Raw genomic sequence first — 72,089 nt, 5'->3', positions numbered from 1 at the left:
CCACCGCATCACCGCCGCGCCTCCGCCGCCGCGGGTGATTTTCCGGTAAACCACCACCGTTGCTGGCCGCCGCCGGCGACCGGTCTCCGGCGACACACCTCCGGCGACTCACCGGTCGACTCGCCGGTAACTCGGTGACTCGGCCGAGTCGACTCAGCGAGTCAAGCCGTTGACCAGTTAAGCCGGTTTGGTTTGGTTTGTTCAATTGATTTTCGGTTTGATTGGTTATTTGAAATTGATTTCCGGTTTGTATTAAACCGATTTGAAATCGATTTGAATCTGGTCCAATTGAAATTGAACTCGGTTAAGGAAAACCGGGTGGTTCAATTCGATTTCAATTTGGTTAAGGGTTGACCGGCTTGGGTCAGAGTTGACAGGGTTGACCTTTGACCAGCGGGATGACTTTTTGACCAGATCGCCGATTATTCGTTTTTTACCAGTGTAGAATTCTCTCTATCGTAGTTTAGATTTCGAATCATGATCCATCTATTTAAATTGAGTCTGTTTGAGTCTTGATTGTTAGTTAGTTCATTCATTGTAAACTGGAACTAGGGGTCTAGAGGATTCAACCGTTGATTTGATTGTGTGATGTTAAGATATGCGATATATATATGTATGTGTACATAGTTATGAGTAGGGACTATGTGAGTGGGTGGGGGTCCAGAGATGTCTGGACTAGCGACGCAGCGTATGTATATATATATCCGTATGAGGAGATGCGGGGTGTATGGACTAGCTATATGCTATCATCGCATTGTTTGTGTTGTGTGATGCTTTAGGTATCTTGTTTATTCATGTTAGAGCTAAACTTCCATAGTGGGAGTTCTATTTACTCAAGTCAGTGGTTTGCGTGTTTAGCATCTCATACCTCACGGAGTAACTCCCCTATTACTCACCCCTCCTATTCCTTCCCCTTTCAGGTGAGACTGACGAGCAGGAGTGATTGCTATCGAACTGGTGCTTTGGGAGTTTTATTTCTTTCTTTTTCAGACTTGCGGATTTTATCTTTTTATCGATATTTTCGGGATTTATTATGTTATTTGGATTTATGGCTATTTATTGGATTTACGACTTTGGAGTTGACTTTTGAGAAGTAATAAATGGAGATTTCAGACTTTTTATTTATTTAAGTTATTTTGGAAAATACGGGTGTTACAATTTGGTATCAGATCGGGGTTCCGTCCCGACCCAGACCCGGGATGGCAATTTGTGGGACTCGGTTTTATCTGATTTTAGACAATTTTTTAAAAATGTTTATGGGAATATTGGGATTTAAAAAAAAAAGTAAATAGCACCTTTCTGTTTGGCATTATGTCTTGAATTGTTGGTGTTCGGTTTCGGCAGAAGTTAATTGAGTTGCTATTTCTTTCAGATGCCACCGCGTAAGAGAGTTGTTCGCACTCAGGCCGCTAGTGCTTCTCGAGAGGGTGGAGATGAGCATGTGCCGCCACCAGTTCCACCGATTGATCAGGATGCCCTTAGGCAGATGGTGCAGGATGCTGCCAGACAGGCCGCACAGGAGGGAGTTCAGCAAGCCGTCCAGGAGGCTGCTAGAGTAGCTGCACAGGAAGTGGTTAGGCAGATGGCTGCAGCTCAGCAGGGTCAGCAGGTTCCTCCAGTTCAGGTTTAGGGGCATCAGCAGCCCCCTATCCAGCATGTTCCAGGGGTTTTCCAGGTTCCACCACCAGCACCACCCGTTCTTCCAGGGCAAGTTCCTGAGGTTGTGCCACCCGTTCTTCCAGGGCAGGTTCCTGAAGTTGATGAGACGCTTATGCGGATGATGAGACAGATGAAAACTGTGGATTTGGAGGCTTTTAGGGGAACAGTAGACCTTGGAGCGGCCTATAATTGGAAGCATAGGCTGGCTTCGTGTCTGCAGACTATCAATTGTCCGTTGCGCCTTTGCCTTAACATCGCAGAGTTGTATCTGCGTGGAGATGCATTAGTATGGTGGGATGGAGTGCGCTCGATGCGTGATGGTGACATGACTTATGAGGAATTCCTCATTTCGTTCGACAAGAAGTACTTTCCCAGAGAAGCATTGCACCAGAAGAGGAATGCTTTTGAGAACCTGAGGCAAGGTACTAGGAGTGTCAGGGAGTACGAGCGAGAGTTTTGCCAACTCCGATTGTTTGCTGGTAATAATTTTGATCAATAAGACTTGATCAGGAGGTTCTTAGATGGTATGCGAGTCGATCTGCGCGGCAGGTGCAGTATGGTTACTTATACCAGTTAAGAGGATCTGTTAGAGAAGGCTGCTGTGCAGGAGGCATGTATTGCAGAGGAGCAGAAGTACTCTAAGGCTCCACCTAGGACGGGAAGAACTACAGAGCCACAGAAGAGGACTTGGGACCAGTCGAACATCCAGTGCTTCTATTGTGGAAAGATGGGGCATTTGAGTAGGAATTGTCGGAGTAATCCAATGGGTGCACGGGCAGGACCAGTAGGACCAGCAGCACAGACAACACCATCAGCAGAGACAGCACCAGTAGCACGGGGAGCACATGCAGCACCAGCTACAGCATACGCACCAGGAGCTTGCTTCACTTGGGGCCAGTTTGGCCATATCTCTAGGTTTTGCCCGACTAAAGGGCCCGGGGCCAAGCGTCAAGCCATCACTCCGCGTGTTTATGCTCTAGGAGAGGCCAATGGAGCTGAGCCGATAGCCGGTATGTATATTTATTATGCTCTTATGTTTTTTTTAGTATTTGTGTTTTGGTGGTTATCATGTGTAGTTAGAAAATAAAATTGTGTGTAGGATCGGTTTCTGTTGGAGGTGAGGTAGCTCACACTCTATTCGACACGGGAGCTTCTCACAGCTTCGTGAGTTCGCGTTTGGCTAAGTCTTGGCCTTTTCGAGGTGTCTTCGAGCCGAAGGTTAAGCAGATTCTGACAGCCGGTACTGAGAGATTGGGAACCACTGGCATTCACCGAGATGTACCAGTCCTACTAGGAGGAGCCAATTTCATAGGAGTCCTAGCAGAGATGGAGATGGATTACTATGATGTCATACTTGGGATGGATTGGCTGTCACGGCATCGAGTGGTGCTAGATTGCATGCGGGCGAAAGTTAGTATTCCTAAAGGAGATGGGAAAATCACATTCCAGTGCCTCTAGGCTTACCGGGGAATTTCTGTTATTTCCATGTTGCATGCTGAGGACTTATTGGAGAGAGGAGCAGAAGGATTTCTGGCGACTATTTCGATGGTTAAGGATGATGGACATCCTGAGTTCCAGGATATTCCAGTGGCTGCAGAATTTCAGGATGTATTTGAAGCCTTAAAGGGGCCACCACCAGCCAGAGGAGATGTTCTCAATATTGAGTTGGAACCAGGGACGTCACCGGTTTTGCGGGCTCCATACCGTTTAGCAGCAGCAGAGATGGCTGAACTGAAGATGCAGTTGGAGGAGTTATTGAGTAAGGGTTTCATCAGACCTAGTACTTCACCATGGGGAGCGCCAGTATTGTTTGTGAAGAAGAAAGATGGGAGTTTCACACGTTGTATCGACTACAGAGGTTTGAATAAGGTGACCATCAAGAATAAGTATCCGCTTCCCCGTATCGTGAGTTATTGGACCAGTTGCAGGGAGCTTCATGGTTTTCAAAAACTGACTTGGCATCGGGTTACCATCAGATTGCGATAGCTGATGAGGATGTGCGGAAGACAGCTTTCCGTACACGTTATGGACACTATAAGTTTGTGGTGATGCCATTTGGGTTGACGAATGCACCTGCAGCATTCATGAAGCTTATGCACGATGCGTTTCGCGAGCACTTGGATAAGTGTGTGATTGTTTTCATTGATGATATCTTGATCTATTCTCGGAGCAGAGAGGAGCATGCAGAGCATCTGCGGATTGTGTTGGATAAGCTCAGGGAGCATCAGCTGTTTGCTAAGCTGAGTAAGTGTAGCTTCTGCCAGAGGAAGATTAGATTTTTGGGTCACGTGATTTCAGAGGCAGGAGTTGCAGTAGATCCGGAGAAGATTACTGCAATATCAGAGTGGCCTACACCTAAGAGTGCCACTGAGATTCGTAGCTTTCTGGGTTTAGCTGGATACTACAGAAAGTTTTTGAAGGATTTTGCCAGTATCGCGAAACCGATGACACGATTAACAGGCAAAGACACCAAGTTTGATTGGACAGATGCTTGTATGGAGAGTTTTACCGAGCTGAAACGAAAGTTGACAGATACGCCAGTGTTGGCACTACCGAGACCGGGGGTTCCTTATAAGGTTTATACAGATGCGTCAGGTACTGGTTTGGGTTGTGTATTGATGCAGGATGGTCATGTTATTGCTTATGCATCACATCAGTTGAGGCCTCACGAGGTCAACTACCCTACTCATGATTTGGAGTTAGCAGCAGTTGTTTTTGCGCTAAAGATTTGGAGGTCCTATTTGTATGGAGAGAAAGTTCAGATCCTCACGGACCACCTGAGTCTGAAGTACATATTTACTCAGGCGGACCTAAATCTGAGACAGCACAGATGGATGGAGTTGTTAGCAGACTACAACCTGGATATCACGTATCATCCAGGTAAGGCCAATCAGGTGGCAGATGCCTTGAGTAGACGCAGGAACGATGTTTCAGGAACCAAGGAGGTTCAGGAGCTGACTGGGACACTTGCTAGTCTCAGACTGTGTGCAGTTACCGCAGAGGGAGAGACTGCCGGTCTTGAAGCATTGGAGCAGGCAGATTTATTATGGAGGATACGCAGAGCTCAGGATAGTGATGATGCTTGGGTTAAACAGATTGAGATCGAGAGTATTGGATATCATACAGCTTTGAGCGGGATGTACATGTATCGGAACCGAGTCTGTGTGCTAGATGATAAGCTGTTAAGGAAGGAGATTTTACAGCAAGCACATAATTCACGTTTTTCGATCCTCCCAGGAAATACCAAGATGTACAGAGATTTGAAGCGCTACTACCACTGGCTTGATATGAAGAAAGATGTGGCTACATTTGTATCGCAGTGTCAGACATGTCAGATGGTTAAGGCTGAGCATCAGGTGCCTAGCGGGTTATTGCAGAACCTGCCGCTGCCAGAGTGGAAATGAGATATGGTGACTATGGATTTTGTGTCTGGGCTTCCGGTAACCTTTGGTGGGAGGAATGCTATTTGCGTGATCGTGGATAGACTTACCAAATCTGCTCATTTCATAGCGATCAAGAAAACATACGAAGCTGATTAGTTGGCGCAGATTTACCTTACAGATATTGTGAGGTTGCATGGAGTTCCTGTCAGTATTGTATCGGATAGGGATACCAAGTTCACATCTACATTTTGGAGAGCATTTCAGAAGGCGCTTGGGACAAAAGTTCATATGAGTACAACCTATCATCCGCAGACAGATGGACAGTCAGAGAGGACTATTCAGACATTAGAGGATATGCTTAGGGCTTGCGTCCTGGATTGGGAAGGAAGTTGGGGAAACTATTTACCTCTAGCAGAGTTTGCCTACAAAAACGTTATCATTCGAGTATTGGGATGGCACCGTATGAGTCGCTTTATGGTAGGCCTTGTCGTACACCACTTTGTTGGACAGAAGTGGGAGAGCGGCGAGATTTAGAACCAGCAATGGTTCAGGAGACAGTAGAGCACATAGAGATGCTTAAGACTCGGCTTAAGGAAGCCCATGACCGCCAGAAGAGCTATGCAGATAAGCGCCGTAAGGATTTGGAGTTTCGGGTAGGAGACTTAGTGTACTTGAAAATGAGGACATTCCAAGGAGGATCTAAGACTCAGAAGCTAAAAAAGCTTAAACCGAGATATATGGGACCATACCTTATTGTAGAGCGGATTGGAGCAGTAGCTTATAGATTGCGGTTATCAGCAGAGTTGTCAGATTTCCACGATGTGTTCCATGTGTCAGTTTTGAGGAAAGTTATGAGAGAACCAGAGCTCATTTTGCAGCAGCCACCCAGTGATCTTGAGAAAAATTTGTATACACCTTGTCAGCCAGTTGAGATTTTAGATCGGCAAGTGAAAGCTGTTCAGGGGATGATGACCAGTTTAGTTAAAGTTCTTTGGGAGAGAGACGAAATCCAGGAGGAAACCTGGGAGGCCGAGACTCAGATGAGGATTGATTATCCAGAGCTTTTTCAGGACAGTATTGGACAGTCGGTCCAGGAGCCGAATTCGGGGATGAATTCTCTATTGGTGGGGGAGAATTGTAACGACCCAATTCCGCAGGCCCAGCAAAGCCCAATCAATTTACAGGAAACCCTGGGTGAGTTCCTATTTAAACAGAGCTAGCCTATTAGTTTATTCAGAAAAAAGTCTAAGGCGTCGAACCTCTGCAGATTTTCAGCCATCAGAGAGAGATATTGGTGAACTGTCTCAACCACCGTCGACTGAGATCAGATACATCACGCCGCCGCCGTCTCACGCCCTAGGTAATCCGCGAACCGCCTTTTCCGATTGGTTAAGTGTTGTCCGTTTAGTAAATCGTTGATATCTCTCTAATCATTGGGTTTCTCGCGATTTCAAAGCCACCAGTGTGTTCGTGACGTCGAGACGAGTCCGGGGCAGGAGTTTCATCCGGAGAGCCGCCGCGACGCGCCCACACGCGCAGGAGGAAGATTCGCGCATGAATCTCACGCGCCACCGTCTCCGCCGGACGTTTGCCGGAGCCATCGCAGCCGGCCATCGTCTGTTCGCCGCCGGGAAGCCGCCGCCGCATCATCGCCGCGCCTCCGCCGCCGCCGGTGATTTTCCAGTAAGTTACCACCGTTGCTGGCCGCCGCCGGCGACCGGTCTCCGGCGACTCCCCGGTCGACTCACCGGTAACTTGGTGACTCGGCCGAGTCGACTCAGCGAGTCAAGCCGTTGACCAGTCAAACCGGTTTGGTTTGGTTTGTTCAATTGATTTTCGGTTTGATTGGTTATTGGAAATTGATTTCCGGTTTGTATTAAACCGATTTGAAATCGATTTGAATCTGGTCCAATTGAAATCGAACTCGGTTAAGGAAAACCGGGTGGTTCAATTCGATTTCAATTTGGTCAAGGGTTGACCGGCTTGGGTCAGAGTTGATCGGGTTGACTTTTGACCAGCGGGTTGACTTTTTGACCAGATCGCCGGTTATTCGTTTTGAACCGTTCGAAGGGCGTTCTGACTCGATTTTTTGCCCTGATTTCAGATTTGGAGTTTGTTTGAGCAGATGGAGTTCATAGCTATCACTTTTCCACATTGCTAAGGTGAGGGTCTATTCCGTAAATCCCGTACCAGTGTAAAATTCTCTCTATCGTAGTTTAGATTTTGAATCATGATCCGTCTGTTTGAATTGAGTATGTTTGAGTCTTGATTGATTGTTAGTTCATTCATTGTAAACTGGAACTAGGGGTCTAGAGGATTCAACCGTTGATTTGATTGTGTGATGTTAAGATATGCGATATATATATATATATATATATGTATGTATACATAGTTATGAGTAGGGACTATGTGAGTGGGCGGGGGTCCAGAGATGTCTGGACTAGCGACGCAGCTTTGGTGGGCGGGGGCTAAGAGTCGTCTGGGCTAGCGACGCAGATTGTGTGGGGCGTGGGTGCAGAGACGTTTGCATTCGACGCAGCTTTGGAGGGCGGGAGTACAGAGACAGACTGTACTATCGACGCAGCGTATGTATATATATATCCGTATGAGGAGATGTGGGGTGTATGGACTAGCTATATGCTATCATTGCATTGTTTGTGTTGTGTGATGCTTTAGGTATCTTGTTTGTTCATGTTAGAGCTAAACTTCCATAGTGAGAGTTCTATTTACTCAAGTCAGTGGTTTGCGTGTTTAGCATCCCATACCTCACGGAGTAACTCCCCTGTTACTCACCCCTCCTATTCCTTCCCCTTTCAGGTGAGACTGACGAGCAGGAGTGATTACTATCGAACTGGTTCTTTGGGAGTTTTATTTCTTTCTTTTTCAGACTTGCGGATTTTATGCTTTTATCGATATTTTCGGGATTTATTATGTTATTTGGATTTATGGCTATTTATTGGATTTACGACTTTGGAGTTGACTTTTGAGAAGTAATAAATGGAGATTTCGGACTTTTTATTTATTGAAGTTATTTTGGAAAATACGGGTGTTAAACAAACTTTCTGATTCTCCGGCTTCTCAAGCACAACAGGCAATCATAGTCAATAAGAGCAGCACATCTCCTGTTTGTGGTCCTTGCCAAATGGGAAAGAGTTTTCAACTTCCGTTTTTTATTCCAGAGTCTAGTGTCAAGGAACCCATAAATCAAATACACTGTGATCTATGGGGTCCTTCTCCAGTTGTATCAGTCCAAGGTGTCAAGTATTATGCAGTCTTTGTAGACAATTTCAGTCACTACTCTTGGATAATCCCACTTAAAGCAAAGCCTGATTTTTATGATGTGTTTTTTTGTCTTCCAGAAACAAGTTGAGAACAAATTTAACAAGAAACTGAAAGTGTTTCAGAGTGATAGAGGTGGTGAATTTATGAGTGCTCGGTTCAGAAATCATCTCAGAGATCAGGGGATCATTCATCTTATATTTTGTCCTTCAACCCCACAACAAAATGGTATCGCTGAGAGAAAACATAGACATCTCACTGAGCTTGGTCTCTCTATGTTGTTCCAAAATCATACACCTCTCAAGTATTGGGTTGAAGCCCTTTACTCTCCTAACTTCATAAGCAACATGATCCCTTCTTCAGTTTTGAGTAACAAAAGTCCTTCAGAGGTTCTTTTTAACAAGACACTAGACTACTCCTTCCTCAGAATATTTGGCTATGCCTGCTATCCGTGTCTGCGCCCTTACTTTCAGCACAAATTTGATCCTCGGTGGCCAAAATGTGTCTCTCTTAGCTATCACTCTCAGTATAAAGGCTATCGGTGTTTACATCCACCAACAGGAAGAGTCTATATCTCCCGTCATGTGATCTTTGACAAGCAGATTTTTCCATTTACTGGACAATACAAGCATTTTCTTGTCCAACACAATATTGGTCTTCTCAAAGCTTGGCAAGATGGTACTTTACTGCTCCTCTGGTATATTTTCCTATTTTCCCACTTCAAGTTACAGAGTACCCTCAGACTGAAAGAAATGTTACAACTGGTCATAATACTACTGAACAGTCTCCACCTATCTACAATGTGCAAGAAGCAGCAGATTTTGGTTTTACTGATCCAGAAGAGGTGCAACATATGGATGATACTCAAACTGTTGCTCCTATGACTCTAGAGGAAGCTTGACCAAGTCATCCTATGACCACAAGATCATTTGCTGGTATTAAAAAAACCGAATCCACGTTATGCTTTAGTTGCAAGTAAAATTATTCATGCATTACGAAAAACCATTGCTGAAGCACTAACACACATGGGGTGGAGACAGGCGATGTTAGAAACCTTGACTCTATCTATCAAAATAATACTTGGGTCTTGAAAGAAGCTACAGAGACGATGAATGTACTTGGTTGCAGATGGGTCTTCACAGTGAAGCTGAATGCAGATGGCTTGGTCAATAAGCTTAAAGCAAGACTTGTTGCCAAAGGATTTAATCAAGAGGAAGGTGTAAACTTCATGGAAACATACAATGCAGTTGTAAGAATTTCTACCATTCGGATTTTTTTTTTATGTAAGAACCTCAAAGAATTGGAGCATCACTCAACTTGATGTCAAAAACGCTTTTCTCCATGGCGAGTTGCAAGAAGAAGTGTACATGATTCAAACCAGGCTTTGAAGACTACTCCAAACCGAATCATGTTTGTTCTCTAAAGAAAGCTCTTTATGGTCTAAAACAAGCTTCAAGAGCTTGGTTTGACAAGTTTAGTCACTTTCTTCTTGAGTATGGATTTGTCTACAGCAAAAGCTGATCCATCTCTATTTGTCTTATCATCATCATGGTGATACATTGGTACTGCTATTGTATGTTGATGATATTCTTCTCACAGGCTCAAACTCATCGCTATTCAAGTCTCTCATTGATGAGCTTAACAGTCGCTTCTCAATGAAAGACTTAGGGAACCTTCATTACTTCTTGGGTGTTCAAGCTCAGACTACACAAGCTGGACTCTTCTTGTGTCATAAAAAGTACACTGAAGAGATTCTTCATCATGCCAACATGTCGGAGTGCAATCATGTACACACTCCACTTCCTTTGAGACTCGATCAAGTATATGAAGACACTCGTCCTTTCTCTGAACCAAGCTACTTCTGGAGCCTTTCAGGGAAATGACAATATTTAACTATCACGAGACCAGACATATAGTTTGCGGTTAACTTCATATGTCAAAGAATGCACTCTCCTACTGAAGCTGATTTTCATTTATTGAAGAGAGTTCTCAAATATCTTCGTGGTACATCATCAATGGGAATTCATCTACAAAAGAACTCCAATATCGACGTGGTTGCATATATCGACAGTGATTGGGCAGGATGTAAAGAGACAAGATGATCTACTGGCGGTTTTGTGTCATGATTGGATCAAACATTGTCTCTTGGTTGGCAAAACTTCAACCAACGGTCTCTCGGTCTTAAACAGAGGCTGAGTACAGAACTCTTGCGAGCACAACCTCTGAACTAACGTGGTTATCTAGGCTGAGTACAGAAATCTTGCGAGCACAGCCTCTGAACTAATGTGGTTATCTTTCATTCTTAGTGATACGAGGATCACTCAGCCAAAGCCTGTGATTCTACTCTGTGACAACCTCTCCGCAGTTCATCTCACAGCCAATCCAGCCTTACATAACCGCTCAAAACATTTTGAGACTGAATATCACTATGTTCGGGAGCGTGTGGCTGTTGGTGTCTTGGATGTTCAACACATTCCCTATGACTACAGCTTTCTGATATTTTCACAAAATCTCTACCTAGACAGTCTTTTCAAAGTCTTCGCGCCAAACTAAATGTTGACCAACCACCCACCATCAGTTTGAGGGGGAATGAAAGTATACAACACATGATGGGCCTCGATCAATCATCTCCTGGCCCAATGAATGAAGAAAGAAGAATGGTGACCCATCGACAAACTCTGAGACAGAGTAATGGCAAGACCGCACTACATAAGGAACCGAGCAAGAAGACAAACACACCAGCTGGAGAGAGCTGTGGCATAACTATATCTAGCCGTTATGATGTCCTGCGAGCTGTAGAGTGTGTGTAGCTATGTGACACGTGTTAAGTTGTCCAACATTGAGGAAACTAGGTTGAATCTTAGAATTTGTATATATAGATGAAAGTGTGTAACCAAGCCAGTTAAATAAGAAAGAAGTTTCAGTCAAAGTTCTCTGTTTCTCTTTAACTCACAATTATGAGGTAATTAAAACATTAAAATAACACTTTATTCAAACTATATAAAAACTATCAATGTTTATGAGTTTCTTGTCTTAATAGAGCATGGTGATTACAATAGTGTAGAGTTTGAAAATTTTAGAATTGATAGATTTTTAAAGTTTTAAAATTGATAGATTTTAAAAGTTTTCAAACTGATACAATTTTAAATTTTTAAAATTGATAAATTTCAAAAGTTACATGGATTTTTTTTTCTTTTTGTCATCAACTTATACAGACTCTGTAAACCAAACCGGGAGATGTTGATCCATGTAAACGACGAAAGATGGCTGCTTCCTGACACTACGTGCTAGGCTATCCGCCTTTGTATTTTGCGTTCTTGGTACCTGGACGATCTCTGATCGGAGAAAACTTTCTTTCAGGGCTTTAATATATTCCAAATAACTTACAAAAGTTGGTCATTCTTCCTGTTCCGAAACCATCTTCACCAATTGAGAACAATCCGTTGCAAACGTAACCTGAAATTGACGTAAATTCCTCATACATTCCATTGCCCAGAGTAGTGCTTCCATCTCCGCATGGAGAGGAGAGAGACTAGCCCGAACATTCCTCGCCCCCATCAGCCCATCAAAACTTTCTAAAGTACTGAACCAACCTTGTCCGGAGAAAACATCATTCTCTTTCCAGGAACCATCTGTGAAACACCATCTACCTGGAATTAACGGTAATGACGTAACCTCTACTTGTGATACTGTCCTCTGTTCATTTGCTATTTGCGCTTCAGTCCAAAGTGTTGATTATGTTTCTGCCAATTTTAGCGTATCTTTAGGATCAATATCCAGATTGCTAAAAACTTTATTATTCTTTCCTTTCCAGATGTACCATAGTACCCATGCAAACTGATGATCATCTAATTGCGGAAAGACTCTCCAGAAAAGATGATCCATGTTTGTAAAAAGAGACCTTGTTGGGAAGATAGCTGGATTTGATGGTATCTTTGAGAGAACCAAAACTGGAGAAAATTCAAAAAACACATGGTTAGATTCCTCGTCACCCCCGTATCTTGCACAAACTATATCACCAGTTATCCCTCGCGCTTGCAAATTCTTCTTGACTGCTAAAAATTACATGGATTATGCAAATATATGTACTCTTGATTTGTAAAACTTTATCTTACTTTTTTATAGATTTTACATTTTTTTTATTACTTTCTTTCTATCATTCTTTTTGCAAAATAAATATATGATTATTCTAAAGATTTTCCAAATATTTTTCTTTAAATATAGTATTTCCATTTGTCCTTTTGCAAAAATATTTATTTGTTAAAAAATAATAATATATAATAATGCTAATATAATACGATGAATACTATATATTACTATGTGTGGCCTGATGAAGCTTCAAGATAGTAGCATGTGGACGGAAGCGTGGAAATCAACCGCTTCTCTTCATGGGCTTATTTCGTTTTTTTTTTGGTCTTTATAACCGATATCAGTTGTAATTGTTCATTGGATTTCTATTATTTGACAAAAAAACAATTTTACCTATATTAAAGATGAAAAATCTACTCTCATAGACACTTTATGAGTTTCCAATTACCCAACTAAACACTTCATGATTGACACAAACTTTATGAGTGTTGAACGGCCAATATAATCGCAACCATATCTCTTTCTCATTACTTTCAAAACCAAGTTTTTTCCTTATTTTTTTTCTTTTATTTCAAATTTCGAAAACTTTATCTCATCAGTTTACCTTTCTCTATTTTTAATTCCTAACCTTAATTCTCATTTTTTCCTATCGACAAGGTGACGAGGCTCAGTCCATCGAAAAACTGGTGGGGGTGGAGGACGTGGTCGTGGATACCGCAGTGGAGGCGGTTGTGGATATGGGAGAGGTTGTGCTGGAAGACGTGAGGATAGATACAGTGGAGGTCCGCAGTGGCAGTCGTATGGAGTCTTCGTCGTCGCTTCCGTTGCAGAGAGAAAGCTCTAGAAGCAACAATGGTCAAATTATTCTATTTTACACATATTGTCCTTCCGTTTTTTGGATTTTTGCAATTTAACCCCAACATTTTTTAATTTGCTTATAAATCCTCAAGATTTTGTCTCAAACTTTTAATTATTTACTTTAATCCGTAACAATAATTTTCTTATCAACTCATATCTACATTTTTATGTCCATTAGAAATTATTTAATAAAATATCAAAATATATATATGGATACAAATATATTTTGTCCACAGAAACTTGTCCACAAAAAGATTTATAACATTTTCGTATCCACATAAATTGTGTCCACAGAAGCTGCGTCCACTGAATCGTGTCCACAAAAAAAGCTTAATCCCTTTCTCTCTTTCAAAACGTCATAATACAGTCTCTACATGGATTATCTTCAAACAAACAACACAAACCCTAGATAAATTAACTTCAAACAAGAGCTTCGTCTACAATAACATGTTTACAAACAGTCATAGTTACACAACTATAATTGTAAGAGCTTGTCCATAAGAACACGTCCACCACAAACTTGTTTATAAAAACACATTTACGTGACTCTTGTCCACAACATAGATATCCACCAGAAAACTGTCCACAATGTTAATATATGTACCAAACTAAACAAAATTGAAATATTATAATATATATACATATGGATGTCAAAATAAAAAAAAAATATTTTATTTTAATGTCTATATTTTTTATATATTTACATATTGAAAGTATTAAATAATGATGAATAAAAGGTGATGGGGGAACTTTAGTCATTAAAAAATCACTATCAAACTAATCTTAAACCGTTGGATCTTCTTCTACGAAAACCGATCTAATAGCCAAAAGAAATTCACTACACCCCATAAAACTAACTAGTCTCGTAATAAATATTCAATTTATTTTAAACATCCATAAACCAATTTCCTTCTAGTTAGTTACCTCAAACCAAACGCTTTCTCTTTAGTCAAAAGCAAAGCCATTTTGGTCTGAAAATAGCACACCGTACAAGAGAAAGTGTGTCAAATAATATTGTGTCTTCAGACGTAAAGGAAAAACATAATGTGTCTTTTAAGGTAAGCTTCTCATTAAAGATAATAAAAATATAAACCATGATGAATTAATTTTCGTTAACAATGGTTTTTTTTTTCTTGAACTTTTTTGATTATATATTTTCTTAAAATCTTATATACATGATATTTTGAAAATTGTCTCTCACTGATAAAAATATTTAGAATTCATCTCCAATAAAAACACTAGAATTAGTTAGATTTAGAAAATCAAACATACAACTTTTTGAATAATAAGATATTCGAATAGATTTTAAAAATTATCAAACCAATGGATTTTATAAAATTAATTCATATACAATAGCAATTGAATATTTCAAAATTTTCAAACTCTATAAAAATTCTTGTATCAGTAATCTCGCAAGCGTTTTTGCGCAAATTATTATGATCCACACAAAATATATTTTTTTTAAAACAAAAATAAAAATATAATACAAGAAAATAGATGAATTTAAGAAAATCACAAAATAAGCCAATTCAGGAAAGCTTGCCTTTGAGTTTTCAATGAGTCGGTTGTTTCCATTTCCAAGTTTCGATCGTTCGATCTTCAAGTTCCAGCATCTGGGTCTTGTAAATTTGTAGGTTTTAGGGGTATCTTACTTGTGAAGTTTCTCTCTTTCCATTGGATTCTCTAGGTAAGTGATTGATTAGGTTTGGATTGTATTTGGGTTTGCTTATTGTATAGATCGGTAGAGATTTGGAATTGGTTTAGAATCACGTGTCAGAAAATTCTGTGGAAGGTAGGCTAGTTAAGTAAGCAAGAAACTAGTAAAGGGTCAAAACTATATAAGGAACCAAGTAAGCAAATACATACTCAAAGAAGAAGAAATAGCAGAACATAAGTAAGCAAGTGAAAACACACACAAGGAAGGCAGAAAGCAAGCACAGAAGGAACGTAATAAACAACAAATCACTAAAGCGAGTAAAGAAATGAAGCAAGGAATCAGGGAAGTCAATAAGAAGCAGGACATCAAGAAAGCAAGCAAGCTAGTATGGAAAAATTAATGAAGGGGTAAATAAGGAAGCAAGTAAGTTAGCAAAAGAATCAAACAAAAAAAAGAAAGAAAGCAAGTAATCAATAAGTATGGAAGCAAATATGAATGTATACTGACCGGGAACTCGTGGTCAAGTGGTAAGGGGAAGGGCTTGGGATGTCACCACATTTCAAGTTCGATCCACCTACCATGCGAAACTAAGTCACATTTTCCTGGTCACCTACACGGATATGGGCTATTGCATTTCGGTCCATTTGAATACCCGGAAGAGGGTCTATCTGTGGGCTGCATCTCCCACCCGGAGGTTAGGTCTCTATCTTTAATAGACCCGGGTTTAACCTTTTTTGTTTACAAAAAAAAAAATATGAATGTATACAGTATGAAAGTGCGTATTTATGCATATACGAATGCATGTATGCTTTTCCATTCTTTAAGTGATTGCACAGAAGCGATGCTTATTCAAAGCACGTGTCTTGTGGAAATGAAATTAATCTAGATTTCGCATGTGTTTCTCCTACTTACGAATTTCAGAAACAAATTTCATGCAAGTCTGAAAACCAGATACCTGTCACAGAAGTCTTCTAGACTTGAAATCTTCTCAAAATCTATAATTATTTTGATGTTTTGAACACCTTCTGAAGCTGTGAAGCATATACCTGAAAAAATCAGAATTAATTAGTTTTTATTTCAGACATTGGTCATTTTTTCCTGCCACCAAAATATCAACCCAGTCATACTTTTTGTCTTGAGATTTCAACCTTTGGCGATTTCCTTTTTTTTTCTATCCAAAACATATTATTCGGCCATTAGTCGTTTTTCCATCTAATGACATTTTTCTAAGCTGCTGGTCCATCCAACATGTCTAAAACACAGACACATTTTGATTTTGCATACTTATATTTTATGTTGTTTGCATTTTTTTTCTTCCATAAAGGACTTAAGCCGTGGGTAGACAAGTTAGGAATCTAATTATCAATTCATAGTCTTTGCGTTAAGACTTTCTTAACCATAGTTATTTGATTAGTCTTTCTACACTTTTAAACCTAGTGGTTATAGCAAATACATAGTTCTCAGTTCAGAGTATGACATCTTTAAGCCACTGCTCATTTTAAGAAAAAAAATCATTCAACGTCTACTTTAAGCCATTAGGCGTTTTTTCATCTAAGGACTTTTCAGAGTCTTTGTCTTAAGACATGTTTAAGCCATTGGTTCTTTATTTTCCCATCCTACAATTATTATTTAAGATGTTAAGTAAGACTCTCTTTTAGATTCATAATTCTTGATAATAATCTATGTGCAATGCTTCTTTCTCAATATTGGCATTCTCTGTTTTAAGACTGATTTCAGACTATGAATTAGTCATTCTTTCATTGTCTTTGTCTTAAGAGTTAATGGTTCTCTTTGTATACTTTTAACATGTGGTTATCGATCAGAAACAGTTCTTTAAACATTGTGGTTCATAGTCTTTGCCTTGAGACCTCCATTTTTGGTAGCTGGTTATTTTACCAAAACCGACCTGTTATTTTACCAAAACCGACCCATAGTCTTTTTCAAAAGACTTGACATGTGGCTACATAAGACTCTGTTATCAATGCAGACTGTCTAGAATCTTTTGCCTTGTGACTTTTTAAAGCCGTTGTTGGTCTTTCATCAATACAACAAATCCTTAGTTTCTTTACTAGCATCCAACAAGTCTATATTATAGACTTTCTCAACATACTTCTAAGCCATGTGGAAATAAGAATCTTTGTCAAGAATCTTTAAGCAGTTGATTTCTCTAGGCAGTTGGTCTTTTTTCTAGACAGCAAATCGGTTAGTTGTTTTTACCATCCAACCAGTAAAAATTGATCCATAGTCTTTCTTGAAAGACTTTTCTAAAAACACTTGGATGAGATCAGGAAGAAATATGATATGCAAAGTTGGAGTAAAGCAGTATGGTTCAAGCATGCTACACCTAAATACTCTTTTCACATATGGACAGCAATGAGAGACAGACTATCAACATGCGACAGAATGCTTAGGTGGAACGCAAGCATAAACTCTACGTGTGTTCTATGTCAGCAAGAAGTGGAAACAAGAAATCATCTGTTCTTCTCTTGCTCATACTCGACTCGAATTTGGCAGAAAATGATGAGAGGCTTGCTCCAATCTAGATACACAGAAGATTGGGAGGCCATTATTGCTATTTTGCTTGATGGCAGGCAGGATAATGTGAGGCTGTTCTTGTTGAGATATGCTTTCCAAGCTGCTGCGCATACAATTTGGTGGGAAAGAAACCATCGAAGACATGGGGAAAAACACCTCCCATATGCTCTGTTGATAAAGACAGTTGATAAGAATATATATCAGAAACAGACTCTCAACTATAAGGCGACAAGGAGATTACAAAATGGAGGAAGATCTTAGAGTTTGGTTTGGAACAAGATAATCGGATAGTAGAAGAAGATTAATTTGTTTGTTCTCATATTCTATCTCAAAGTTACATTAGAATGTAAAACAGTTTTTTTTTGGATGAATAAAATTTAAAATTTATACAAAAAAAAAAAAAAAAAAAAAAAGAAAGACTTTTCTAAGCTGTGGGACATTTCTAAGACATAGATTGTCTTTGTCTATATTTAACATTGACGTCTCGCGTACCAGCGGCGTTTCAGGGACGGGGACGGCGCGGGGACGGTGTGGGAACGTTTCCGAAACGTTTCAGAGAGGCTGGGGACGGCAAAGGTTTCTGGGGACGGCATGGTTAGGTTTTGGAAACGTTTCCGAAACGTTTAGGATGTATAGTCGGCATAATTTTGTAAAATTTTGATTATTTACTTTTTTATACTCTTTTTATTTGGATAACAATTGAAAAAAAGGGAAACACGTCTTGTATAAAACGATTAGGGTTATAAACTTTTAATCCATCGTCTCTTAATCTTAATCAAGCTCTTATTCTTCATCTTTCTCACATCTAAGAAAAACACAGTAAGCATATCACAAACTCTGGTTTTGGTTTTTCAATGCTCACGTAAAAGAAAGTATTAGATAATATTAATATTACATAGTATTTGGTTTGTTTCATGTACGTAATGTACGTATGTGTTTTTTGGTTTGTACTTAAAAGAAGAGTATTAGACTTCTTTATGTTTATGTTTTTCTTACGTGTGTGTTGTTTATATAATACAAGCTTCTCACAATTTTTTTTTCCAGGTTATGACTTCTTAAGGAACAAGTGATAATGTTGACAATGCTTCTGAAGAAGCTCCATTATGGAACTACGTGACTAAATTAGAGAAATCAGGAGCAAAAGGAGGTACTTGGAAATTTAAGTGCAATATGAGATTTATGCTTTGGTTTTAATATTTATATATACACATATATATATAAATAGACGTACCCATGCCGTACCCGTATCTATAAATTTTAGATTTAGCCGTTTCCCGTCCCCGCCCCCGTCCCCGTATCTGTCCCCGTATCCGTCCCGGTGCAACATAGGTTAAGACATCTCTTAAGCCGTTTGTCGTTTTTTTACCATTCTACAAGTCTAATATAAGCCATTAGTAATTTTTATGGACTTTATTCTATATTGCTCTGCTACCTCCCTTGTTTATTCTATATTGTCCCACTAATAACGAACATTAATTTTTTATTATATTTAAATCGAAAACATTGAAAAAGACATAATACACTTTAATGAATCTAAAAAATTACAAACTCAACGAATAAAAGTGAAGCACCAAGAAAGAGAGAGAGAGAGAAAATCAGATCGGGTTGAGGGTTCCGACGTCCGGCCGGCGCGTGAGCGCGCGTGCCGTCGCCGGAGCCCCTCGATCTTCCACCGAGTGATTTTCTACGGCTTCTCTTACTCGTCCTCTTTCTATCGCTTTGTCGGAGCTCTGATCCGGGCCTTATCCGCTGTCGTCTTCTCCGGGGTGATCAATCACCAGTGGAGGCGCTGTGTTTGGAGTAACGATGCGAGTGGGTGGAGGATGGGGGTGGTGAAGCCGGCAGTTTCGAGTAGTCTTAGTTTTCCGGGAGATGGAGGCTTCTAGAGCTCCATCGATGCCGTCCTTGTTACCGGGAGGCGGCGGCTTCCTCTGCTCCGCTTTCGCCGGCTCTTGCCTCTGGGATGTGAAGGTGGTTCTGTGCCTTGTGCCGCCAGGTAGTGGTCTTCTACTTCCGTTTTTAGGTTTCTATCTTAGTTTTCTAGCGATGTCGGGTTGGTTTGGCCGGAGGAGCTCTCGTCGGAGGATGATTGACGCTCACCGGTGGTAACTGGGTGATGGTTTGCGTTAAGCCTCTCGTCGGTGGTGGTGTTTAATAGTGACGGATTAGCTCTCCTTCTGCGATTGATGCATTCCGATATTAGAAACTCCGTCTTGAGGGCGTTAGCGGTGATGATGTTGTGGAGCTTTTGAGCTTGGGTTGTACCGGTGGATCGATCGTTGGAGATGGCACCGGGGTTCGATTGTTGCGGGGTTCCGTCGTGGATCGAAGCGGTGGAGCGCGTGAGCGGCGCTTTCGTTTGGGTAGCTAGGGTTTCCGGTTTTTTGGGCTTATGGGCCTATGTTTGTGTGGAGTAGGATTGCCCTTGTTGGTTGGGTTTTGTAATATTTGGGCTTGCCCCACCTTTAAATGGAATATATAATATCTCAATTTGGAAAAAAAAATAAAATTACAAACTCAACTCTGATCATGCACCCAAACCCATACCCAATACGGATCCCATCAATTTAATAATCCCCTATATATTATTTGTGAAACATTACAACTTCTTTTTGTAGACACGTGTCATCACTAGGATGATTCTTAGAATTATTAGAGAAATATGTTGGTCCATCTAATTATATAATAAGCTTTTTATTAAACTAGCCTTAAATTTATTATTAATGTCATTTATTATTTTCTTAAATAAAGATTACAGAATTACCTAATGTGGCTAAAGTATATATGACAATTAATTATTTTGAATAATAAAGATCTGATAAAAAAATGTATCTTCTATCAAATTTGTTTAATTTTAAACTATTAAAATAATTTTAAAAAATCACAATAACCATATTATAAAAATATATATTTTTCTATATATGTTATATTTTGAATTTTAAAAAACGACTATAAATTACTAAAACTGTTAAAAGTATCACATTCAAATTTTGCGATCCATGGTTTAAATTTTTTTGTTATAACAAAATAAAAATGATTACAAAATCATATAAATAAAAGTATAATTTAATTAATCATTAAGATTTAAACTATATATGTATATATATCATTCTAAATTAAACTATAAACCATATTGAATAAATAAATATTTTAATTTCAAAATTTACTTTGAATAATTTTTTTGATAAAAATTTTGAACTAATATTGATAAATTTTTTTAAATTATAAATTACTAAAATTATTAATCCTACAATGAAAATTTTATTATCAGTAATTTAAAGTTTTTGCTATTAAAGATACACATGATCAAAAAAACATATGAGTAGAAAGAATCATTTAATAGATATTTATATTAAAAATATACTATGTATGTTAATATCATTTAAATTTAATTACATATCCTATCAAATTTAAAAAAAAAAATTGTTTGAATTAATAAAATTGATTTATACGTTCACACCAATTTAATTATATATATAATAGTTACTGATTTTTAATTATTAAATATATATTTATTATTTCATAATATTAATATGTAAGAACATATCATACATAAAATAATTTATATATATATTAATCTAGTAATAAGTAAATAAGAAAAATAAATCAAAATCCCTAACTTTCCATCTTCTTCTTCACGAGTCTCCTTCTTCATTCTTTTTCTCCGTCTTTTTCAATTTCTCACACAACACATTCTCTATCTATGAACCCTCATTCTAAAACAGGGACAAAGATTTTAAATCAGAATGACGCATGTACGTTGCTGAGTCTAGTACTCGTGGAAAATTAAAGCTCAATCGGAGTCTGCGGCTCGATTCTGCCGCTTACAAACGCTTAATAAAAATAAGAAGAGAGAGGTCACCACCGAAGCAGTGAAGCCATTGGTGGATCTCGCAGCGGAGAAGGCGGTGGTGGTTATGAGCAGTCATGCAACAATCGAGGAGAACAAAAGCTCATACGGAAGCTATGACGCGATTCCGTCGCTTACGACGCTCTAGAAGCTGTGCACGCTTCAGCAAAACAAGGAGAGTTGATTCACCACCACAAGAGGGGTGAATTGTTGTAAAACTGGACAGCTGTCGCAGCTAATAATTTGAGAAATAGTGTAATAAATGGAACACTGGATTTAACGTCGAAAACCCCAAAAGGTAAAAACCACGGACAAGGTAGAAGAATTTATTACGAGAAAAATAATAGGAGTTACAACCTCTCAATTATAACGGAGAAATCGATTAATAATTTTCTCGTTATAATAGGAGAAAATACCCAAACTCTCTAAATAATTTTCTCTCAACCCGATCCCAAATACCCGTAAGAAAAAGAAATTTTTTTTTTTTTTCTCTCTCACGTTCTTCTTCTTCTTCACTTCTCTCTGTGATTTTGATTTTGGGATTAATGAAATGGTTCACCATATCTCTCCTTTTATAAGCATGAAGAAAGTGTTTGGTGAGCTCACAATCTTTGACAAAACCAACGTCAATAATTTCAGCCACCTAACATCACCGTCCATGCCATCACCGTCCACTCCTCCGACCATCATATTAAAAACGTGTTTTAACAATCTCCCACTTGAAGATTTGATTGAGGATTAATCGGATCTTCACACCATTCTTTCTACCTTGTCATTCCATGTTGCTTACGTCTCCTTCAGGCCACAAGAGGATCGACACCAAATAAACTTGTCAGTAGTGACTGCTTTCGTCATAAAATCTGCTACATTTTCTTTTGTATGAATCTTCTGCATATCCACCGTGCCTTCTTCCACTTTCTCACGAACGAAGTGATACTGGACTCGTATGTGCTTGGTTTTTGAATGAAAGGCTGGATTCCTTGCAAGATGCACGGCACTCTGGCTGTCACAAAAAAAGAGAAATTTTCTCTTGTTTGTGCCCGAGTTCCTCCATTACCATCTTCAACCACATCGCCTCTTTACTAGCATGTGTAGCTGATACATACTCTGCTTCGGTTGTTGATGTAGCCACAATTGACTGTAGTTTTGAAACCCAACTTACAGCTCCACTAGCGAGTGCAAACACATAACCGGTTGTGGATTTGCTTTTATCTAGATCGCCTACATAATCTGAATCAACATAGCCTCTGACAACAAAGTCTGATCCTCCATAACATAATGCAACATCCGAGGTTCCTTTAATGTACCGTAAAATCCTCTTTACGGCATTCCAATGCTCTTTGCCAGGATTCGCCATGTACCGACTTACTACTCCCACTGCTTGTGCAATGTCTGGTCGTGTACAAATCATTGCGAACATTAAGCTCCCCACTGCTGATGCATACGGTACTCGAGACATTTCCATCCTTCCTTCTTCACTGCTAGGACTCATACCGGAGGATAACTTGAAATTAATAGGAAGTGGGGTAGAGATTGGCTTACAATCTTGCATGTTGAACCTCCGCAAGATTTTCTTCAAATAATTCTTCTGTGACAGCCAAATCTTCCTATTATTTCTGTCTCGGTGAATTTGCATCCCTAGAATCTTGTTTGCTGGTCCCAAGTCCTTCATCTCGAACTCCCTAGCCAACTGTGCCTTCAATTCATTGATACGATCATTGTTGGGGCCTGCTATCAACATGTCGTCTACATATAACAGCAGAGTAATGAACTCTGTTTCACTAAACCTCTTGAAATATGCACAAGGGTCTGCATGAAGTCTGCTATATCCAAGGCTCATGATGAAGGAATCAAATCTCTTGTACCAACATCTTGGCGCCTGCTTTAGACCGTACAGAGATTTGTTTAACCTGCAAACCAAGTTCTCTTTTTCTTTTTCTTCAAAACCTTCTGGTTGGAGCATATAAATTTCTTCCTCGAGATCTCCATGAAGAAACGTTGTTTTCACATCTAGTTGCTCTAGATGTAAGTCAAATGTAGCACACATTGCCAACAGTATCCGAACTGTTGTAAGTCGAACCACAGGTGAAAAAATTTCATTGAAGTCAATGCCTTCTTTCTGAGCATATCCTTTCACCACCAATCTAGCACGATACCGCTCCACTTGGTCATCACCATTTCGCTTGATCTTATAGACCCATTTGTTTCCAATGGCTTTTCTTCCTTGCGGTAATGATACGAGCTCCCAAGTTTTATTTTTATGTAGAGCTTCAATTTCTTCTTGCATTGCTTCCATCCACTGAGAAACATCTGGACTGCTCATTGCTTCTTGGAGATTTGATGGCTCTCCGTCCTCAGTTAAAAGACAATATGCAACATTGCAGCTCAGATCATAATCCTCGTGCCAAGCTGGTGTAGTTCTTACACGTTTTCCTTTACCAAGTTTTTCTTCCAACTCGGCAGGTTTGGCTTCCTCGTGTTCTGGTGTTGCTCCAGAAGAATTCTCCTTTTCCACTTGTACTGCTACAGTCTCTGACCTTTCTTTTGAACTGCTTCTTTCTTCTTCGATCTTCTTATCTTCTGTGAAGATAACATCTCTGCTGATTATAACCTTGTGGGTAGTGGGATCCCACAGGCGATACCCCTTTACTCCATCAGCATATCCCAAGAACACACACTTTCTAGACTTTGGATCTAGCTTTGTAGTTTCTTGGTTATTGTACATTACGTACACTGGACTCCCAAATATATGGAGGTCTGAATAGTCGACGGGCTTTCCTGTCCACATCTCCATCGGTGTTTTCAACTCAGTTGCAGTTGATGGCGACCGATTTATCACATAACAGGCGGTGTTGACTGCTTCTGCCCAGAATTTCTTTTCTAAGCTTGCAGCTCCCAACATTGCTCTTGTTCTTTCTAACAGAGTCCTGTTCATCCGCTCTGCCACTCCATTTTGTTGAGGAGTGTATGATGTAGTGAATTGCCTTTTGATGCCTTCTACTTTACAGAATTGGCTAAATACATCACCAGTGTATTCACCTCCATTATCTGTCCTCAAACACTTGATCTTCTTCTCAGATTCAAGTTCCACCCGTGCTTTGAAAACTTTGAAAACTGAAAACACATCTGCCTTACTCTTGATAGGATACACCCAACATCTCCTGGAGTACTCATCGATGAAGGACACGAAGTACTTCGCTCCTCCTAGTGATATAACTGGTGCTTGCCACACATCAGAGTGAACCAATTCTAGAATAACTTTACTTCTAGAATTTGACGTGCTAAACTTCAACCGATGTTGCTTGCTTGTCACACAATGCTCACAAAAGGATAGTGAAACCTTTGTGAGACCCGGAAGTAACTTCTTCTCTGCAAGAATTTTCATGCCTTGTTCAGACAGATGCCCAAGTTTCTGATGCCACACCCTAGTAGCTTTCTCACTGGAACTGCTTGAAGCAACAGATGCTTCTGATTCTGACAGAGTTTCTCCTCTTAACATGTATAACTTCGCAGCTATCTTCTCTCCTTTCATAAGCACAAGTGCTCCTCTAATTACTTTTAGAGTACCATTTTCAACTTCAACTTTGCAACCAAGATCATCAAGTTGCCCCACAGATAGTAAATTCTTTTTCAGGCCTTCCACGTGTCGCACCTCATGAATAGTACAAACTGTACCATCATACATCTTCAGTTGAATGGATCCAGTGCCAACAATCTTAAGTTCATGATCATTGCAACTGTACACAGATCCTCCTGAGATGGGTTCATAATGATGGAACCATTCTCTTCTAGAGGTCATGTGATATGTAGCTCCTGAGTCGAACAACCATATATCAGCAAACCTTCTTCTATTTTCGCTTGAAATTGCTGCTTCACAACATAGCGCGATTCCATTATCTGAAGTGTTTGCGACATTTCCTTGAGGGTTGGAATTCTTTAATTCCCAACAATCCTTCTTCAAGTGACCCTTCTTGCCACAGTGGTAGCATTTAAAAGTCTTCTTACTTCTTGACTTTGATCTACCATGTTTGTGACTCCCACTTGAGCCATGTTCCATTGATCTCCCTCTCATCACCGTCAATGCCTCTATTTGAGAATTTTCTCGTCTGTCTTCTTTACTTTTGCGCCGACTTTCTTCTTCTAGAACCGCAGCTGCAACATCGTCAAAGACTAAACTGTCGGTGGAGACATTATTTGTTAAGTTGATGATGAGTTGATCATATGAATCTGGTAGACTTTGAAGTAGAAGCTCAGCACGTTCTTGTGATTCTACTTTATAACTCAACGAAGTGAGTTGAGAAAATAAAGTATTCAAGGTGTTGATGTGCTCCGTCACTGAAGTAGATTCTCCCATTCGAAGGGTATAAAGCTTCCTCTTGAGGAAAATTTTATTGTGTAGCGATTTGGCCTCGTACAATTTTGCAAGGTGATCCCATATCTCCTTTGCAGTCTTCTTCTCCTCTATGCTTGACAACACTCCATCTGCAAGGGCAAGATGAAGATTTGCCATAGCATTCCCATCCATCTCGTTCCATTTATCATCATCTGTGTATGTAGCCGGTCTTGGACTAATGGCCGATAAACAACCATCTTTTCTCAAGATAGCCTTCATCTTCAACTTCCACAGCACAAAGTTACTGCCGTTGAATTTTTCGATCTCAAATTTTGCCGCCATTGCTTCTTCCAGAACCTATGCTCTGATACCACTTGTTGTAAAACTGGACCGGATAGGGCAGGGTCGCAGCTAATAATTTGAGAAATAGTGTAATAAATGGAACACTGGATTTAACGTGGAAAACCCCAAAGGGTAAAAACCACGGACAAGGTAGAAGAATTTATTACGAGAAAAATAATAGGAGTTACAACCTCTCAATTATAACGGAGAAATCGATTAATAATTTTCTCGTTATAATAGGAGAAAATACCCAAACTCTCTAAATAATTTTCTCTCAACCCGATCCCAAATACCCGTAAGAAAAAGAATTTTTTTTTTTTTTCTCTCTCACGTTCTTCTTCTTCTTCACTTCTCTCTGTGATTTTGATTTTGGGATTAATGAAATGGTTCACCATATCTCTCCTTTTATAAGCATGAAGAAAGTGTTTGGTGAGCTCACAATCTTTGACAAAACCAACGTCAATAATTTCAGCCACCTAACATCACCGTCCATGCCATCACCGTCCACTCCTCCGACCATCATATTAAAAACGTGTTTTAACATGAATCCGTTGGTAGACTTGGGGCAAAGTTGGGGACTGTAGTGGTGAAATGGTAGAGAAGGCGATTTGGAGGCTATGTGGTATGTTTGATATTTGGTTGTTTTCACTTCAGCTGCATTTGCTCAAAATGTGATCTCAATTTAAAATATTTTTCTTATTTTGTAGGACATTGTTTCAACAAAGTCCTTTCCTTTTCACACAAAGGACATTGTTACCATACTTGGATCGAGTTTGTTTAAGATAGTGTTTGTGAGATATGGTTTAAATCTTTTTGCTAAGCTGTTGGATTATCTTTGTCACTGTTTTTTTGGGTCAAATCTTTGCCAGAGGTTTAGATATGTTTATGTTCATAAATGTGGTGTCATTCTTGTAAATTGATAGTAACTGAATCCGAGCTGCGATCATATAGGTCACTTGCAACGAAGATTTCATTTTGGCTGAGTAACTAAATGTCTTCGCTTTATGGTTTGAGCTTGTGTTTCTCGTGTTTGTTAGATTTGATTTACTAATAGATTTGGAAAGGATCAACAAAATATCCTCGCATTATTCGCAATGGAGTAGGAACAAAGCTGATAAAGAAGTTGACAAAGAATCTGAGGATGCAGAGGAATAGAAATAAGGATAGAACAGAAGGTTCAAAGGCTTGGAATATAGTGATTCTGTGTTAATTAATAATTTAAAAGTGTAATTTAAGAATAGTGTGCAGAAAAATTTGTTATGTTTGTTGCAAAACGAGTTTGGATATTTTGAATGTGACTGAATGTCATATAGAGTGTGATTGGTTATCAACCAGAGTAAATGGTGAAAAAATATGGTGGAAATACGAGGGATAAAAAATAATAAAATTGGAGGAAGCTTTATCTTCTCATTAATAGTTGGGTAGGATTTATAGTTAAATGAGATGAAACAATATTCCACGATTAGATGAAAGTAGAGTAAATTTGCTGAAATAATTTTTTACTTTAATTTATTCTAACTCTATCATAGTCATACCCATAACGTGAATATTTAAAGAAAAAAATATTAACTCTTCGTGGTAAAACCAAAAATTTGAACTACTAAGTTTGATAGGTATTATTAAGAGGACAAAAAAAATTGTCTAAAACGTGTTAAAAATTTTCAACAAGAAAAAAATTGTCTAAAACAAGTTTAAAAATTTCAACTTGAAAAAACATTTTTGAATATTTACACTTAGTAATACTCAAGGCGGTAGTAATATTTCCTTATTCATAGTAATACTTTTACAAATTACAATAATTTTTAGTAATACCACATCAAAAAACCATTTTAGTGTCAAAACCACATTATTTTAGTGTAATTTCAACACTAAAACCAAGGTCTTCTCCAACCATAACAGTAAACTTCAGACTAAAACTATTTTAAAATATTATATGTATTAAGTTTTTTATTTATCATTTATTCAATTGTATGTTTTAGTAATAAAACAAGTGAATAGTGTTTTAGTGGGATGAATAGTATTTTAGTGTGGTGAATAGTATCACACCAAATTTGGTGTCAAATTTTAGTGTTGCACTAAAATGGTGTGATTTTTGCAGCTCCATTGGAGAGGATTTGGTGTAAAAATCTTATTAAAATAGTGTTTTGCAGTTGAGTTGGAGATGACCTTAGTATGGTCTTCTCTTCAAGACCTTAGTATGAAAGTATAATGATGTTTTCTATGGAAATGAGATATTTTCTATCAACTTGAGAAATTAAGAGTATTTTATGTCAATTTGACAAATAAACACATATATTGACATATAATTACGCAATATATGAGATATACCTTCTAAAATAAATAATAAGACAAAAATTAAGGTTCTTAGAAACATGGATAATACATAGTAATTCAAGGTATTTTAAGGTAGTTCAAGGTAGTTCACAGTAGTACCTTATATAGTCCATTAGCAGTCATCCTTTTTCTTCTCGATGCTTGTTCGAATACAATATCATTGGAAAGTAACTAATATTCAGCATCCCATCTACCTTAATATTTCTGCATATACTCTCAACCAATTCATAATATGTAAACTCTTCCACAGATGTCTTCATCACTAAAGTGTGAATTTATCTTCTCCCAAAATTCATTTTATCTCAGCCTCATCTTTGATGTAAGTTTTCCCGTAGTCAAAACATATGATATATGAGAAACCATAGATTTCCCTTAAAAACTAAAATTATTATTAGTTAACTATTTAAACAATCTAAGTTGTTCAAAAACTTTAATACATAGTCGATCCAGTAATACTAGTAATACACGTTTCACTTTAGCAGTACTAGTAATTCTAGTAATTCCTAAAAAATTTCATTTTCATCGATTTAACCTTTTTAAATGATCATAAGGGTGTTATACAATCCACAATATCGTTTACCAACACTGTAATGTATTATTTTGCTTCAAAACAGTGCAAAATAAGCAGAAATATACAAAATAGTCTTTAAACATCATTTCATATTTGTTTTATACCAATATACCTAAAACTTTAGCTTTTCATTAGTTTACGTGTTTTTAAATGACCAAGAACGTGTTACAAAATCCAAATGATCGTCTAACACCATTTTAATATATTTTTTCGTCATAACGATGTTAAATACAAAGAAATATACATAATCTTCTTTAAATTTTATTTACATATTTCTTTAGAACCCCAGATTTTTAAAACTAATCTTTGATATTTTCGTTACCCTTAATATATACAACGTAAATAATACATTCCTACAAAAAAAATTTATTAAAAAATGTACCAAATTACTTTAATAATCAATTTCGAAATCACCAAATGGAGCTCATAAAAAAATGTCGAATATCTTGGAGAATTAAAAAAAAAAAAAGATAGACACGTGTTAGGGGGAAAAATGACGTCTGAGAGTGGAAACCCTAAGTAGATTCTGGTTAATGCATCAGTTTTATGAGAAAGGGGTCCACCTAGAATTAAAATAATGAAACAAAATGGGGTGGGCAAGAGAGAGACGTAGGGTCTGCGTAGGATTAAAATAATGAAACAAAATGGTGTGAGGAAGAGAGAGAGACGTGGGGTCCGCGAGTAAAAGAAAGAAGCTTGGGATCCGCGTAATAAATAAAAACTAATATAAAAAGAAAGGTAATAGAGGAAAGAGAAAAATAGTGGGATAGTGAGAAAAATTGTTGGATAGCGAGAATAAATTTTTTCCAATTTGGACATATAAGAATACTTTCCAATTTTTATCTATCTAAAGACTTTTGAGAGACTGTCTTAACTCATCTTTAAGCCTTTGGTTACTTTTTTTTTTCCCATCCAACAAGCCTTTTTTAAGCTGTTAAGTAATAATCTCTTGATCCTTTTTAATAATCTTTGACTTTAGACATCTTTAAGCCGTTGGTAGTCTTAGTCGCTGTGTAGTCTTAGTAATAATCTCTTAGCCGTTGGTAGTCTTAGTAATAATCTCTTGATCCTTTTTAATAATCTTTGTCTTCAAGAGCGTTTTCATACTTTTGTCTTAAGCCGTTGGTCGTTTGTTTTTTCTCCAACAGAAAGTAAACCAAGCCATTGTCTTTGTCGAATGACTTTTTAAGCTGTGGGTTGTTGTTTCTCTACCCAAAAAAAGTACAGTACCAACTCATAGTCTTTGTCTAGAGATTTCAGATAATTTGACATTCTTCCATTGTCTATGTATTAAGATGTGGTCATTATGTCCATCCAACTCATAGTCTTCATAGCCTTGTGGTTATCCAAGTAGAAAGCAGTTTGTTTACCCCTTGTGGTTCATAGTCTTTCTCTTAACACATCTTTAAGCCATTGCTTTCTATTTGAAGTTGTCTGGCAGAGTAAAGAATTAATTCTCCATGTATATTCTCGTCACACTGTCTCAGTCATGATGAATTTATTTCGTTTGAGCCGTGGGTTTGTTTTCCATCTATAGTCTTTGTCTTGAAATTTTTTAAAGCTATTGGTTATAATACCAAAACCAAGCCACAGTCTTTTCAGAAGACACCTAAGCCATGAGGTTAGGTAAGAACCTGTTGTCGATTCATATTGTCAAGAATCTTCTCCTTATGAATTTTTTTAAGCCGTTGGTCGTTTTATCAATACAGCAAGTCGTTAGTTGATTTCTACCTTCCGACAAGTCTATGGCATAGACTTTCTCAAGAGACTTCTAAGCCGTGTGTTTAAATAAAAATCTGTGCTTGATTCATAATCATTTTCAAGCATCTTTAAGCAGTTGGTTTCTTTTAAGCCGTTTGGGTATCACTTTATATAGCAAGCGTAAGTTGTTTTATCATCCAACAAGTCTGTCTTATGACTTCTTAAAGCTGTTTGTCATTTTTCTTCATCCAACAAAGTATTCTCTCAGCCATTAGTTGTTTTTATTCATCTGCTGACTTTCTTTTTCTAAGCCGCTGGGCAATGTTTCCATTCATGATCCAACATATCTAAAAATGGACCCGTATTGTCTTTTTTTTTATTCACAATCCTTGTTAAGAATGTGTGTGTTATGATTCGTTAAGCTGTTGGCAGCCTTTGTCAAAAGACTTCCCAAATCCATTAGTTGTTCATGTATCAGCTCTGTCTTAAGGATAATTGCTCATCCTTTCCATCCACCAAATTACAAACCATCTCATAGCATTTGTCTTGAGAGCTTTTTCAGGCTTTGTTGTCTCAAGTCGTTGGTCGTTTTTCTTTACTCCAAGAAATCCCATCCAACACATAGTATTTTTATACTTTTAAACCTTGTGGTTATCGCAAAGACATAGTCTTTGTTTCTAGACTTCATCAAGCTGTTGGTCATTTTTTTAACTTTTCCATCCAACAGGTCTTCTTTTGCTGGTCATTTTCCATCCAGCATATCTAAAGCTGTAGGTCGTTTTCTTTCCATCCAACAAATTTTAAACCAACCCAGCCACCTCGTAGTGTTTGTCTAGTTTAAGTCTTGTGGTTATCGCAAAGACATAGATCTTTAAGCCGTGTGGTTCAGAGTCGTTGTCTTAAGACATCTTTAAGCTGTTGGTCGTTTTTTCCAATCCAACGAGTCCTATTTAAGCCATTAGGCATTTTTCTAAGCCGTGGGTCTTAATGCTATCAAGCCATGCACTACCAACCAATAGATTCCAAGTCTTATTTTCCATCGCCATAACATCTTTCTTTAACAATGCACTACCAACCAAGGGATTCCTTACGGGACAGTGTACCAAAGTAAAATCGGACAGTGTACCAGATGATCTTTTTGAATTTCAAAGTGCACAGACATCGAATAGAACTGATCTAGTGTGTTTGACTTTGTCCTCGTTTGAATTCCATCCTCAAAAAGACAGAAATTTTAAAAACAAAAAAAAAAACTTGCATTTTAGTTTCATAGACAGAAATTACCTTGGAGACGATGGTCTGAGGCAGAGTAAGCTGCCAGGTATATGAAGAAGTAACTCTGGCAGAAAAAAAAAAGGGCGGTGAGTTTCCTCTTGCAAGCGATACTAAATATCACCTGTTCAAACCAAAAACCTTGTTCAGAAACTAACCACTCTGACTTGTATGACATAATTTATACAAGAGAATGAATTTGACAGATTGTACAACGCTTAGTTTTCAAAACGAAAACGGGCAAAAAAAACCTAAACCAAAATCACTGCAAAAAATTATAGTTTGAACAATGAGTAATATGAAAACGCTAAATCGAAATCACGAAACACACAAACCTTACAAAACCCCAATTAACATATACAGAGACGTAACTCCACGACGAGTGAGAAACCCAAACAATCACATCGGGTTTCAGGCGGAATCAAGCTTCAAAAGAAAACCAAACCAATCTAATCAAGATCTCTCGAACAAGAAGAAGAAAAGATCGAACAATTCAGGAAATTTGCGAACCCATAATCAATTTCGCGAATCAAATAGTACTCTAAGCTTTAAATTCCTAAAACAGATTCACGATTTAAAGATAACGAAACACTTACTAATCTAAGATTGCAATCGGATTTTCCGGTTTCGCAAATCTTCGAAAGAGAGCATTCTTCCCCGGAATTTTTTTCGTAAACAATGTGGAAATAACAAACACACGACAACATTATCAATGGCAACTCTTAGCGAACATCTTAGAATATTTAATGACTATTTTTAGTCTAAGAAGTTTTGTAAGATACTTAACTAAAATATTACATTATCAATAGAACTTTTCGAAGGTTCTTAGGTAAAAAATATTATTTTTATTTATAAATAGTAATTAAGATATATCCATTTATATTCAATACATTAAAAAAAACTTTTTATTTCATTAAATTAAAATTACAAACATTTTATTACATTCCATTTAAAAAAAAAATTAAAAATAATAGCCAATACACATTTTATTCAATTCACAGAAACTTAAACATCATTGGTTATTTGGAAGATGTCCAAATTTAGCCCAAATATTTTCAATCAAATCGAATTTTAATTGTTCATGGCTTGTCTGTTATGAACGCTCGATCGACGATCCATTGCAGTGCCGAGATTTGAATTCGAAGTAACGGTGAATGTATCCTCTTCTTCGCTTTCTTGAAATTCTCTCTCGTTATACTGAGTGAATGTTGAACGTTCATCCTCGACAATCATATTATGGAGTATGATGCATGCTTTCATAATATTTGCTATTTTTTCTTTATCCCATAACTTAGATGGATTTTTCACTACGGCAAATCTAGCTTGTAGAACTCCGAAGGCACGCTCCACATCTTTTCGAATAGCTTCTTGGGTTTTAGCAAATAACGAATGTTTCTCACTTTGTGGAAGTCGGATAGATTGAATAAAAGTCGCACATTTCGGATAAATACCATCAGTGAGATAATATGCCAAATGGTATGGATTACCATTAACATAGAAGTTCACTTGTGGCACTATTCCGTTAATAATGTCATCAAAAACGGGTGATCGATCGAGAATATTAAGATCGTTCATAGTACCTGGAGCTCCAAAAAATGCGTGTCATATCCAGAGGTCACTTGAAGCTACCGCCTCCAAAACAATTGTTGGTTTTTCGGTTCCTCGTGAATACATTCCTTTCCAAGCAATGGGGCAATTCTTCCACTCCCAATGCATACAGTCGATGCTGCCAACTATCCCCGGAAATCCACATTGTTCTCCTATATAGAGAAGTCTTTGCAGATCCTCATGTGTGGGACGGCGGAGGTATTCATCACCAAACAAGCTGATTATTCCGGCGGTAAAATTGTGCAAACATTTCCGAGCTGTCGTTTCAGCAAGCCGGACATACTCATCAAGTGAATCAGCTGCACCGCCATATGCCAACTGTCGAATTGTTGCAGTACATTTTTGTAGGGGTGTTAGACTAGACCGTCCGGTACAATCTTTGCCTTGTTGAAAATACGGTATGTTGGTTGTGAGACGATTCACAATACGCACGAACAATGATTTGTTCATTCGAAACCGTCGTCGGAATAATTGAACATTATAAGTTGGAGTCTTGCAAAGTAATCATTCCAGAGCATCTGGTGGCCGTCTTCTCGGTGCCTCTCCATATAAATACGTTACTTCCGCTCTTTTGGTTCTTCATCAAAGTTTTGAACGTAATCATTAACATAATCTTCAACGGAATCATTAACATAATCTTCATCATCGTCATCGTTATGGTAGTGATAATGAGAAGAAGATGCCATTAGAGTTTTTTTACATTTAAAATGAAGAGTTGATGAAAGGGGAGGGATGTCTTTAAATTGCCAATGATCTTTCATATTTATAGGGGCAAATAAGCTCTTCTTGTGATACAACTTGTGAATGTATATTGTGTTCTCGTGATACAACTTGTGAATGTATATTATTTTGTTGTGGAAGTAAAAAACAACTCATGTGACTCTTACACCTTTGAATTATTATGTTGTACCTTTGAATTATTATGTTGTTTAAAGTGGTTCACGAGACAAGTAGTTGTTGTTTCAAAGTCACATTTTAATTATTTTTATGTGAACGAGTGAAGTAGTTGTTGCACAGTTGGCTTACAAATTCGATATCAATAAGTTAATTATACAAGTGATTGAATCGAACAATATACATGGAGTGGAGGCATAAACAATTAACTATGGAGGAATAAACAATTAACTAACAAAAAAGTGCATTACACGAACCCTTACATTTAATTCATTACAATACAACACATTTGTAATTCATAAAGTTCATAACAATACAACACAATAGTACATAGTCTCATAAGGGTTAACAGCATTAGTACGACTAAGAAAAAGAGCATGACACCAACACAAAATTCCTAAACCAGACCTAGTAATGCTGTTAACACCAACATCACTTCCCTCCGATCACCAGACCAAGTACCACTAATACAAAGAGCATGACACCAACACAAACTTCAAACTCAATTTTTAAAGTAAACGACTTCTTTGCCAAGTCAGAAACTAAGTTTTCTAGCCTAACCACCTTTTCCTCAGACTCAGAGTTACTCATTAAGGTAAGGTTATCTACCTTTTCCTCCAGCTGCAGAATGTGTTTATCCCTTGCCCTCATCTCCTCCATCACCGCGACGTCCCAAAACTTCCAGACATGGCAATCGCCATCATCCACATTCTTGCAGGTGTATACCCTCCTCCCCGGATCGTTTTTTGATGTAGCTAGAATTGGTGCATCACCACAATAGCAAACCTGGGGGAATCCAAACTCCACCTCAGGTTGTGGAGGATACTGCGTAGGGTACCGAGACGGCTCAGGATACTTCAACTCCAACTCAGCTTGGTCACGACCAATAAGCTCTTCTGTCTCGCTGTACCCACTATCAGCTTGATCCCCACCATAGTGTGATGAATCTGAAGGATGGCTGTAACTATATCGGCCCATTTTTACGAATTAAACCTGCAAAAAAAAAAAATTGAAAGTAAGTCAATAGTAGCCTTAAGATGATAGACAAGTATATCAAATGTCGAAAATACATTTTTTTAAGAACTACCAAGCAGAAAAACATTTAGGTAAATACATTTACTACACATGGAAAGTCACAAACACATACATTAAGGAAAATGCTACCAAACAGAAATACATTAAGGTACCAATTATGAAACAGCGAATTCACCAACACATTTCATGAAATACAAACATAGTAACTAGTTCAGGAAATACAAATAGATATCTCAGCAACAGATAGTCAGAAATACTGAGCGAGCAGCTTGTTCTTGACAATCTCTTCAGCCTCGCTTAGTGGTCCTGTCTTGGCTAACAGTGTGTCTAAAATGGCAAGCTTTGACAGTCTCTCTTTCATCTCCATCACAGTAGTAACATCAGCAAGAGACTTTCCTTGAACCTCCTTCCTTCTTGCTTTAGCCGTTTTGACACCTTCAGGCCGGACCTCTTCATCACCAACAGTGGTGCTTGAGGTCACTGAACATTCCTTGAGGTCACTGAACATTCCTTGAGGTCACTGAACATTCCTCTCCAGCATGTGGAGTAGATTCATAGTACTCAGCAACACGTTTCCAGAACGTCCCTGATTTTTGTTCATTCCCAACCACTGCATCCTTAGATGTGTTGAGCCAAGCACTTATGACGACCTCGTCATCAGCTGGAGTCCATTGCCTTCTCTCCTTAGAGGCAACTGCTGGGTCTTCACGTTCAGGTGGACCGTCAGGTTGTTGTGAACTATAAGGAGGTATCTCGAATGGATACTGAGTAGAAGGATAACTTCCATACTGAAAGTTTTGGCTATGGAGAAGATAGCTATAACTAGGGGACTCACTATAGGGATTCAATGGATTCCTTGAATCCATTTCGATTAGAAGGACAGGAATAGAAAAGAAAGATACGTGAGAGAAAGAAGAGAGTAAGGGATAACCACAACAAGAATTAAACTTGCTGCGGCTATTTAAAGAAATTTGAGAGAACAACCATCAGAGAGCTTAAATGTTTCTCTAACAATCAACTACCAGGGTCTAATCAATATTTATTACTCGGAAAATAAAGAATCAAAGCAAACAAGTAAGTAAATATGATACACATTAGTTACTTATACTCGTTACACATAACTAATCAATATTTATTACTCCTTCGAAACTAACTACAAAACCAAGCAAACTAACTACAAAACTTTGCCAAGTAACACTCCTTCGAAACCAAACTAAGTAAAAAAGTTAGTACAACGTATTCATTAAATGTCGAAACCTACTTACTTCAATTTACACACCAACTAAAACAACACATATCAATGATGAAGCCAATGTATCTAAAACAACAAGTATAGAATCAAAATTCAGTATAGATCACAACATATAACGTGGCTCTCCATCAACTATACAATCAAAATTCAGTTCACTAATCAATCAAGTATAGAACTCAAAATTCAGTTCACTAATCAATCAAGCATATTTTTTTAACTAAAGTTCATTAATCAATCAAGCATATTTTTTTAACTAAAGTTCCCTAATCAATCAAGTATACGAAAAAATTCACTAAAAAACCTCTGCTTTACAATCAAAAACACAGATCACTATACAATCATATTCATCGGTAAACGAAATTCCATCAGAAACACGAACCAACAGATCACTATACAATCATATACAACCAAAAGGCGAATCACCAATCTATTTGTTTAAATGATTCCTCTATATAGCTAACGGAGGACGGAGAAAGAAGACAAACCTGTTGGTGACGGCGGCGGAGATGGTTTCCAACCGGAGAAAGAAGAGAGGCGAGATGGACGAGAATAGACGACGGCGGCGGAAGTACCCGTCGACAGCGAGAGAAGGAAGAGACGATGAGAATAGATCCAAAGCAAAACGACGAAACCCTCTACCGCTTCACAAAACGTATCATAGAATGACACGTGACAGAAGACCGAAGTCAAAAAACTTCTTACCTAAAAATCGTCTCCTTCATTTAACTGGACTTTATATTTAATTTTGGGCCAATATTGGATAAGGATCGCCCATAAGAAGTGTTCAAATGTCTTGATAATGTTGCTCTAACGGTTATATTTTAAGAACTGAGACAATTGATTTGAATCGAACCAGCCCTACATTTTTCACCCTAAATTTGTTCCAATTGAACCGGTTCTGTATTTCCTAACGGTTGTATTTTACAACTTAAACCAAACCGGTCTTGTAGTTTTTCACGATGTCTACTACTTATACGCTGTCGTTTGTCTGTATAGTTTCCAACATTTTTGATTCTCTCTCTTTCAGTTATGCATATATTCTTTCACTGGCCAAACCACTCAACCTCTTCCAGGTGAAAAGATTTCTTCAATCTGACAAAAATTATTTGTTTGATCAAAATCCGTTGTGTAAATTCAGCCAGCTTTGAAACAGTAAGATCATGATGATTCTTTGTGTTGTTAAAATGCTGAGTTCTCTTGCTTTTCTTTTAGTTTTCACATCTTTCACTCAAAATCCTTGTATTATTTCATAACAGCGAGTTTTGATTTCTAACAATTAAACTGAATCACAAACTAAATGATAAAAACTCACACACAAGATCTTTATTTGTTAATCTGGTGTAGTGAACTTTTTGGTTTTATATTGGCCTTCTTAAATCTACTCTTCCTCTTTCAAATCTCTGTAATACTCCCTCACTGATCTATTTCTATTTTCTATATAATAACCACCTCTTGCCTCCTCTACTCTTTCAGCCACTCCGGATCACCTTTCGTAGCTGCCTGGTTATCTCGTGGAGCAGGTGAGAATAATCATTTTTATGCCAAAGTGTGTCATCAAGTAATCTCTTCTTGTCTAGACCAGTTTTGTTTTGCATCAGATGTGTAAACTTTGAACAATACTTGTGGATGATATTTCCCGGTAACAGAGCATACATCACCTTGAAATCCTGATAAATGGCATCGTAGAAGCTTGTCAATGGCACAATGTTATCGAAATGAAGAATTGGAGCATAAGATGCTAATGCTCCAATTGCTATGTTTTTTGTACGGGATTCAGTCGACTAGGTTGAAAGAACTCGAAAATAGGATGACTAAAGACGTTTTATTAGATCTGATCAGAGGGTTACAAGGGTGACAAGAAATCAAGGAGGCAAACCGGAGCTCGTAAAGCTAACCGGAAGAGATACAAGCGATTAGAAGTAAAGAGAGATTGAAACCCTAGATCTAGCCGCTTAGTGTGTGTGTAAAAGTATCGATCCCCTTCTTGTTGTTGCCTCCTCTCCCTTTATAGGCTTTCCGTCCTTGTGTGCCCTAAATCCGGTCCCCTTTTGGGCCTTAACTTGAGAAGGCTGAGTATACGGGCCTTGGTGGAGTTCCTCCGAGCCGGGTGCTTTTGGTCGGCTTGGTCATCGGCTAAAAGCACTCTAGGACCGAGGTGACAACTTTACTCGCGCGAGCCGAGTAAGTTTACAGCTTGTTGGGCTAGACCTTGTTATTCGATGGGTTTTGTGGAGGGATGTAATCCATCTCCTACAATAAGTCCCCCCAGTCCACTTGTGAGCAACGTAGGGGTCTCAGTGAATTTGTGGGTCAGATTCGTTCGGATAACAGGTTCTAGCGTGAGGAGCACCTCGCTGTTAGTCGGTCTTCCTGATCGTTGTTAGGCATTTTTAGTCGCATGTTGATTTTACTCGGAGTCGACATAAAGTATCTCTTTCTCTTGTCTCTCTGGCCATTGTTGGACGCGTTTAGTCGCTCGAGTAAAGTTCATCATGACTCGCCTACCCCATTCTTGTTGTCTTCGTGATGGAAGGCAAGTTTTAGTCGGGCGGAAGGTTACTCGCGAACTGTGAAATGGTAGAACCGGTTTTGCTATTTAACCGGAGACCGGTTTGGGCGAGAACCAGTTTAGATCAAAAATCAGAGATTGATTTTGGTTTGGCTGTTCAACCGGAAACCAGTTTAGGCGAGAAATCGAACCATCGCGAGTAGGTTTCTGGATATGTAGGCGGCCCTTGAGGCCCATTTAGGCTCTTCTAGACCTAATGATTGCGTTTGGGAAGTGTGCCTTCGTCTTTCCTATAAATAGGTCCCTCCCTTTCACTTTCGTCATTCTTCTCTGCAGGCTCAGGTATTCCGCTTTCTCTCCCTTCTCTCTACTTTTATTTTCTCTCTCTAGATACGTCATTTGGCGAGTTAGCTTGTTCGCTTGGTTCGTCGGTTTAGTCGTCCCCAGACCGTGAAGCATGACTTTGAAAAGTCGTTTGTCACGAGAGGAGAAGGGGAAGGACATTGCTACCTCTCCGAGTCCGGCTAGGGATGTGACGGCGAGTGGTAGTCCGCTGGATGAGTTCAATTTGATACATCGAGACGCTCTACGGGATACAGAAAATATGAGTTTATCTCAGCGCCTTTTAGTCGCCGACTCCCATAGGCAAACGCGCGAGGAAGCCGCTGGTCGCATCGAAGTCAGTGGTGGCAGTGGCACGAGCGGTAGTAGGAACAGTGGGGAGGATCGAAGTGATGCCTCGATAGGTTCTGAGCGGAGTGGTTCTGAAGCATCGAGTCGAGCTCTGAGACCTTCGAGACGAGTTCGTCGGAGGGTTCGCTTCGACCAGATAGATTGCCGTCCCACGATCTATCATCCCGGCAGGATCTTTGACGAACTTTATCAGCTTCCGCCTGAATTGCTGCGTGACCCACGGGCTCAGTCGTGGGGGAACGTGTTCGGTTCTTGCTCCTCTCACAAGACTGTGAAGGATTTGCTAAGGGAGAATGGTGGCGCCGGCGTTACATACATCATCCCATCTACCGAACAACGGCCTTGGTCGCCTCCAGTTGGTTATCAATGCGTGTACGAGTCCTACTTTGGAGATCATACGAAGCTTTGGTTTCCAATCCCGCGGTTGGTGACGTCGTACGCGTTTTGTCGGGACATCGCCATCTCTCAGATGTTGAACGGGTCGTTGCGTATAGCCGTCATGTTGATGGTTATGGCGGCGGAGATAGATATCTCGATGAGTGTGGAAGTGTTCGAGGAGTTGACTTTCACGAAGGCTGAGCCTAACGGGATTTTCTCGGTGAAGATGCGTGCGAACTACAACGTCTTGATCGATCATCCGAACAAGATGCAAGATTGGCAACGTTTGTACTTTTATATCAAGTCAGACGAGCATGCTTTCGAAGAACCACCGGGGGATGACTACCGCGTTCTATGGAATAAAGAACTTGGTAGAGATTATCCGTTGGACTCGCTTTCTATTCGTTGATTCTGACTTTGCCTTCTTTGTTTTTACAGTTCACCATCCGAATACGATCGCATATCCGGAGAAATTCTTTGAAAGCGCGCAGGCGATCGCAACGCATAGCCACCTCCGTTGGCCGGACCTTAGTCGAGAGTGGATATGTCGTCAACAGGCCAGAATTGCCAGAGGTAAGTTTGTCGCAGGGATTTTCCTTAGGATCAGTTGCGAAGACTTGTTGATGATTCGTATTGAGTTTATGTTTCGGTCTTCTTGTTTGCAGTTGATTGGGAATCGAGGCTTCCTTGTGTTCTTGGGCCCCGTAAGTCGCGCATGTCCTTTTTTACTCGGAAACAACAGAAGCTCCTAGACAAAGCTAGAGAGATGGATGGAGTTTCGGACTTGAGCGCTTTATTGAAGGGGAAGCTGCAATTGCTTTCGAAGAAGCGACTCATGCTAACGTGCCAGAATCGACCAGCTCCGAAGGCGGTGGAGCTTCCGAAGGTGGTGGAGCTTCCAAGGAGAGAGCATCCAGTTTAGTCGATGAGGGCGTTGGGGCAGAGCATTCTGCTTCGAGTCCCAAAAAGAAGAAGAAGAGCAAGAAAGCAAAGAGGAAAGCAACTGACGAGGCTCCTCTTGAAGAGACCGCTTCTCTCGATGAAACTTCTGAGGGTTCGGAGGCGAGGAAGAAAAAGGTAGGAAAGAAGAGGCCTCGCGAAGGGGCTACTTCCTCTGTCGATCAAGACGAGGCGCCAGCAGGAGGGCGAGAAGGCGCTGCAGAGGATCTCGTCGAGACAGACCCGGTCGAGGCGATGCCTGAGGATCATCCAAAAATGAAAACGAAGAAGAAGTCAGTTGAAGCGGAGCCGCGTCCTTCTGCTGTTGAAACGACTCTCGTCGATGTCGCCAGGAGAGGTAGTGTTACTCCCGAAACCCCTTCGGAGAAGAAGAGAAATGTCTCAGCGCGAGGGAGTGGTTCTGGGAGTGAGTCTGCTGCGAGCGAGAGGTCTGCTCCTGATTCGTCTGCGAGAAAAGGCTCTCGTTCTGAAGGTTCCCTCGCGAAGAGAGGGAGAATTGAGTTCCCCGGCTGTGTCAATTTTTCTTATGACGAGAAAACTTCTTTAATCTTTAATCCCCTTCAGTGCGCGGAACTGACGCACCAGATTCGTGGTGGAACGAAGGAGCTGCCGCAGATAGAAGACCTTTACTTTAAAGACGAGTATATTGATGCTGCCTTCGTGAGAAAACGGGTAATGTGCTATTCTTTTATCCTTCTGTCGAATACGTAGCTTAAGTCACTTTGATCAGTTCTATCTTGTTGTTCTGCAGATTGACGGGAGCATGAAGTTTCTCGTCGAGAAGTATGATAACACTCTGAAGCAGACGATGGTCCAATTGGGAGCCTCGCAAAAGCTTGCTCAGGCGAGGTTGAAGGTGATTGAGAGGGTGAGGGCCGAGCACGAGAAAGCCAATGACAAGGCTGCTAAAGAGAAAGAAGTTCTTCGAGTAAAATTCGAGGAGCTTGAAGGCAAGCTTAAGTCTGATAGGGCTTCAAAGAAAGAGCTTGCCCGAGAAAAGACTCGCTTGGAGCAAGCTACTGCGGCACTCGCGAAGGAGAAGGCTGAGCTTCTCGCAAAGAGGGATGCTGCGGTGGAGAAATTGATCAAGGAGAGGCAACGCCTGAAGGATTCGCGGAGCTTGGAAGTTACTCGCGAGAGGGAAAGGGTCCATGCTGCTATGACCGACAAGGCGAATCGTTGCTTTGGTCGCGTGCGCGACTACCTTACTCGCCTAGACGCCTTTGGAAAGGCAAAGAATTTATACGGGCAAGCTTCAGGAACGAGGAAATGCCTTGAGATGATAAAGGGCAGCGGGACAGAGATCCCGCAAGAGATGATAGATGTCTTCGTCGAGCAGGAGAAGCTTCATGAGGCTGAGGCCACCAATCTTCGTGTGAATCCGCTGTCAGACAGCGATCTTACTCTCTCTCCGCTACTTCTTCCTTCTCGCTTTGTGGAGGAAAGGTTTTGGGCATCGTTTGATCCGTATGGATCGAACGTGGATCTGATCAGGTCGGAGACGGCTTCTCAGCTCATTACCTCCCGCGAGATCGTCGAGGAGTCGTTTGAAGAGCCGATGGTTGACATCACGTCGGCCCCGATAGAACACGCTGCGGTTCCGGAGAAAGATACCCTCGAGGAGAGTTCCGAGAAAGATAACCTCAAGGAGAGCCCCGAGAAAGATAACCCCGAGACAGATGGTGTGGGCATTGAAGACCCTGTTCTAGTCTCTGAGATTGTGGGCATTGAAGACCCTGTTCTAGTCTCTGATACTTCCTCCAAGGGACGAGAGGATGAGGAGGATGAGGGCGACCGAGCTGAGAAGACGCCGTCGCCAAAACCCAACGAGGAAGAGACAACAAGTGAGATCGAGAAAGGGAGCGCCTCGAGCATCCCGTCCTCTAACGCGGATCTTCTCGTTCCTGTTCCTGCTCAAGTGGAGGGCCCGATTCTTGTTCCTGTTCCTGCTCGAGTGGAGGGCTGGATTGTTTCTGTTGCTGAAGATCCCGAGGATCCTCCTGCTCTGAGTGTGCTGAACGGGAACAAACAAGATTCCGCTGCTTGACCCTCCGTCGATGTTGTATTTTACTTAGACCATATATATATATATATATATTTTTTGGTGTTTCCTGCCGGAATGTATTTGTGGTCCTAATGGGCCCTTTTGTTGTATGCTTAGACACATTTTTATCTTATCGGCGAGTTGCTATTTTAAGCAAGCTTTAGGTCCATGTGTTGTTTCTTATCTGTATTTGCAATGTTTTAAGTAAGTTTCAATTCGCCTGAAAGTTTCGTAGCGTGTTTGGTTAGGAACGATATGTCCTTGATTCTTAATTTTTGCAAATAGATAACGAAACAAGCCGTTAAGGGACTTTATCAATCCTCGTCGCGTTTTGGTTGAGATAATGTCTAAGGACGCTATTCAATTCCGAAAGACGAGAGACCAAGTTTAAGAGAGAAAGGTTCTCTTATCCATTTTTTCAGTGACAGTCGAGTCTTTGGGTAGCTAATCCTTTACTCGTCAATCGAAAAAAGGTATAGATTTCACTATTTTTGGTCGGTCAATGCGCCTGAGGCATAGGTGACTTGCGACCGTTGGGTCCTTCAGCTAAGTGTCTGATCAGGGCATAGCTGAGTGGTGGGGTGTGAGTGTCCGCGTACTGCCTGTTGGTGGTATGGGAATCACTTGAGGCGATGACTGTCCTACGACGGGCGAGGTTCATCGATCCTTCGCTGGTCGATTGAGACCAAAACAAAGTTTTTGACTTTGGTGTTGTTACAGCTGGACTGGTTAAGGCTGTCTATGTACCTCGGTTGAGGATCAAGCCATTCGTAGTTCGTTTTACCCGAGTAAAAGTGGTTGTTTGAAGCGCATTTACTCGGTTGAGTGGAAGTGACCGCGGAGGGGCATCTACTCGGCTTTTTTTTTTTTTTGCGGCGTCTTAGGTTTGTCGTTCCTACGAGTAGAAACGGCGAAAGTGCATTGAGTTCCACGCTCGAGGCACTTCTTCTCCGCACGATGTTTCAAGCCGGTAGACGCCTGGTTTGACGACTTTGACGATTTTGTAAGGTCCTTCCCATCTAACGCCGAGTTTGCCGGCGTTAAGTTCCTTAGTGTTCTCGAACACTTTACGCATGACGAAGTCGCCGAGTTCGAGGGGTCTGGCCCGAACCTTTTTGTTATAGTAGCTCTCTATTTGATGCTGATAGTTTTGGATCCGGAGCAGAGCTTGGTCCCTACGCTCTTCGATCTCGTCGAGGGCGTCGAGCATCATCTCCATGTTGAGTACTATGTACTAGGGCATCTTTGAACGTCGGAGGCTTGTAACGTTGACCTCTGCGGGGGCCATAGCCTCGACACCGTATGCAAGGGAGAAAGGTGTTGATTTAGTCGAACCTCTTGGTGTCGTGCGGTGACTCCACAGGACTCTGTCGAGTTCATCGGACCAATTTCCTTTCTTCAGATCTAGGCGTTTCTTGATGCCGTCAATGATAAGCTTGTTGGAGGATTCCGCTTGGCCATTTCCTTGCGGGTAGCGAGGGGTGGAAGGGCTTAATCGGATGTCCCATTTGCTGCAGAATTCTTTGAAGTTGCATGACATGAACTGCGATCCGTTATCAGTAACAATTTCATAAGGTAGACCGTGGCGGCATATAATGTTCTTCCATACGAAGCCGCGGACTTCTTTGTCCGTGACTTGAGCGAAGGCTTCAGCCTCGATATACTTCGTGAAGTAGTCAGTGAGGACTAGAACGAAACGTTGTTGTCGGGAACTGGGAAGCGGTCGTATGATGTCCATTGCCCATCGCATGAATGGATATGGTGTTGTTGTCGTTCGTAACATTTTAGTCGGGCAATGGATACTTGGTGCGTGCCGATGGCATTTGTCGCAACGTCTAGCGTAGGACTCGCAGTCTGCGTTCATCGTCGGCCAGAAGAAGCCTAGGCTTCTCACTTTGATTGCCAAGGCTTGACAGCCTGAATGGTTGCCTCCAGCGCTCTCGTGTGTTTCAGCCATAACTCTTACGGTTTCGTCGCCATGAATGCACTTAAGGAGTACCTTACGCGCGGTCCATCGATGGAGTTCATCATCTAAGATGACGTAATGGGCACTGCGTGTTTTTAGTCGGCGTGCAGCCCATTTCTCAGCTAGGATTTCTTCCCTGATAAGATAGTCGATGAACTCCGTTCTCCAGTCGGGGTCGAACCCTTCGGTATCTGGCGTGGTGATCTCGTGACCAGTCCCATGGTCGGTGACCGGCGCCACGATGATCGTTTGGTCGGTCGAGGTGTCAATACTTGGCTTCTCAATTCGGTGTATTGGGATGGTTCGTTTAACCTGATCTCGAAGCTTGCTGCCAAGGGCTGCGAGGGCGTCGGTGCAGACGTTCTCTCCTCTGGGGACTTTGATGAGTTCGAAGAATTCGAACTCTGCTGCTAACCATTGGAATATCTTGAGGTAAGCATCCCTTCGGTCGTTGCGGGCGTCGTAGTCGTCACTGAACTGACTAGCGACTAGCTGTGAGTCGCAGTAGGCGCTTAGACGTTTGGCCTTGACAGTTTTCGCTTAGCGGAGTCCGGCGATCAAAGATTCATATTCTGCCTCGTTGTTCGACGCTGGGAAGCCGAAGCTAAAAGACTGTCTGATCAATTCTCCGGTCGGGGACTGTAACTGGACCCCGGCCCCTGCGCCCTTGTTGGTTGAAGATCCGTCAACATGAAGGGTCCAGTTTGGGTTCGGGAGTGCGAAGTCTTGCTCCAGTTCCGGAGCCAGTTCAACTAAGAAATCCGCAAGGACCTGGGACTTTGCTGCCGTTCGGTTCTTGTAAGTGATATCAAGCTCACCGAGTTCGATAGCCCTCTTCGTTAGTCTTCCGGACCGGTTGGTGTTCTGAAGTATTGTTCGGAGGGGCTGGTCGGTCAGTACCTCCACCGAATGTGACTGCAAATACAGGCGGAGCTTTCTTGCCGCTTCGACGACGGCCAGCGCCATCTTCTCCAGAGTTGGGTATCGCGTTTCTGGTCCTGTCATACGCCTGCTTGTGGAGAAGACTGGCTTTTGCTCGCCGCGGTCTTCCTTTATTAGAACACTGCTGACTGCTGCGGGGGATACCGCGACGTAAAGGGATAGAACGTCCCCGACATCCAGCTTGGCGAGTACAGGCGGTGGTGTCAGATATTGTTTGAGTTGAGAAAATGCTTCTTCGCACTTCTCGTCCCAGATAAACTTCTTATTGCCGCGTAGGAAATCGTAGAATGGTACACACTTGTCGGTAGATCGAGAGATGAACCGATTGAGTGCATCAGTCTGACCCGTGAGCCGTTGGACTTCTCTACTGTTTTTTGGACTTGGGAGGTTCAGGACCGCTGAGATCTGCTTCGGGTTGGCTTTGATTCCTCGTTGTGTTACGATGTAACCGAGGAATTCACCTGAGGAAACTCCAAAAGTACACTTCGCCGGATTTAATTTCATGTCATACTTGTTGAGAGTTTCGAACTAATCTCGTAGATGGCGGAGGTGATCGGCGGCGTGTAGCGACTTAACAAGCATGTCATCAATGTATACTTCCATGGTGTCGCCCAGCTTATCTGCGAACATTTTGTTCACGAGTCGTTGGTAAGTTGCCCCTGCGTTCTTTAAGCCGAACGGCATGACCTTATAGCAGTAGGTTCCCCTATCTGTGATAAAGGCCGTTTTCTCGCGATCATCAGGCTGCATCATGATCTGATTGTATCCGGAGAAATCATCCATGAACGTGATCATCTCATTCCCGGCGGTGGATTCGACTAGACGGTCGATATTGGGAAGAGGGTAGTTGTCCTTTTGGTAGGATTTATTTAGGTCGGTGAAGTCGACGCAGACGCGCCACTTCTCGTTCTTCTTCTTGACCACCACTGAGTTTGCTAACCACTCAGGGTAACGTACCTCAGCGATTGAGCCGGCACCGAGTAGCCGTTCGACCTCTTCGTTCACAGCTTTAGACCTGTCAAGACCAAGCTTTCGTCTCTTTTGTCGAATGGGCTTGAAGGTTGGGTCGACATTAAGCTCGTGCGTTGTTATCGCTGGGTCAATTCCTTTCATGTCCGCCATGGACCATGCGAACGTAGATACATTCTCCTTGAGGAAGTCGAGGATCGACCGCTGCATATCCTTAGATAGATATGCACTGATTCGTGCCGTTCGGTTCGGGTCTGTGTCGTCGATGGGCAACTCAAGAACTTCGTCTTTCTGGGGGCAAACTTTGGAGATCGGGGGAGAGACAGAGTTGACAGGTAGAGAAGAACATTGGAGCTTAACAGTGGCGATCAATAGGTCTCGGGCGGCCTTCTGATCTCCTCGCAACGTTTTAATTGCGTCGTCCGTACCGGAAAACTTGATGCATTGGTGGTAAGTAGACGGGATTGCTTGCATCGAGTGTATCCACGGGGTTCCAAGTATCGCATGATAAGGTGCCTTCGTGCTTACAACAGCGAACTTGATTGTTCGAGTAACACCGCATGCACGTACTGGAAGACGGATCGTCCCCAGTATCGTTTCAGAAGATCCATTGAAGCCGGTTAATGTTCTGGATGATGCCTTAATGTCGTCGAGGTCCACTCCCATCTTTTGCAGCGTTCCTAGGAAGATGAGATCAACGGAGCTTCTCGTATCGATAAGTACTTTCGTGACGTCATACTCTCCAATTCCGAGAACGACAAGAAGATGATCGTTGTGGGGGATGTGAATCCCGGCGGTGTCATCAGGCGAGAAGGTTATCGGAGGATGATTTGGTGATCTAGTTGGCCACCTGTGCGAAGTCGTGACCTGCCGGCGGTAATCCTTGACGGAGCGAACAGAATTTCCACAGGGAGGAGAACCGCCCATAATGACGTTTAGTCGCTGTTTTGTTTTTACTCGCTTGGAGTTTAAAAAGGCGTGCAGGTCAGCTGATGCGTTGTCGTCGTTTTGCGACAGCGTAGGGTTGTCTGGCGTCTTAGTTTGTTCCAACTGTCTCCGGAGATCTGTCGGCTTCGAGCGGTTGAGGAGAACGCGAAGATCGCACATGCTGGCGGTGAGTTTGTCTCGAAGATCGCCGCTGAGACGTGTCATATGCTCTTTGGGATCAGGATCACCGGTCGAGATACGCTGAGACTTCCTTGCGTTCAGCGTTAGCCGAAGATAAGTATTTTCGGAGCTGTTGTCGTCCTTCGACTCAAGCTTTCGTTTGAGAACATCTCTCAGATCTCCGGGTATAGGCGCGTCGTCGTTCTCGTCGTCTGACGATAAGGTTTGTTGAGAAAGTATAACCTCTATGCACCTGCGGTTAGCCGGCTGTTCTTCGTCAGCAGAGGAGTCGTCTTCACCGTCGTCCTTGGGGGCCTTTTCTTCATCTTGCTGCTGTGTTTCGTTTTGTCGGCCTTTGCCGGTAGCTTTGCGCTGGGCTCTTCTCTCTTTATTCTTGCTCCAGCTTTTGCCGTTTTTGGGCTTAGCTTTTAGGGGCTCGAATTTGAAGTCGCCGCTGGCGAGAGACGAGAGATAGTGCGCATAGAGTGATTTACACTCCATCGTATCATGCCCTTTGACGTCGTGATATTTGCAATGTTTGGAGAGATCGACGGTTCTGGAAGGGCCTGCTGTCGGACCTGCTGCCACTGCAGGTTGAGTCACGCAGACAGTATCAGTTGGTTCGCCAGATGAGTCGAGCTCTCTTACCCATTTGTTCCACCCTTCTCCTCGGACTACCATGGTCGAAATCGGTACGTTGTTCTCTTTGACGATATACATGTAACCGTCTTTACGGCTGTTCTTATCGCTAGGAGCATGCTGACGCGGTTCTGCTTGCGTGTCGGCATTTTTAGTCGCTGGCGTTTTCGCCGCGTTCATCTTGCTGATGATCGCCTTTGTATCTTCTTCAATTAGGATGAAGTTGTGAGAACGAGCGATAGCGTCTTGGAGCGAGGTGGTTGGATTTTGGTATAGATCTTCTCGGAACTTAGAGCAGAACCACAATGTGTTTCTCAGGGCATCGATAGCGATGTCATCTGGGATTGCAATCCTCGAGACTACTGCTTTGAACTGCTCCATGTAGTCGCGGAGGCTATGATCTTTGGTTTGGTTGAGGTTCCACAGGCTAGAAGCAGTAGCATTGCGCTTTGTGAACATAATGTACATCTTGAGGAAAGCCGCTGATAAGTCACGGAAGTTTCCGATTGAGTTCTCCTCTAGTTGAGAGAACAAGGTCAGGGCTTGCTCGTGGAGAGTCTCGACAAACAGTTGACAGTAGCCTGCATCCCTTTCTTCATCGGAGAGTCGAGCCCGTGCCATCTCGATATTGAAAGCCGTCATGTGTTCCACCGGGTCTCCGCCGGGCTTGTACTCTGGTAGGCGCAGCTTCTCTATCTTCCTGATTTTCACATTGGTTAGTGCGCTAGTAAAAGGGGTTCGCGAGGTTGCGGCGAGTACACTCTCGATCTGTGGAGCCGCACTGGTAGCTTGATGGATCTACGAGCTCATTTGCTGAAAGCTGAGTTTGAGCTCGGCGATATCGCGTATGGTTGCGAGATCTGGTCCTATCTGGGGAGCATCGGCGGGAAAGGTTTCGTTAGGTTCCGAGTCATCTGAGATGTGGTCACCACCCGTCGTCGTAGGGTTTGTGTTGAATAGGCGACAGCGTATCATCTGGGGACGGCTCGTTTGGCCGTCTGGAGCGGTGAGTGCTGCGACCAAAGCAGCTAGCTGGTCGTTGGTCGCCTTTTGAACTTCATCTTGTCGAGCGAATCGAGCCATGACGGAGCTCATGAAGTCTGCGGGGATTGGTGGAGCGGCTTCAGGCGTAGGGGTTGGTTCTACGCCTGGAGCGCCGAAGGTGGCGTCATCTTGAGCCATGTAGACCTAGAACGTTACTTTAGCCAGCCCCACGGTGGGGCCAATCGTTTGTACGGGATTCAATCGACTAGGTTGAAAGAACTCAAAAATGGGATGACTAAAGACGTTTAATTAGATCTGATCAGAGGGTTACAAGGGTGATAAGAAATTAATGAGGCAAACCGGAGCTCATAGAGCTAACCGGAAGAGATACAAGCGATTAGAAGTAAAGAGAGATTGAAACCCTAGATCTAGCCGCTTAGTGTGTGTGTAAAAGTGTTGATCTCCTTCTTGTTGTTGCCTCCTCTCCCTTTATAGGATTTCCGTCCTTGTGTGCTCTAAATCCGGTCTCCTTTTGGGCCTTAACTTGAGAAGGCCGAATATACGGGCTTTGGTGGAGTTCCTCCGAGCCGGGTGCTTTTGGTCGGCTTGGTCATCGGCTAAAAGCACTCTAGGACCTAGCTGACAACTTTACTCGCCGAGGCGAATAAAATTGCAGCTTGTTGGGCTAGACCTTGTAATTCGATGGGCTAGACCTTGTTATTCGATGGGCCTTGTGGAGGGATGTAATCCATCTCCTACATATGTGGGATACTTGAACCTGAACCACGCCGGAAGCACTGTCCCAAGACATAACACACAACATAACATAGTTTATAAGGAATGATAGTTAACCAATTAGAAGTTATCATTCCACTAAGAGAAGTGGGTGTGAGCTTACTTCCACCATAAGAGCCACCAAAGACAACCACAGGCGATGCCTCGGATGATAGATTCTGCTTCAAGCTTCTTATCAGGATTCTGCATAATCAGCCAATGCCTTCTGAGCGTTCAAGTTACCCAATGTCTATGCCATGGTTTGAAACTGAAGTGGTCAAGACTATGCGTTGATCCTCTCTAGGGCTGGGAGTTTCAGTTGCGGCAGTATAACGATCTTTTTGGGTTATAGTTTTATGACACCACCGTGCTGTTTTTTCTTTAACAAGTAACAACTACTGTCTGTTAGAAATCTAGGTTCTACCAATTCTATGTTTCTTTTACTTCTTTTAAGGGCGAAGAGTTTATAATACATTTATTTGTCTGTTTACGAATCCTCAAGCAATCGTCGTGACAAAGACAGCAGTATGCTATACAAACTGAAAAGAAGGTTAGGCTAGGAGATAATGCTTGTAGAAATAAAATACATTGTCTCCTCAGAGATCTTATTAGAGCATTTAGTGTAGCACATAAGAGGTAAGGTGATACCAAAAGAAGAAGATGATCCATGTGCCAAGAGACAATCCATAAAAGCAATAAACTCTACAACACATTGCTTTCTTCTCTTTGGACTCTGTACTAAGGCGGAGTTTCTTGCAAGAACATGAATCCTTTTGTTCAAAATTCTACAGACAATTCTCACATCGATATCGAAGAAGTAGTGAAACAAATGCAGTAACCAAGATGTTTAATTACACTGAACTCTTAAATGAATCCCACAGAACACCCAAATCGACATTACCTCCTGAGAGTACAATCCCTATATTTTTACAATCTTTCCAACAAGGATTGCTACGGAAACTAGTTGATAAAACTGCTGCTAGGCCAATGGCACCACTTGGTTCCACACAGACTTTCAGCATTTCATAACACATTCTCATGGCTTCAATTATCTCCCTATCCTCCAAAACTACAACATCATCTACCATATCTCTCACTACCGGCCTAATAGAAAGAAAAAAAAAACATGTTTTCAGAAAACATTTTATGTTCTATAGAATTAAGGATTAGAGGTACCATGTTAAGTCTCCTAGAGAAGCACGAAGGCCATCCGCTATGGTATTAGTCACAGGTAAAGTGATGATTCTACCAGCAACCTTAGACTGAGCCGCATCATCAGCTCCTTTTGGTTCAGCTGCTATAATCCGGATGCTCGGCTTAATTGACTTAGCAGCCAGCGCCACACCAGAGATCAAACCACCCCCGCTTATCGGCACAATTATAGTGTCAATCTCTTGGATTTGCTCCAACAGTTCCAACGCAACAGTACCCTGACCACTGTTCAAAGAACTATGCATAAGATTTGAAGATTCATACAATTTTTGAATCATTAGTATCAAGAAAAGCGAAGTACCTTATGATGCGTCCATCATTATATGGGTGGATGAGAACAGAACCTGTTTCCTGCAAAACTCTGGAAGCTACTTCCTCTCTAGAAGACATTGTTGCTTCACTCCATATAACCTTACCACCATAACGGATCACATTATCTACTTTGCACTTCGGAGCACCTTTTGGTACAACGATATACGCAGGGATCCCCTGCATCTTCGCAGCCAAAGACAACGCAGCAGCATGGTTTCCACTGGTACAACAAAACTCAACAGCAAGCAAGAGACTAACAAGTGAATACAATTACTACTAAGTGTATCATTAGCTATAAACACACAAATCAAGAAGATAGTAGAGAACCTGCTGTGTGTTACAACCCCTTTGGCTGCTTGTTCAGCACCAAGAGCCAAGACAGCATTGCATGCTCCACGAAACTTGAAAGCTCCACTTGTTTTTCACACAATAAACAGAGAAGGGATTACTTAATACTGAGAACAAAAAGAGAGAAACTTTAAGAAGATAATAAGCAAAGCCTCACCCTTTCTGAAAGCACTCGCACTTAAAGAACAAGCTTCTTCCAGAGATTGAATTCAAGGACTCAGATGTTAGCACTGGAGTTTTGTGTATGTACGGCTTGATACGTTCATTAGCTTCCTTTATGGAAGATAAATCCGCAGCATATTCATGCCTCTTCTTTGCTTCCATTTCTGAAAGGACTTACTGTCTGATTGGATTTGGAAATGGATTTTTCTTTTTGTAGATTTCAGAGAACATAGATGTTGTCTTGTTTCAATTATCTCTGAAAACGACAGCACGATGTTTGGATCTAAAACAGTGAACGTTGCGCTGTTTTCCATAATAAAACGTCGTGAACTGTCTGTGTATATTAACAAAACTGTTGCATGTTTTCTTTTGCTTGGCTTTTAGCCAACGTGCTTCCAAACTTTTGTTTACTCCTCTAGCAAACAAGTGAGGATGAGTGGAGTTGAGCAGAGTGGATATTCAGAAAATTCTAAATGTCCGTGATCCGCTTTGATATTCAATTTTGATCCGTTATTATTTGTGAAATTGTAAGTATTCGAAAGTTCAAATATTCGTAACTATTTACGTATTACCTGCTCCGCTTTGTCAAAAAAATTATTTTGTTCATTAGGTTTTGGTCCATTCGCACTTTTTGGATTTTTATCCGTTCATACAAATTCATTTAATTTTTATAAGTTATCTATAGGAAAAATGTCAAACATAAAAATTTTATACGAGAAAACACACAAAACTCTAAACTAAAACTAGATTTTTCTGACCAAATCAAAATTTTATTGGCATAATAAATCTGGAGGGCAACATGCCTAACAATTACAGTGCAGTCTTAATAGTAGAAAAAAAACATATATATATCTATGTATATGTAGTTACTATTAAATGTGGTGTGGTGTGGTGTGGTGCAGTTTGTAAACATTTGAAACCTAAGGTTTTGAATATGTATGGCGGGCCGAGCATAACGTAATGCAGAGTAAAAAATGTGTTACTATTCAATAACTTTTTTCTCTTATTTTATTTTTTTCTCATTAAAAAAAATTAAAAAAAAAAGAAAGTAAAAATACATATATCCTCTTGGATCACATCTAAAATTGTAAGAAGATGTGGTTAGTTGTGAACCACACGTATTGTTAATAATTTTCTTTTAGTTGAAACAAATGCATCTATTAATATTTTATCTACATGATATTAATTAATGTTTATATATTGTGGACCATCTGAACATTAATTAACATTACGAAGATGATTGTTTGTAATTTTTGAAACAGATTTTGGTTTTTGATTTTTCAAAAAACCATTTTTGACCCAATCAAGATTTTTGAGTTTTAGATTTCTTAAAATTTAGGAAAACTAGTTTCCAGAATAACTACTTATTTCTAAGCAAAAGCCAAAATCCAAGTTTTCTAGTTTTATGGCCTAACGATGATTTTGTATATTTTTTTGAAATTATAAATACTCTTATTTAATAAATATTAATATAAGAAATATATTCAAAAGATCAATAATAGAACAAATACATATTCTACTTGGTGTTTACCGTATGACAGTACTATGTAATATTCACAATCACATACACATAAATATATGATTATTATATGTATATATGTTCATAGTTTTTGAACTTTAGTTTCAACAATATAGTTCCAGCCTATTTTTTGATTTAGGTCACATTTACTTAAAATAATTTATAAGAACCTAATATTTACAGAATAATCAAATAACTAATATCTAAAAAATCATAATCTAAATATTACCATATGTGTATAATTATATTTGCCACAATTTTATAAATATTGTAAATTTTCGTTAAATTTTTAATTTTTAATTTTAAATATTATTTATCAACAATTATTTAATTCTAAAATTTTAAAATATATAGTTAAAATTATACACATAGAATTAAATTTTTGTACTTAACCATTAATGAATATATATATATATATATATATATTATAGTTATGGTAATTTTTTTTAAAAAAAAATATGTTTACACATTTTACTTAAATCTTTATATGTACGTATTTCTAAATATATTATATATACAAGTTTATAAAATAAAGTATATATATATATATATATATAACTTATGTTTAAACAATGAATTAAAATTTTAATTTGATGTTTAAACATAAAATTATATTATTTTGTTTTTAATTTTTTTTTAAATAAGCTGATGTGTGTTTTGGTAATGATATTTTATATTTTATTATTTCTGGAAAGAATATTTTACTATTGATAATATTTTCATCCTATATTTTAAAAGAAAAAATCAAAACCTAAAAATCAAAATCTAAAATTACCATTCATGTTTTTCAAAAAAATAAAATCTACTACAAAATCAAAAACGAGAAATTAAAATCTAAAATTCAAAAACAAAAAACTAAAAATCAAAAACCAAAAACCAAAATCTAGAAACCTAACTAACAATCATCACCTATGTATTTTAAAAAGACTTATATTAAACACTAATTACAGTATTTTCATTTTTTTGTTTGCAATAAACTCTATAACGTAATTATAATTTTATTCATTTTAGTATAAACATAAAACTGGTGAAATTGCAAAACACAAAAACTGAAAATACAGTAACTTTTTAAAAAGTTAAGTAAATAATCAAAGCAAACCACACCTTACCAAAAAAAATCACACATTGTTACTCAAACTTCTAATGATAACAGCGGAATAAATGGTGCAGGATAAAGTGGATAATATAACGTGGTACACTTTTATTTGCAGTTTTATTAATTGCAGGATATCCCCTATATATTAATTGAGAAGTCACTTAAGTGATTTCTACTGACGTATCGCTCATAGAAGATATTTTCAATTAATTGTTATAATTTGATTGGTTGATGGTTTTTAATTTTTATTTATTTAAATAAAGTTTTAAGCGGAAACTAACCCTAAAATAACCCAATCTAATATAAGTTTCCAAACATACAATTAAACATCTTAAATATAGATGAATTAATATAATTTATTTATAGAAAAAATTAAATATCATAGATTACATTATATAAATTGATAATCCCCATCCCCATATATAGTAGTTGAGAAGTCATTTAAGTGATTTCTGCTGACGTGTCGCTCATATGAGACCTTTCCAATTAATTGTTATAACTAGGTAATAATATGCGTCTTGCGCATGATGTGATTATTAGTTTTGTTATTTTTAATAAAAAGACATTAAATCTGTTTAATTTGGATAGTGGTTTTTGTTTTGGTTTTTAATCTTCTAAAATATAATTATTATTTTAAATTAATATTCATTTTAGTTTATTCGGTTAAAATTTTTGATTTTTTGAATTTTTTTGCGGTGAAAACCAAAAATTAATATTATTTATTTATTTATTTTCATGTTATGAATTTTAGATAGTCGTCGTGTCAAACCAATAGTTTCATATGATAGTTTCTAAGCAGATAATAGTTTAAGAAAAAGAAAATGATTAAGAGAAGTCATTTCACTACAATTTGGTTGGTAGTGAAAGAAGCATTAAGAAAAAATATTTCAAATTTCAAAAAAATTAGATGCTTCAGTTGTGGTGAATACTTAGTTACAAGGTGCTCATATCAAGGTGCACATATATGTGTATGTAAAAAAGTATATAAAAATAGTTGACAAATATATAAAGATATTGTTAATTAATATTAAATGACATTTTGTTCAAAATAATACATGAAAGATAAAATTAAAATTAATTTTAAATAAAAAAGGCCTTGACATTAGTCATTTTTTCATATAAAGAAAATAAAATTGTATCCGTAAATAGGGGTGGACACAGATCGAATATTTGGGTATTTGGAAGCATTTGTGTCGATTCGATCTTTAGCCACCTAGATATTGAGTGACTTAGATATCCAAAATGTTTTAGAATTTTAAAGAATATCCGATTTGATCTGTAAATAAAATAAGATTTTAAAAATAGTTTAAAATTTTAATAATAACATTTTATTAAAAAAATAAAACATTATTTAACTTTTAAAATTCTAGTACCTAATATAATAAATTTAATTCATAAATAGCGTATATATATAATTCTTTACATATATGTATATATATGCATATAACAGATTGAATTAGACATATGTTCCTAAAAGTATTGGTATTTGTGATTTGCTTCTTTTTGGATATTGTATTTTAGTATTTTATTTGTTTCGTAGAGTTACGAATATCCAGAGTTTTTTTGGTTCATATCATAACGGATAACGAATCGAATCAAAATTTATGAATATTTTACTCAACTTTATCAGTAACAATAAAAATAATATATATATAGTTTGGCTTTTGATTTGTTATCTATTTTTATTCGAACCAAAAAATCCAGAGTTTTATTAGAACCATGTATGTGAGTTTTATATTAAAAAAAAACGCAAAGTACATAGTGTGAACACATTTATGAATAAAGTGTGAACGCGTTAGCATACTTAATATCAAATCATTGTGAGGCTGCCACGTGTCTATTATAGTGTGAATGTATTTATTACAATGCTTCTATTTTAATATATAAGAGATTTGATTGGTTGATGGTTTTTAATTTTTGATTTATTTAAATAAATTTTTTAAAAGGAAACTAACCCTAGAATTACCTAATCTAATATATGTTTTCAAATATACAATTAAAAATCTTAAATATAGATGAATTAATTACCGGCAATTAAACTTAATATATATTTCTTCATATAATATAATTACCCGCAAAATTGTGGGCAAACACCTAGTTAGTGATTAAAAGCAGTATAAACTAAAATCTGGTAGCAAAAACGAAAGGTGGTATGGAACCAATATTAGAATGGTAAAAATATTTTAATCGGTGTGAAATGCAAATTAAATTTAAATATTTATAATTATTACTAGTAAATATATATATTTTTAATTTTTTCTTATGAAACAACACAAACAAAGATACTATCAAGAATTTAAAATTTTTCATAACATATTTGCAATATTATCCCTTATTTGAAACATATATTCTCCATTTACAGCATTTGATGCTTCTATGTCATCTAAATCGTTCTTCGAGTCTGTGTTGTTTATTACTCACTCCGTTTCATAATACTTGATGTTTTGTAATAGTGCACAAAAATTAAGAAAATTACATTTTTCTAAAAAAATATTTTAAAGATATAATTTTAAAATTACTTTAACCAATTATAAAAGAGACAGTAAAATCTAATTGGCTGAACAGTTTCCAATAAAGTTAAAGTTAACCTTAAAATCTCAAAACTTCATGTAAATTGAAACAAAATAGTCTTTCTAAAACAACATCTATATTGAAACGGAGAGAGTATTTTTTCTATCATTACTTCAGCAAAATTTGTATTTGAAAATTTAAAATGTTTATAAAATTATGTAATCCTATTGGAGCCATTATCAATTTTTAAATATCAATGTTGTATCTTGGAAAAGAATCCTCCATTTCTTCTTACAAACCCCAAAAGTCCTCCCGATTACGGAATGTAAAGAAGCATGACGCCGATTGAAGAGTTCTTCTTCATTTCTTAGAGGGGGACATAAGTTAAATTGTGACATATGATACCTCACAACTCTGTACATGATGATCTATATGAAGCTAGAAACTCTTGTTAATTGGGGTAGTCAGAATCAGCGAGATAATACTTGTCAAATAGAGGCATAAGAAACTCAGAAGCACTTTTCGTTTGCCATAGTGAGAAAAGCTGTGTCGTGACATGATCTTGGAACTCCATTCCAAGTGTAAGTGAATAACATAGTGAAGTCACATATTGCCATGATATTTAGTGATGCATTACCGTATCGATAATAATACATTTCTTGTAACTCAGGTGTGACCTTAACACAAAATTGAGTTCCATATTCATTCCAACACAACTAAAATATGGATAATTTAGTTAGTCTACTAAAAGTCTTTTTAGGAATTCCTAACTATCTCACCACTCCAGAGATGCGTAAATCATGGATGTTTCAGTATCAACCGAAATGTCGGTGGATTTCATCAGAAATTTCCACATCTTGTATCCTTTTTTAACTCATCAAGTTTATTCTTGAAAATACTGTAGGTTATATTCATGTTAAACGCATGGTCGAATATTTCAGCCATATACATTCTACCAAGAGCCGTAGGATCTTTCATAGTATAATTATTCATAGAAATTGCATGATCAAACAATTCAATCAATTTTTTTCTCTTGTTCGTAAGTCCAGTTGAAAAAATTACTCTAGTCCTAGTTTCATTAGAAACATGTCGGCCTCTTTGTCCGGAAGAACTTCCATTCACTCGACGATTAGACGACACTCTACATTATTATTAAAATATTAATAATACTAAATTTAAAAATTAAATCAAAATTACACATTATGTTTTATCCTAATTATTATTAGTATTAAAATGTACATTTTACTTCCTTTTTTAAAAATTATATATTTCAATATTATTTATGTATGAAACATTATTTAGTATAAAATTATTTATAAACACTATTATGTTTTTAACATTATTTAATTTTGTAAATCAATTTGTTATGTATTCTTAACAATTTTTTTTTGGAAAATAGTTAACTTAAATAATTAAGTTTGGATATATATATATTAGTTTATATTGTGTATATTATATATATATTATATTTCTAAAAGAACAGTATTATGTGTTATAAATGAAAATAAAATTAAATATATTTTAACCAAAATTATTAATGTTTAATAAATAAAAAATAAAAAATAAAATTGAATGAAAAAGGTTCATAGGCGTACCTTTGCAAATTTTCAAACTTTTATGTGCTTTAAAGCGTTCGTTTACAAAGAAAATGAAATGAAAAAAAAATGTAAATGAAATGAAATGAAAAAAAAAATGAAATGAAAAAAAATAGGTAAAAGGGAAGCAGTTTTAAAAAGTACCCTTAAATACAACATATTTACGGGCATGCCATTATATGACGTGTCAACATGAGAACTACTCTCAGCCATTGCTTGTATAGACCCACACATTACTAGACTATTTACAGTTACTGCCACTGGTCTAACTTTATTCTCAATACATATATACATGCATATCGTATGGTTTTAAATTAGTTGACATGTTCTCTCTGACAGTGGATTTTGCCTATAATACGTCCCATGTATTTGTCATGTTCTCTGCTCTACTAATGACCTTGCCTACAATAATAAAAAATATATCGATTAGATGGTATAACATTACAAGATGATCTATATGTTATAATCAAACAAACATCAAAACGATGTAAACCCCACTAAAATTACAAATTGGGTTGTCTTAATTCCAGCATTATCATGTTACGTATTTTATTCGAGATTCAGGGTTACGTATGATGTTGGCTACGAATCAATGGAACAAAGTTTTGATCATTTTCATCTCTTATTTTCAAATGGCATTACAGTCTGAGCTATTAGAAGAATCTAACGTGGCCACTATAGGTTGTTTACATAATTTATATTTGCTATGTCTTTGTTCATTCTCAGATTAATTTATAGTTTATATAAAGAATTTCTGTATCAATTCCTTTCTTAGTTTAAAATGTATGTTTCAATTCCATACATATCGTTATGCTTGAATTTCCGAACTACACACTACTCTTCATAGAGAAATATCCATATCCCCTATATATTAATTGAAGAACATTTGAAAAGATGTAACCTCAATTTTGTAATAATTAAAAAATACCCTTTGCTTATGTGTCAATCAATTAGATAGTTAATTAGTCCTACGTGTCAGCTTAACATTGAAATTGAAAAACATGTTGGTCCAATTCGATTTTTATATCTCTCTAGAAATATTTAATACCAACTATATGATATCATATGATATTAACTAAAGCAAGGTGGCTATTTATTATATATTGTTTCCTTAAATAAAACTTACGGAATTACCTAATGTGATTATGATATATATAGTAACTAATGATTTTAAATAATGAAGATTTGCTAATAATCTGTATGTTTTATATCATTTTTGTTTAATCCTCTATATATTAAAAGAGAAACATTACAACATTTGAGATAGACATGTGTCATCACCAAAATCATTTTTAGAATCTCTAGATAAATAGATTGGTCAATCTAAATATATAATAAGCTTTTTATTAAACTAATTATTAATTAATTATTAATGTACTTCATTCTTTCCATAAATAAAAATTACGAAATTGCCTAATGTGGCTTAAGTATATATGAAAATTAATGATCTTGAATATAAAGATTTTATAAAAATTAGTGTATCCTTTATCGTTTTTTTCAATTTTAACTTATTAAAATAAATTAAACAACCACATTAACCATATAATATAAACTAGGATAAGACCTGTGCCTTGCGCATGATAAATTTATATGAAAATTATTTAAGAAATATCGTATGGAAAAAAAATTATATTATTGATCGAATTAATATATTTGGCCCTTAAAAATTTTTTTAAAAAAATATTTTTGTTAATTACATAATTTATTTACTAATGAACTGAACTTATTTTAAAAAATATTTTAGGTCAAAAAACATTTTATCGCATAAAAACCTAACGTTTAGGCCGAAGAATCTCATGCCTACTATTTGGTTACAATGAAATTATGCCAACTCGATTTTATATCATGATTTAGCAATTTAAAAGTTAATTATGGTTATGAGAAGTTTACGTTCACATGCCAATCCTATCTATCTTCGATATTTTTCTCCTTTTTGTGTCATTTTGGTTATTGCATGATATAAATATTGATTTTTGAGTTTATTCTCATTTCTTTTTTTTATTTTGGCCTGAGATTTAGAAAATGTTTAAGATTCAAAATTATTAAAGAGATACATACTTAGGTTAAGATCTGCGCCTTGTGCAGAATAAATACATATTTTATATTTTTCTCCATATTATGAAATAGTAAAATAATAATTATATATTAAATAAGTAAGAAATCAGTTACTATTATGTAATAAATTGGCTTGCACATATAAATCAAATGACCGCTCTTGTTTATTCGCAATCATTTTAGAATAAATAAATCAAAACAATCAATCCTATCTATCGTATATGATATATAATTAAATTTAAACGATATGAAGTATATATACATATATATATTAACATAAACACCAGTTAAAATAAAATTATTTATTTATATGCTTTTATTATCATTGTATCTTATTATAGAAAAAAATTTAAACATTGATCACAAAAGTTTATGTGAGACTTTTAACAGTTTTAGTAATTTATACTTGTTTTGAAAAATTCAAAATACAACATATACAAAAAAATCTAAATTTTGAATATATGATTAATGTAATTGTGTAATTTATTTTAATTGTAAAGAATTAAACAAAAATGATAGAAAGCATACAAATTATTAGCAAATCTTCATTATTTAAAATCATTAACTACTATATATATCATAATCACATTAGGTAATTCCATAGGTTTTATTTAAGGAAATAATATATAATAAATAATCACCTTGCTTTAGTTAATATCATATGATATCATATAGTTGGTATTAAATGTTTCTGGTGAGATATAAAAATCGAATTCGACCAACATGTTTTTCAATTTTAAAGTGAGACTGACAGGTATGACTAATTAACTACCTAATTGATTGACACATAAGCAAGAGATCGTTTTAAATTATTACAAAATTGAGGTTACATCTTTTCAAAATTTTCTCAATTAATATATAGGGGATTTAGATTTTTTTGTATATTTTATATTTTGAATTTTTAAAAACAACTATAAATTACTAAAACTGTTAAAAGTCTCATATTAAAATTTCCATGAACCATGGTTTAAAATTTTTTTATGACAAGATACAATGACTACAAAATCATATAAGTACGAAGACTCATTTAATAAATATTAAGATTAAATATATATATATATATATATATATATATATATATATATATATATATATATATTAATATCGTTTAAATTAACTATATACCAAATAAAATATATAAATATTTTAATTTTGAAATTTTCTTTGAACATTTTTTTTTGAAAAAAAGCTTTGAACAAATATTGAAAATTTAATAATTTAATTTTAACCTTCGCATGGAATTTTTTAAAAAATTAAAAATTAAAAATTACAAATCTATTAAACATCACACAATGAATTTTTTTGTTGTCACTGATTCAAAGTTTTTGTTATAAAAAGATACAAATGATCAAAAAATATGATTAGAAAAAAGTATTTAATAAATATCAATATTAAAAATATATTATATATTAAATATAATTATAGACCATACAAATAAAATATGTTCGTTTGGATTAATAAAAATTATTTATGTATTCACATCAATTTGATAATATACGTAACAGTTGCTGATTTTTTAATATTTAATATATATTTATTATTTCATAATATATAAAAGAATATATAATACATGAAAGTAATTTATATATAATGTAATATTCCGCGCAAGACGCAGATCTTAACCTAGTATTTTTTTAATACAGGTGCAAAAATTCTAAAAAAAAAAAAGAAATCACCAACTCATCAAACCTCACCTAGTTTCCTTCTTATTCGTTTTCACGTGTGTCTTGTAAACCACACATCATATTCTTTTTTTTAAGTTGCAAGTCACAACATATGTATTGAGTGTGGGTTAATGATGAATGGTTACATAAATCATTTACATGTGGTTAGTTCTAACCACTCTAAACATTCATAACCTCACTTTTTATTTTCCCGTGCAATCAAGAACAAACGTACCCCACCGTACCTTTTTCTATTAGTTTTTTTTATTTTTTACAACAATTAATAGCCAAAAAAATAAGTTGAATGGTAACATAAATTATACCACATGTGTATTTTGTCTGGTATCACTTTACATTAGCGTAAAACTTTGAAGATTTAAATTTTTTATGAGTGGTGAGTAAAAAACAATGTAAGAGCAGTGTTTATGTAAACATACCAACAATGAGTAAAGATGAAAAAAACATACATCTCACAAAAATACAACGACGAAAAAACTTAAATAATAAATGAAAAATGGCTTTCCAATCCTCTATCTATTGGATATGGCGTGAAAGAAACGGACGTCGTCATCTTCATCCTCCTCGCTCTGCACTTTATATTACTAGGATTGTTCATCACAAAATGCAGTACCGGCTTATGGCATTGCAGTATGGGAGTGGTGATGAGCTGCCTAATGACGGACTGAGTAGATGGAATACCAAGACAGTGTTGCCTTAGTATCAGTGCTGCCATAACATCAACGTACAGACCTAGCGGATCAGAGCTCCTCCTCTATTTTTGTTCTTGTTCCTTTACATGTTTCCAACTCAAAAGTAGAGCATTCTTGTGCTCGAAGATCATTTCATTGTTACTATTTCTTTTGATCCCCTATAGGATCATAAGATTGTACAACTTTTTTTGTTGCTATAAAGTTAAAATTTCAGCAAACAAAAAAGGGATGTTGCATCCCATAGACGTATTTTACCTATTTGGTTAATAATCTTATTTTCAAGAATAAGAGGGTTAATACACAATAGTGTTCTAAAATCGGGTATGAACGAAATGATATTTTCAGACTGATATTTTTTTAAAAAAATCGGTTTAGGCGTTCAATAAATCGGCCTAGGCGCCCGCCTAAACAATAATCATCTATAAGACACCTAACAATCGGTCTAAGCGTCCGCCTAAACAATAATCCTCTACACATAATGATGTTTTTTGAAATTTTACACAAAATGATGTTGATCAGGCTATAGTAGATGTAAATAAATGGATCAATGCTCAGAATTCCAATACACACCACATTTGTTTTGGTCAGTCTTGTCCATCTATATGTTGTTCACGGCCGAGAATTGGTTGGGTGAAATGTAACTTTGATGCATCATATTCTAGTTAGGGTCTTGCAAATGGTGGTTGCATCATGAGAGATGATATGGGTATAGTTCTACATTGGGGATACACCCAGTTAGATGGTGTAAGTTGTGAAGTGACGCAAAAACCTTATACATAGCGGCTCAAAACATGTTATTTCATAGTTATAAAGATGTGATTTTCAAGGGTGATTGCAAGGTCCTCATGGATCAGCTTCAAGTTGTGGTTAATGATATGTGCATTCTGATTCTAACTTCGAATATCAAATGGTTAGCTTAGAAATACAATGATGTTACTTTTCTACATGTCTATATAGATGCAAATTGAATTACCCATGAGATTGCAAAACGTGCTTTATTCTCACCTAGTTTTCAATATTGTAATATTTGTGTTCAGTTCGGTTAAATCCTTTAATTTAAAACTAGATCATGACCCGCGCTTCAGAAGCGCGGGATATTATATGATTCAAATTTATATTAACAATGTTACAAATATTTTGTTAATTTGTAAGAATTTTGTCTATTTAAAAAACTGCATTTTAATCAACACTTTTAAATCTTAGACCCTCGAGTCGGTAAACCCAGTACAATCAATTGGTTAAGGAGTAATATATTGCATGGTGATTATTGCATGTGGACTTATTAGATAGTGGTTATGAAATCTCAAGTTTAACATTATTGCTAGCCCTGGGACGGATCCGGATATCCGGAAAATTTAGGGTATCCGGATCCGGATTCGGATTCGTGGTTTCTGGATATCCGGGTTTCGGATATCCGCCTCGATATTCTATTATCCGTGGATATCCGGATCCGGATCCGTCAAAATAATTAAAAATAATTTTTTTAACAAAAAATACTAATTTTTTAAAATATAATACATAAATTAAAATATTTATAAATATATTTATATATGTTTATAATATTGTAAAAACTAAAATATAATATTATAAGATTAATTCATGTATAAATATTAATATATCAAATATAAATATTAATAAAATTTAAAAATTTAATGTATTTTAAAAATACGGATCCGGATCCGGATATCCGGACCTAAAAATTAAGATATCCGGATCTGGATTCGGTTTGCACGGATCCAAGATTTTACTATCCGGATTCGGATCCGGGCACCCCGGATATCCTATTTTCGAAGCGGATCCGGAGCGGATCTCGGATCGAATCCGGATCTCGGATAATAAGTCCCAGGCGTAATTATTGCACGTTGGTTATGAAATCGATTGGGCAAGGAGATATTTTTTTTGAATATAAGGAATATGGGCCAACTGATAAAATGAATGCATAAAGAATAAGGTATTAAGTTAGCAAAATAGAATAAAGAAATCATTTACTAACATTAATTGTTAATTAATAGGATCAGAAAATATATATATATAAAAGTAAGTCCAACTTAAAAATCCACCTAGAAAAAGTCATAATGTTTTGATTTTAATTAGATAGATTGCACGTTGGTTAATTATGAAATCGATTGGGCAAGGAGATATTTTTTTTTGAATATAAGGAATATGGGCCAACTGATAAAATCAATGCATAAAGAATAAGGTATTAAGTTAGCAAAATAGAATAAAGAAATCATTTACTAACATTAATTGTTAATTAATAGGATCAGAAAATATATATATATATATATCTATAAGTAAGTCCAACTTAAAAATCCACCTAGAAAAAATCATAATGTTTCTGTTTTAATTAGATAGATGACTACGTAACTTATTCATATTTATAATAATAATAATAATAGTCGACAAAAATATTTATGTTAATAAACCCCAAAAAGACCGGATATTAATATCGTGAGCCCAACATAAAAAATGTTAATATTAATGAGCCCGGCAAAAAATTGGAATATTAACATTAGGCTAAAGTCATATTGGATCTCTAGCAACCCAAAATAACAAATTTGAAAAGATAAATTTAAAAATGATCACATTTATTATTTACACTTATAATATGGATAAATGTAATAATTTATCGAGAAAATCACCAAAATAACTCTGAACTTTAGAAAAAAAGCCAAAAAAAGCTCCAACTCATATATGAGCAATTTAAATGTCCATTTTTTTAATATTGGCCATTTTAATCTTGTTCTTATGTTAACTCAGCCATTTTAACTTAGCAATAGTCAACTGTTAACTTTAATTAAAAAATACTTAACGCCTGTTAAATATGTAAAGTTACGTAGTTTAAAGTAATTAAAAACAGAGGAATAAGAAAAACTAAGATCTATGGCGTAACTTTCATATGGATATAATGACTTTATATGCCTTTAACGAAAATTGATCATTCACATAAACTCGTACTTGTCTTTATTCGGCTGGTACTAAACATATAATTTGAAACCAATAGTTAGTTTCTTGTGAGTCAAGAAATTGAATAGTAAGACTAAAACATTGTCGGTTTGTCTTATTTGTTTCGTCATTATGTGCAGCTACATCAATTAATCAACACAATATTTTTTTTTTAGTTTCTGTAAATATGATGTCATGAAAAAAAATGAAAAAAAAAGGATGTCATGACGCCTGAGCTCCAGTAGATCCGACCTCTTCTCCTCCGTCTAAAACTTTATCATCCGCCCTGGTGGATTCATCATCTTCTCACTGCATCTGTGCCATCATCTTGGGGCTGAGATGGTCCTTGTGCTTGAGATACATCTCCCTGCAAAATATAACATAGTGGTTAAAACTGATCGAAACAGAATCCTTTTAATTAGTATTTAAACAATGAGCATCATACCGAAATCTCTTTTCTTGGTCGACCTCTTGGTCTTTTGGGTGCATTCTCGACCCTCTCATTAGCACAAGTCTGTATGTTAGGACCTTCTTCTCGACAGTTTGAGCAAGTCATGATACGTTTGTCCCTACTTAACTTGTTCTTGTTGGGCAAAGATGAAGATTCATTAAGACCTTTCTTACTATTATGATTACTTGGTCTTCCACGATTCCCTACTCTAAATGGTGGTGGCGGAACTCCTATCCTACCTAATCTAGGCCATAACTTCATGCCTTGGACAGGTTTGATTCCTCGACTATATGTTTGTCGCCACTTTTCTGTTGTGTAGTAATCAACCACATAATCATCAAACCTAATCTTCTTTGCAATTATGACACATGCAGCATGTATACAAGGAATTCCTGTCACCTGCCATTTCATACAGCCGCATGTTCGCAAGTTCATGTCCACACTATATGTAACACTATGATGATCAATCTCATGGAAATTTCCACACGCTAAGTACCTTCTGCAATCTTTTGCCTTCTCCTTTGTCAGTTCAATCTTGTATGCGCCCTCTTAGTAAACTTAGTCTTCAGTCTACTAGCAATAATAGCCCTCTTCGCATTACGAACCATACACTGCCTCCTAATATCCTCTAACATGTCGAGTAGTGGTTTTTTCCTTGCTTCCCTTATGGTTTTATTGAACGACTCACAGTGATTGTTCAAGTTGTCATTGCAGCATGATCCTTGTCTAAAGAATGCTCTAGACCATGTTGGAGGATTTTGGAGAAGAAGAGTGTCATGCACACCTTTGTTGTACTTCTTAAGTGCTTCTAAAGCATCCTCATACTCTCCTTTAGTGTAGCAGTGTGCTATGATCCAGAACATAAGCTCTAACTCTGGATCCTTACTATCTCTCTTCCAGTTAGATAGAATGTGTCTTGCACACATACGATGTTCAGCTTCAGGTAGTTCATTTTTAACAGCATTCACCAAACCCTGCATATCACTAAGTATTTTAGTTATATTAACAATGAAAACAGAGCGAAATACTTCTAAGCATTAACTACTAACCTTTTGTTTGTCTGATATGATGGTGAATCTAGCCCCATCTTGTAGTCCAAGGCTTCCTTCAAGTGCTTAACAAACCACTCCCAATTGATGTTGTTCTCGACTTCTACCACAGCCCAAGCTATTGGAAAAATCCTGTTGTCACCATCTCGTCCTATCGCAGCCAACAACTGTCCTTTGATATCCCATTTCAGAAATGCCCCATCTAAACCTATGATTGGCCTACATGTGTCAATCCAAGTCTCTCTCTGAGCTGCGAAACACATGTACAGACGGTTAAACCTCTGTTTGCTCTGTAAAACTGGTCCTGGGACAGTTTCAATCTCCATCGTCGAGTAAGGATTTGTGTGAAGAATCTCTGCTTGGTAGTCCCAAATACGAGAAAAATGAGCTTCATGGCTTGCTTTTCTTTGTCTATAAAGTTTAGACTTAGCTTTACCACATTGTTCCTCTGTGACAATTAGATTATATTCTCTCTTTATCTCATCAGCCATCTCAGTCCTTGTGAGCTTCGGATTCAGTCTTAGCCTTTCTTCAAACAACATAGCAATCGAAGATGTCTTCAACATCTTCGAGTATCCTGATCTTAAGCAAGTATGCTCATTCACATAAACTTTAATCTGCATCTTATGTCTTCTCCTTTCATAAGAGCAATATATTCTCCAAGGACACTTAGACTCTACATCAGAGCACTTTGCACCAAGTTGCCTAGCACATGATTTGTACAATTTGATATCATACCTTGTTCTTAGTGAATACCTTAGAAGAGCCACTTTGAAGTCAGATGCACAACCATACATTTTTCCCAAATACAAAAGCTCTTCACAGCCTTGTGTATTTGCGACCTCTTCCCTACGCTCCAACTCTTCTTCATCATCATCAGACGACAATGGATCAGGAATAGTATCATCATTCCAAATGTCATCTCCACTGTCCCCATCATAATTATCCACCTCATCTTGGACAACATCTCTGAACTGGTCTCGTAAGTCTCCGACAATTTCCTCTTCGACACCTATTCCATTCTCATCAACCTCATTCTCAAAACCAGCTTCAGCCTCGTCTTCAACAACCTCACAATCATCATTCTGTCCCACAGCTCGATCATCATCTCTGACATGTTGTCTTACACTTTTGACAACTCTCTCCTCGCCATCACCCGATCCACCAGTGTGAAGAACACTACCAAATTGCCTAATCTTAGCCATCTTTTACAATTGCGTCCCGAAGAAGTTTCGTTGCACCAAAAACAACAGTCACCGTCGCCACAAGAGTTGGGGATGAAGGAGTTAGGGTTCGACGGCTTTTTTTCTTACGTATTGCACTATTTCTTTTAATTACTAAAACTACGTAGTTTCATAACTTAACAGATGTTTATTTTTTATTAATCAAAGTTAACGTGGACTATTTTTAAGTTAAAATGGCCAAGTCAACATAAAAACAAGATTAAAAAGGCCAATATTCAAAAGTTGGGGATTTAAATTGCTCATTTATGAGTTGATATTTTTTTTGGCTTTTTTTTGAAAGTGTAGAGTTTTTTTTGGTGGTTTTCTCATAATTTATCTATACGTAACTATATTACACATCTACTACGGATCAGAGAAGATATTCAACATTTTTAAAAATGATATTTGTGATTCGAATTAGATTTTATGAATATTATATTTTAGTATTGTTTAGCTCCAAACTTTTACGTATATCTGAACTTTTTGAGTTCAATCGTAATTCATAATGGATCGAATCAAATTTAACGGATAATATGCCCAGCCATAGATATGAGATCACTTGAGTCCCACATAAAGCTGTAAATATAATGTTAAACCACTTACTCTCATTTGAATAACAAACGTTCTAGTACCACTTTCTCTTAATGATGTTTCGAATGAAACTAGGCCTGATTCATAGTTTTTGTGGCCTTATTCCTTATATAAAAAAGATCTGTAAAATAATAATTAAAATAATGATAGAAAGAATAAGTGATAAAGAAACATGTTAAGAATTATGGTTTGAAATATATTTTCAATAACTTAAGAAAATATATTTGACTTTTTTACAAAATCATCTTAAAACACGTATTTATGGTCGGTTGCTCCTTCTTTCCTAGTGTTATTCTCTACATATTTTCTTAAGGTGCATCCCACATGTATGATTGTTGAAGGATAACATTTATATAAAAATATTGGACCCCAGTTATTTTAAGAAATTGTTAAGAAAATTTAGGACCATGTGCTTCTGCTCTGTTGGCACACCCCTAGAGTCGGGTCTGAGTGAAAATTATATTGTTGTGATTTCAAAGTCTACTAATATTATTCGATACCAAACTTGAGGATAATTATTTTTTTAATTATCAAGAAAACAAGACTTGATTTTCAATTAAGAATCAATTATTTCTTATTAACCAAAAGTTATAATTACGTTAGTGATATTTCTGTTCAAGTTGACGATCTATTCAATTTTAAACCATGAAAAATAACTTATACAATTTATTTTGTCAACAATATGCATGCGCAAGGACCAAACTTGTTTAGACGCAGTGGTTAGGTATAAGATAGTTCTTGAATGTGGATCATTGTAATCTCAAGCCTTATTTAACTATTTTGTACGAATGATAGATCGATTAAAAATTGTTGTATTGCAGATCATTTTAGTGGTGAAAAAACAATTAATAAAATATAATTATAATAAACAAAATTCATAGTTACAAAAAAATATTATTATTATAATTAAAGTATAAAATATATATGTAAACATAAATAATGATTATATCCAATAATAATATAATAAATGATGATTTGAAAACAAATAAATTCTGCAACATGATTATACTTTATACATTCAAATGATCACCAAATATTATAACTCAAAAATATTTTTTCTCCATCTTATTTTTATCTAAATTATACATGGAAGTAATTATGTGTCATATCATTTGTCTACACTAATTTTTAGTAAAGCAAAATATATTGAACTTATGTACTCTTTTGTAATCCAACAACGACAAAAGTTAAATTATTGTACTTTGTATATTATATAATCTTCATAAAATGGAAGCATAAAACTATTGTGAAGCCATAATCGTCATTTTTATCATTAGATACAGTATAAAATTTCATGAAAAAATAACCTTGACCAGTAAAAAATTAAAATAAAGCCCAGAAGGACACAACGGTTACCATCTTCTCTCCATAAACAGAATGTGCACAATCACTAAGAAGTTATGTATTTGGTTAACATAAATCGTAGATACAGTGTTTATGAGTTTTATTTCCATAAACTTCTTCCTGCTGAGGCAATTGTAATTGTCATCATTATACGGTATGCAACCCATGTATTTAAATGACAGAATGTGCGCAATTAATAAGAAGTTATGTATTTGTTTAACATAAATCGTAGATATAGTGTTTATGAGTTTTATTTCCAAAAACTTCTTTCTGCAGAGGAAATTGTAATTGTCATCATTATACGGTATGCAACCCATGTATTTAAATGACAGATTTCTGATTTTTTATGAAATCCAATATTTCAGTTACTTTCTAAATATGTTATGGTAAACTCATTCTTAAAAGCTTCACACTGGAAACTATACATTGGAATCAAGATTAGAACAATCACAATGCTGGAAAATATATTTAAGGCTAACTTAAGAAACCATCAATTCATCATCGTTTGTTAACTTCAGCTTCTTCAATTCAAATAAAAATCTGAAAAACTTCTCATAAATTTGGAGCTGATCAAAACTTTTCTCCAAAAAACCAAATTTTGATCAATAACTTTGATGAAATGAATATTATGAAATTTTCTTCTCATGTAAATATTATGTCTTCCTCCTATTTCCCACGATCTTCATT

At 37.5% G+C, this 72,089-nt stretch overlaps 3 protein-coding genes and 1 long non-coding RNA gene across 4 annotated transcripts in view; 2 read left to right on the top strand and 2 right to left on the bottom strand.

Annotated features, from left to right (window-relative positions):
* The window catches only part of LOC125581786, a 2,476-nt gene extending 1,537 nt beyond the window's left edge, over positions 1-939 (top strand). Inside the window, exon 2 of the mRNA XM_048747777.1 lies at positions 1-939. This exon is cut by the window's left edge and continues 982 nt beyond it. The gene's annotated coding sequence lies outside the window, so the exon portion shown is untranslated.
* Positions 940-26,531: 25,592 nt separating this feature from the next.
* LOC125581785 lies at positions 26,532-36,615 on the top strand. The gene is made up of 2 exons (XR_007319493.1): positions 26,532-26,607; positions 26,693-36,615. It is a non-coding gene; the product is annotated as an uncharacterized LOC125581785 (long non-coding RNA).
* A 14,808-nt stretch (positions 36,616-51,423) lies between these two features.
* On the bottom strand, positions 51,424-52,876 carry LOC106396929 (serine racemase). The gene is made up of 5 exons (XM_013837441.3): positions 52,644-52,876; positions 52,466-52,552; positions 52,128-52,358; positions 51,791-52,051; positions 51,424-51,718 (listed from the first exon to the last, which is right to left on the bottom strand). The coding sequence occupies exons 1-5, from the start codon at positions 52,808-52,810 to the stop codon at positions 51,466-51,468; spliced, it is 999 nt and encodes a 332-aa protein (XP_013692895.1). The 5' UTR covers positions 52,811-52,876; the 3' UTR covers positions 51,424-51,465.
* A 14,166-nt stretch (positions 52,877-67,042) lies between these two features.
* Positions 67,043-69,449, bottom strand: LOC106377648. The gene is made up of 4 exons (XM_013817912.2): positions 68,245-69,449; positions 67,801-68,179; positions 67,190-67,594; positions 67,043-67,111 (listed from the first exon to the last, which is right to left on the bottom strand). The coding sequence occupies exons 1-4, from the start codon at positions 69,447-69,449 to the stop codon at positions 67,043-67,045; spliced, it is 2,058 nt and encodes a 685-aa protein (XP_013673366.2).
* Positions 69,450-72,089: the final 2,640 nt, after the last annotated feature.

This window comes from Brassica napus, chromosome C2 (genome assembly GCF_020379485.1).
Source record: "Brassica napus cultivar Da-Ae chromosome C2, Da-Ae, whole genome shotgun sequence".
Lineage (NCBI taxonomy): Eukaryota > Viridiplantae > Streptophyta > Magnoliopsida > Brassicales > Brassicaceae > Brassica > Brassica napus.
This window is presented reverse-complemented; position numbering and strand designations above follow the sequence as displayed.

Bases quoted from the DNA above. Each gene is read 5' to 3' on its own strand.
- LOC106396929 (XM_013837441.3), bottom strand. From the start codon at position 52,810: ATGGAAGCAAAGAAGAGGCATGAATATGCTGCGGATTTATCTTCCATA. The intron at 52,052-52,127 runs GTACTTCGCTTT...TTCTTTGAACAG, and splicing joins AATGATGGACGCATCATAAG to TGGTCAGGGTACTGTTGCGT. The intron at 51,719-51,790 runs GTACCTCTAATC...TCTTTCTATTAG, and splicing joins TCTCTAGGAGACTTAACATG to GCCGGTAGTGAGAGATATGG.
- LOC106377648 (XM_013817912.2), bottom strand. From the start codon at position 69,449: ATGGCTAAGATTAGGCAATTTGGTAGTGTTCTTCACACTGGTGGATCG. The intron at 67,595-67,800 runs GTTCGTAATGCG...ATGAAATGGCAG, and splicing joins ATATTAGGAGGCAGTGTATG to GTGACAGGAATTCCTTGTAT. The intron at 67,112-67,189 runs GTATGATGCTCA...TATATTTTGCAG, and splicing joins GACCAAGAAAAGAGATTTCG to GGAGATGTATCTCAAGCACA.